This window comes from Camellia sinensis, chromosome 13 (assembly GCF_055761805.1).
Source record: "Camellia sinensis isolate YWXY chromosome 13, ASM5576180v1, whole genome shotgun sequence".
In the NCBI taxonomy this organism is placed as follows: domain Eukaryota; kingdom Viridiplantae; phylum Streptophyta; class Magnoliopsida; order Ericales; family Theaceae; genus Camellia; species Camellia sinensis.
In genome coordinates this window covers 4,636,148-4,708,236 of record NC_138973.1, presented here as the reverse complement: position 1 = coordinate 4,708,236, position 72,089 = coordinate 4,636,148, and the positions used below count along the sequence as shown (strand labels likewise).

Below are 72,089 nucleotides of genomic sequence, written 5' to 3'. Positions count from 1 at the left end.
GAAATAGATGGAGCATCTTCAGCAGTCTCTATGATCCTAGCCACCAGTAGGTCAAGAGAAGAAGGGCTGGAAGTAGGTAAAGGTAATAAACCATGGGTTGGAGAGCTACCAGCACCTTCTGTAGGGGAATCTGTTACCATCAGGGATGGAGCAGCAGGGGGAATTTTTTTAAGAGGAGGGGGAAGAGTAAGGCTCGAAAGAGAAATGAATTGAGGTAGATCCAAAGACAAGTAAGGAAGATATGGATTTAATCCAAAAAAAAGAGATGCAAGAATGCTTGGCCTCAAGGAGGATACATTGAATGTAGGCCTAGAAAGTGGGAGCATCATCTGAAGATTCCTTACATTTTGTATCTGTTCAACTTCAACTGGAACTGAGGGAGTCCTCATTGGAAGAATAGGTTCAGTAGTTGTTGCTGCAAAAGAAGAGAAGCACCAAGAATAGGCTCAGTAATGTCAAGTCCAACACTAAAATTTGATAAGGGGGAAATAGTAGAGGCTTAGAAGAAGTTACTTGTTTCAAAAGTGATAGTAGTAATGGGAGAGCTTCGAAGAGAGTAGTGTTCAGCAATGTGTTGCCATCTTATAGCCTCCCTCTGGATTGCATCAGCAGCTTTATCTCTTAAGAATTGCTGCTGCCGTCTCTTCTCAGCTCTCTCAAAGACAATTATGGCCTTGGAATGTTCTTGTTCCATTGCCTTAGCAGCTGCCTCATGAATAGAGTCTTCGACGAAGTCAGAAGGAGAGACAGTCGTTTTCCTTCTTTTCCTTATTGGTGCTGGCATTTCCTGTTCTTTCTCAACCTCTCTCTCTTCAAGATGAGATTCAGACTCTTCAGGGGCAAGTTCTTTTCCTGCTGCTTTGGTAACTGTCCCAGGAATAGGGTTTTCGACTGAATCAGCAGAAGAGATAGTCATTTGCTTTCTTTTTTTCCTCTACAATGGTACCTCCTGTTCTTTTTTAATCTCCCTCTCTTCGGTGTGGGATTCAGATTCTTCAGGAGTAAGTACCAGCTTTCTTTTCTTTTTTTGTTGTTGTTTGTCCTTGAGAGCGACTAGAATTTTAGTCCTCTTAGGAGATTCTTCTTGTGGAGATCCTGCACCAAAATGTATGAGTGTAAAGGAAACAAACAAAAGAGTCGAAAAGAAAAGTGACCTGAAATTACTTACCTCTTTTTGAAGTAGCTCTAGTGACTCTAGCTAGAGGGGGTGAGGCTACAGGAACAGTTTGGGCAACTGTGGAAAAAGAAGGCATGTTCTCAGCTGTTGTTGATTTAGCCCTAGAAGGCACTCCTAACCCTATCAGTAAATCGTGAGGATGCGCTGATAGGCGCACTTCCATGTTGACTGACCACCAGTTTTGGAATCTTTTCAAAACCAAGCCATAGGGAAGAAAAGGGACAAATGTGAACTCATATAATTCTTTCAGCAGTTTGAATGTAGCTGCCTCTAGCTTTGATCTGGGTATTCTCAGGTCTCTGGCTGTAAGATGGACGTTCGAGAGACTGCAAAGTGGAACAGGAATCCCCTGAGTAAACCCAAACTGCCTGGCAAACTGAGAAGGGCAATACACCTCAGCTATACATTTATAAGCTCGAGGGCTTAAAAAGCCAATAAACAGCTCCATTGGTAGCAAAATAGAAGCCCACATATCTTTGTGAGGTGAGGTGGAACATTCTTTATTAGCCAAAAAGATTTGCAGCCAAGCAGGTCCTTTGCTGGCATCAAAGGGACAAAAGAAGATGGGAGATGGAGAAATAGGGAGTTGGTGAAAAAAAGTAAGGTAATAAGCAAAGGAAGCAGGATAAAGGACAATCCTAGCATACTTCTCCCCATAAGTGCTAGGGTCCTGAACAAGGAATCTTAAGCATTTGGGATGCAAATCAGTGAAATAGGCGAAGAGCCAAAGTTGGAGCACGGGGACCCCCTTGGTTCACATCGAGAGGTTCCTCACAAAATTGGGAACAAGCTCTATAAACATGGCCTAAGAGGTAAGGAGCTAGGGTTATACTTTTTTTCAAAACAAGTGCCTTCACAAGTGGAGCAAACTCAGGCATAATCCTCTGAGATGATGTACAAAAAAGAAATTTACACAACCAGTACATAATGAAGGAAAAAAGTTCTCTATCCCTCACGGGACCTACCCTTTTATTTTCGGCCTTTACAAAATCACTGTAGGAGGAGTTTAAGGGTGGAATGAAGAACTTAACAGAGAGGTCTGGATAACTGGGAGTGAAAGGAGAGCCAAGGGGTGAAAGCCTTAAAAGATGGCAAATATCCGGAACAGTGGGAGCCATCATGCCACACCAAAATTGGAAAAAATTGAAGGCCATGATCCAAAAACAAAAAGCAGCAGGAATCAAGAAAGGGTCTTCAGGAATGATAAACCTGGAAAGACGGAGGGCATCAAGAATACAGAGCTCTTGCAGGTCGTCTTCTCGAGCAGGTACAACTCTGTCATACCAGTTGTTAACTGGTATGACAGCCGTCTATGGCGCTTGACTCACCAGTTGTTAACTTGGCGATCTCTTCATCAATGCATTTTTTCAAAGCCATGGTTGGGCTTATATGATCACCAACAAGTATTTTAAGAGAAGAAGAAGCCATTGGTGACAAGTAGCAAGGAAGAGGCAAGAAAGAGGGGATTAACAGAGGAGAAGAGTTTGTGTGTTGAACGAGCGATTGATTTCAGAGCACGAAATAAAAGGGTTTTAAAAGCCTTTGTGTCTGGAAAATCTATCGCGTAAATTGTTAAGTGTTAAAAGTACGAATACGAAGAGTTTCCTTCAATATTGATACTTTTGGAGGGAAAAACATAGCCCAGATGATAATACCAGCTTCGAAATAAAATATTTGGCTTTGAAGCTAGATTTTGGCGCCAAGAGTCAAATAACAACGGCTTCGAAACTACGAAGCCGGCTTCGAAACACATTCCGTACTTAATGGATGCAAGAATGCTCAAGTATTCATTTACTTCAAAGGGATTAAAGACCTGTTTTAGGTTTCTTAATAAAAGTAACGTTCTTCGAAGCAAGACTTGTGATCCCTTAAGGGTGGGAATTGCTGTTCGAAACATCAAAACCAATAATTGGTTTGTAATTAAGATAGATGCTTTTTCTAGACAAAACAGTGCAGCCCTAAAAAAGAGCTTTCATATTTTTTGAAAGTATGGACTGCTATTCTAAGGAAAAAATGGTCAATTTAAAACTGATTGATCATACTGACCATGACCATATGTTGGTTATGATCGAAACAAGCTTTAAGAGGTAAGATTGTTAAATTCGAAACACCAATTTTTAATAAAAAAATCAACAAAAATTGTTAACTATGTTCCATAAATTGGATGGGTTCATTGTTGGTTCTTTTAGTGTTTCATTTAAAACAATCGAGTCCAAGTTCAAAGGATAAGCTTATTCAGTTCGAAGTTCTGAATTTGCTTTTAAAAGACAAATAGAGATAAGATCAAACCATACCAAACAAAGAAAAAGTCTTAGTGGTATTAAAAACCATAGCAATTACATCGAATGGCCCTATTTGGGTACAAACTCAAGTTCATAAAAATAGGGAATGGAATAAATAACAAGATCATGAAATTTAGTCCAACAATGATCAATGAATTTCTATATTTTCTTTATTCTATCCTCTATTTCTTCTAATATTGGCTGCATGAGTCCATGTGCTCTCATTTCGTAAAAGAGCTCTTCAGCCTTTATTTCAAATGCTGTTTCTCTCAATCCTTATTCAAATTCGTTTATCTCTAAGTCATCCCAGTACGCAGAATCTTTATTCTTGAAATCATCGAATTCTTCAATGAAGTTCTTTGCTTCGTACTGGGCATGAATTCGAAGAGACGAAAGTTGGTCTAAAGATTGTGTAGTGGCCATAGAGGTCCGATGCTAGTAGAGAAGCAATGAAAGTTAGTCCAAAAACATGTGAAGCTCTGCTTGGGCGAGGGGATTGAGGACATGACCCCGAGTCAGAATATCACAAGCCCATCGAAGGTTCTTGAAAGGAACTTCGTCCTCAAGAACATTGAATAGCAAGTGAGAAAAAACCGCAAGTAGAAGTTGAGCTTGCTTCCGCTCAGCTGGAGTAGGGGAAGGTAGAGGCTTGTAGGGTGGAAAGATCTTATCTGCGGAAAGGGCAAGCCTCAATCTCTCTGTCCAGCAAGGATTTAGCGGAGGGGAAGGTGTGGATGCTTCTATTTCAGAAGATGGAACAAGGGTAGAAGGACACAAGGGCATTAATATAATCGAGCCAGTCAAAAGAACAAATCTTTGCCTTCTGGGCTAAGAATGATGGATTGTACCCTTGTGCCTCTTTTAAGCGTCGGGCAGCGTGCACTATCTTTGTAGGTATAGAGGATGTATACCATGCCACAAGCAGATTCTCCTCTAAACTGCGTCGATGGTCAATGGACACGTAGGGATTGACCACCGAGCTTCGCGCATAAGAAGGGAACTCTAAAGGGTCAGTAAATTCGACAAAGTGATGATTGATTCGTTCCCTCAAATCACAGGCCACAGGTTCTGACCAGCTTGTCCAGTCGGAAGCCCCAGAAGAGGAATAAGTCGCAGCCTTGTCCCATGCAGAGGGTTGTGAAGAAGAACTTCCCATGTCGATATTTGCAACTTTCTAAATCAAAGGATTGAGAGCAGTTTGTTCGTAGTCCAAGTGTGAGGAAGAACTTCCCATGTCTATATTTGTGAGTTTCTGAATTGAAGGATTAAGGGCAATATGTTCGAAGTCCAAGGGCTGATAATTTGCAAAGGCATCCATGACCTGAATATAGAAAGGTGGGTAAAGATGGCTAATTAATGCATGGAGGTCCTTTTTAGGAGGAACAACATCGTCATATGACTCTTCGTGTGTTCGATCATTGAAGGAGAAAATTGATTCGGTCATAAAATGTATCAGTCTGTTCGAATGCTAAGGTGGTGGGGTGTTCAAAAGATTGAAGGAGAGTTAATGCAGATAGTAAATGACAGTTACATTTCTGGAAAAATGCGAAACCCATGCACGTTCTAAGACGTGGGAAAAAGACCTGGATCCACTAATATCACCAAGTATTGGGTATATTAGTGCGGGGGGTAATGTTGGCTACATATTCTGTACAAGCCAATTACAATTCGACGCGTGACAAAATAAGGGTAGTATGGGAAGATGATTCAAATCTTCGATCCTGATCGTACACGTGGCAGTTGGTATTGGTTGTTACAAGATCTGAGTAGTAGTGGGTCAGCAGAGAGATACAAAGTGATGTGGCATCATCGGTTACTCACATTTGAATTCAAATTTAAGAGGAAAGTCTAACTGGAAGTGATGGCGTAATGGAGCTAATCTTGAGGCAACATGATCAGCGATTATGGAGGAGCAGTTCGACGGTTGGAAATACAGTTCGATAGTTATCCTTAAGTAGTATAAATAGCAGAGAAGGTTCCAGAAAAGAGGCCCCCCAGACTCAGATCAAAAAACCAGTCTTATTCTACTTTACTTAGGTTTATATTTCCTGTTCTTTACATTCCAGTACTTTAAATTCTGCAGTGCACTTCATTCATAGGAGTAGTTTCAAGTAGATTGTTGCTGTAAACCTCTACGAGGCTGAATTTGAATCATTGTAAGTTTTTCATTCTAATGAAATACTTCAGTTGTTTTTTATTTGATCGATATTTTGCTTAATTCTCCTAAATCAAGTCACCAGTAAAAGTCTTCTTCATTAAGGCTGAGAGAACTAAAACACAATCGTCTGATAATTGGTTGGCAATTAAATTTCTGTAAGGACTGATTGATCCTTGCTGGTACGCTCGCAATTACAATAATAACCTTCGAAAGCCAAAAAGCCAACAATAAGTAAGAAAGTTTAACATAATTTTAAAAATAAAATCATTAAATTTTTTTAAAAAGATGATATCTTTTTTAATTACAAAAAATATCACATCAATGGGGTGTGAAAAAAATAATTACAAATTAAGGAGAAATTTCATATATATTAATTATTAAATTTATAAACTTTTTCTCAAATTTATATATTTTTTCTCTTAATACCACTGTCAAGTAATAACCCCTTTTAACTAACTAACAAAGTTTACAAACACCCAAATATTAGGAGAGTATCTAATAATTTCTCTCTCATTCTATGGCTTCTATGGCTTCTTTTGGCAAGAGGTAAACTTTTTTGGCTTTTTATCCCCCTTATTTTTTGTTTTGAATCATATAATTTTTTTTATTCTTTTACATATTTTTTTTAAAAAAAAAAACTTAAAAAATTAATTTTTAACCTATTTTTTAAAACAACTCTATTATGGACAAAACCACCACTATCTAAATATAAATTATTAAATAATTAATGGAGAATTATATCACAGCCGTATAGAAAATTGGTTTTTATACAAACTAGGGGTGGGCGCGGGTCGATTGCGGCCACGAAACCTCCAATCTGCCATCCGTCCGCCAGATTGGCGGCCTCGTTTGGGAACAGGCTAATTTAGTAACTTTTTGGCTATTTGACTAAAAAGGTAGGTAAAAAAAACTTGTATGTTTGGGATGACTTTTTGGCTAATTACGAAAAGATGTACAAAAAGTAGAGAGAAAAGAGAATCTTTGACTTTTTTGTATGAGTTGTTGGATTTTTGGCTAATTTAGTAACTTTTTGGCTAATTGGCTAAAAAAGTCAGTCCCCAAACGGGGCCTGAAGAAAATCAATCCGCATCCGTCCGCCAATCTGGTGGATGCGGATTGAGCGGATTGGCGGATGGATGCGAATCGGTTTGGCGGTTTAAAATTTTATAAATTTTCAACATAATTCAACTTGTGCACTTCCTCAAACAAAAAAAAGAAAAAAAAAAAAGAAAATATTACAGTCAATGACTTAAAAAAGTATTACAATCACTGTATGCCTTACCCAAAGAAAAAAAGTTTGAAACTTTAGAATATCACGATCACTGCCTGGCTCATCCACATATTACAATCACAGTATGATTCATCCCCATAAAGTATTATAATCTGTGATTCTTAAAATATAATAACAATTCAAACCACCAAAACCATGAACAGAGCAGTAGTAAAGATTGAATGTCTCTGTATTGTTACATCTACATATGTTTTTGAAAACAAAAACCAACCAGCATATATCATATTTTCTATTTATTATTTTTAGAGTTACATTTAAAAACTAAAAAATATATATGAATAATACGTTTATTTTTTTCAATTCAAAAAATATGTTCAAGTTGAAAACTTTTTTTCAACAGAATATCTAAACTCTTTTTCAATTGAAAACACAAACATAATATTTAAACAAATTAAAAATGCAAAGTCTTATAAATTACTAGGGGTGCTCGCGATTTGGCGGTTTGGTGGTTCGGTTGCGGCAAAAAAAACTCAAATCCGCCATCCGTCCGCCAAATTGGCGGATTTGAGAAAATCAATCCGCAACCGTCCGCTCGTTATCACGCATCCGTCCAAAATACGGCGGATCGGTTCGGTTCGGTCGATTTTGGCGGATCGGTATATCCGCTGCTCACCCCTAATACAAACATAGCCCATAACTTTTTATCTACCCGTCATCACGTAATCATTTATACCCCCCACATGTTTTCATAACAATAATGTTACACATACTTAAAAAAAACACAATCTCTATCACCTTTAGTCACTTGTTATTAGCTCAAGAAAGAAAAAAAAAAATTAAAAAAAACAAAAATACATAATTAATTTACATCATTTTAAACGTTATGGGTTCTCAACTTTGGGCTCCCAAGTACTTCTGTTTTTATAATTTTTTTTGTCCCACTCTCCTGCAATTCCCATAATTAATTACTCATAATCACTAATAATGATCATAATCATCAAATAATTCAGTAATGTTACGGGCCTCAAAGGATAATCAAATAAGGCTCTGTTTTGGTAGGACTTATTTTTAGCTTATTTCAGTTTTTAGCTTAATTTAAATTATTTTGATGTGTTAGGTTTAGTTTAACAATACAGCTTATAACTTTTTATAAGTCAAAAATCAACTTATTCTTTGAGTGGAGGAGGAGAAGCTTAATTTATAAGTCAAAAATCAACTTATGTTCACGGCTATAAGGTATAAACTGTTAGGTTATAAGTTATAATCACTTTCTCACCGCTCTACCAAACGGGTCTATGTCCAAAAGCCACCTAAGATTAGTGGGTCCCACCACTAGACAACTGTCATCTGCCTCTCGCGTGGTAGAAAGATATTTTTGGAAAAAGTGAAAAAAAAATTTTAAATTTTTGAAAAGCTTTGTTTGTTTTTTTTTTTTTTTCCTTCTAATTTTTGCAAGGAATTATATATTTCTTGGTTTATTATTTTTTGATTGAACAATGAAATTTTTATGTTATTATTGTGAAATTCATACTCTAACATTGTGTTTGGTTCATAGATTTGAATCAGATTTGAAAAAAAAAAGAGATGTATCCCACCTTTTTTTTCCCTAATTTTGGATGGAATTATATATTTTTAGGTTTATTATTTTTTGATTGAACAATTATTTTTTTTATTTATATTTATTGAGAAATTCGTACTCTTTGTGTTTAATTTATGGATTTGAGTCAGATTTGAAAAGATAAATGTGTCTCAACTTTTTATTTTTCATTTTCAAATCCCTAATGTGGTTAGTTCATAAATTTGGATAAAAATTTAGAAAAGAAAATGAAAAAGTGAATAAAACATAAATGAGATGTATTTATATTGGAATTTTTATTGATAAGTCCAATTTAGAAGTGTTTTAATCCAAGAAGTCCATGAAGAATTTTTTTAACCCATTTAGTCCCATGTATGTATAGTTTTACTCCATAAAGTCCATTTTCTTGATTTACACTATTTTCTTAGACACTTATGCCCTTATATTTAATTTTGATACTCTTATAAATATTTTTTGAACGATTAGCAATTTAATGATGTGAACATTCATATTTTAAAATTCACATTGGTAGGAATGTAAAATTGGCCCGTAGGCGGCCCGAAACCCGGCCGCGAGCCGGGGCGGGCCCGGCCCGTTGACAATGTGAATATTCACATTGACATATTAACATTCACATTAATAGAAGTGTAAAATTGACCCCCGTCCCGTGGCGGCGCGAAACCCGCCCGCGACCCATGGCCGGCCTGGGGCGGTCCCGGTCCAGCCCGTCGACAATGTGAATATTCACATTGACATGTTAACATTCACATTGATAAGAGCATAAAATTGGGCCGCGGCCCATGGGTGGCCAAAAGCCCGCCCGCGGCCCGGGGCGGGCCCGACCCGGCCCGTTGACAATGTGAATATTCACATTGACATGTTAACATTCACATTGATAGGAGTATAAAATTAGCCCGCGCCTCGTGGCTGCCCAAAACCCGCCCACGGCTCGTGGGCGGGCCCGGCCTGGCCTGTTGACAATGTGAATGTTCACATTGACATGTTAACATTCACATTGATAAGAGTATAAAACTGGACAGCAGCCCAGGGCGGGCCCGACCCGGCCCGTCCCGTTGACAATGTAAATATTCACATTGACATGTTAACATTCACATTAATAGGAGTGTAAAATTGGCCCCCATCCCGTGACGGCGCGAAACTCGCCCGCGGCCCATGGGCGGCCCGGGGCAGGCCCGATCCGGCCCATTGACAATGTGAATATTCACATTGACATGTTAACATTCACATTGATAAGAGTATAAAATTGGGTCGCAGCCCATGGGCGGCTAAAAGCCCGCCCGCGGCCCGGGGCGGGCCCGGCCCGGCCCGTTGACAATGTGAATATTCACATTGATATGTTAACATTCACATTGATAGGAGTGTAAAATTAGCCCGCACCTCATGGCTGCCCGAAACCCGCCCACGGGCCGTGGGCGGGCCCGGCCCTGCCTGTTGACAATGTGAATGTTCACATTGACATGTTAACATTCACATTGATAAAAGCATAAAACTGGACAGCAGTCCAGGGCGAGCCGACCCAGCCCCGCCCGTTGACAATGTGAATATTCACATTGACATGTTAGCATTCACATTAATAGGAGTGTAAAATTGGCCCCCGTCCCGTGGTGGCGCGAAACCCGCCCGCGGCTCATGGGCGGCCCGGGGCGGGCCCGGTCCGGCCCGTTGACAATGTGAATATTCACATTGACATGTTAACATTCACATTGATAAGAGTATAAAATTGGCCCGCGGCCCATAGACGGCCAAAAGCCCGCCCGCTGCCCGGAGCGGGCCTGGCCCGGCCCGGCCTATTGACAATGTGAATATTCACATTGACATGTTAACATTCATATTGATAAGAGTGTAAAATTGGCCCGTAGCCCGTGGGCGGCCCGAAGCCCGACCGCAGCCCGAGGCGGGCTTGACCCGACTCGTGACAATGTGAATATTCATATTGACATGTTAACATGCACATTGATAGGAGTGTAAAATTAGCCCGCGCCCCGTGGCTGTCCGAAACCCGCCCACGGCCCGTGGGTGGCCTGGGGCGGGCCCGGCCCGGCCTGTTGACAATGTGAATATTCACATTGACATGTTAACATTCACATTGATAAGTGTGTACAATTGGCCCGTGACCCGTGTGCTGCCCGAAGCCTGACCTCCGGTCGGGGCGGGCCCGGCTCGTTGGCAATGTGAATATTCACATTGACATGTTAACATTCACATTGACAGGAGTGTAAAATTGGCCCGCAGCCCGTGGGCGGCTCGAAGCCTGATCGCAGCCCGATGCGGGCTTGGCCCGACCCGTGACAATGTGAATATTCACATTGACATGTAACATTAACATTGATTGGAGTGTAAAATTTGTCCGCTGCCCGAAGCTCGCCCGCGGCCCGGAGTAGGCCTGGATCCAAACCCGGGCCGCCCGTAGGACGCGAGTCAATTTTACACTCTTATCAATGTGAATGTTAACATGTCAATGTAAATATTCACATTGTCAACAGGCCGGGCCGGGCCCGCCTCGGGCCGCCCACGGGCCGTGGACGTATTTCGGGCAGCCACGGGGCACGGGCTAATGTTACATTCTTATCAATGTGAATGTTAATATGTCAATGTGAATATTCACATTGTCAACGGGTCGGGCCCGCCTCGGCCCGGGGCCGTGCTTCGGGCTGCTCACGGGTCACGGGCCAATTTTACACTCTTATCAATGTTAATGTTTATATGTCAATGTGAACATTCACATTGTCAACGAGCCGGGCCGGGCCCGCCCTAGGCAGCGGGCGGGTTTCGGGCCGCCTACGGGCCACGGGCCAATTTTACACTCCTATCAATGTGAATGTTAATATGTCAATGTGAATATTCACATTGTCAACGGGCCGGACCGGGCTCGCCCCGCGCCGCCCACGGGTTTCGTGCCGCCCATGGGACGCGAGTCAATTTTACACTCTTATCAATGTGAATGTTAACATGTCAATGTGAATATTCACATTGTCAATAGGCCGGGCCGGGCCCACCCCGGGCCGCCCACGGGCCATGGGCTAGTTTCGAGCAGCCACGGGGCGCGGGCTAATTTTATACTCTTATCAATGTGAATGTTAACATGTCAATGTGAATATTCACATTATCAACGGGTCGGGTCGGGCCCGCCCAGGGCAGCCCACGAGTCGCGGGCGGGTTTCGGGCCGGCCACAGGCTAATTTTACGCTCCTATCAATGTGAATGTTAACATATCAATGTGAATATTCACATTGTCAACGGGCCGGGCCCGCCCCGACCCGGCCCCGGGCTTCGGGCTGCCCACGGGTCATGGGCCAATTTTACACTCTTGTCAATGTTATTGTTAATGTTAAAATGTCAATGTGAATATTCACATTGTGAACGGGCCGGTCCGGGCCCGCCCCAGGCGACGGGCTGGTTTCGGGTCGCCCACGGGCCGCAGACCAATTTTACACTCCTATCAATGTGAATGTTAACTTGTCAATGTGAATATTCATATTATCAACAGGCTGAACCGGACCTATTTTTTTGGCCTGTGGACCGGCCCGGCCCGACTCGAATTTTTCCGGGCACCCACGAGGATCGACATGGGCCGGGCCCCTACACATTGACGATATGAACATTTATGTTGACGGTGTGAACATTCACATTAAGAGTATTTTGGTAATTATGTCACCTGTAGGACTTATTGAAATATAAGAAAATAATGTGAATTAAATGGAACATAAGTAGATGAAAAGGGTATTTTGGTATTCTTATCTCAAATTGGACCTAATGGAATAGTCAAAAAGAATATGGGTTGAATGGAATAAAACTCTTAGAAAATGAATTTATCAAAAAAGCATCTATTTTTTTATTTTATTTTTTAAAACATAAATGAGATGTATCCCAACAATGAACTTTTCCGATATGGGATTCTCTCTGAAGGTTCGAAGTAGTTCTGCTGATCACCTCTGAATTTGTAAAGTTTTCTCTCTTCTTGTTTTTCCTTGATCTCTGGACCTGTTTGATCTCTATATTATTGTTGTTTTCTTTTGATTTATTTAATTTTATTTTTGGCCTGATCATATTTATAGTGGTAATCAGTGATTGGTATTAAAAATTGTTTTTTATACTAAAAGTTCGATTAGTTCTTGAAACTTAGGGTATTTATGTTCTGATTTTGGGTTCATTTTATTCTGTGATAGGTTCAAAATCTTTTTATTGGGTTCTATTTCTAATGTATATATTTATGCCCCTTTGCCCAAAAAAAAAAAAAAGAATTTTTAAGTACAAAAATAATTTGAAATTTTGTTTAGGGTTTTTTTTCACATACTTTTTGAACTTTTTTTTATGATTTTTTTTTTTTAAATTTAAAATATTTGTTTTCTAGTTTTGAGATATTTATAGTCAAGAAGTATCTAAAAAATCAAAATAATTGAAAACTGAATATGATGTTGTATTGTTGTTGTTCATGTCTATGATCTTTAGTTTTTTGTTTGTGGTCAGACAATGGACTGGATATGATGTTTGGTTTAGACTTGGTTTGGTAGAATATTCTGTTAGATTTATGCATGAAAAAGTGCAGCAAATGTAATGCTTTACTTCCTGCTGGTTGCTTAATGGTATTTTTTTACCCTATTTATTTATTTATTTATTAAAATGAGCACATAAACATCAATTTGCATTCACAACCTCAAAAGTGTTGTTGGGGTTGCTCATGCTAATGCTTCCGATTTTCAATCTACAATTGTTATGCAATCCCTATTCTCTTGTTGGTAAATTGACAATTCCCTCAGTTCAGATAACTTTTAAACCTATACATTTTCAAATTGAAATTGCAATGAATTTTTCTGGTTGAGTTCACGTTGCAGAAAGTCGTTGGGTCAGTACAATAAGATGGTGGCCAAATTGAATTCCTTTGATGATCGTTGTGTTTGTGTTTTGGGTCTTTCCTAATCTCCCATTGGGGTTACTAAAGTATAGATTTGGAAAAAATTTCTTGGCGCATATTCATCTAATATAACAATAGAAAAACTGTCGATTGAAGTATGGAAGTAGAGCTGCCCAAAGCCTAAATCATATGTTTATAAATCTAGCATTTTTGTTGCCTACCTTGTTTCCCTAATCTTCTCCTAGGAACCTGTACCTTATTAGATCGAGGTTTGCTTTGAATTCAAATTTTTATTTTTTTTTGAATAAAGAAAAATTAAGATAAGTGGGAAGAAGTTATAGGAATTGCTCATTTTAGTATACTGGAAGTTGCAACGGAGTTGTAACCCATTAGTAAAGAAGAATTCTAAAATGTAAATCGCAAATTTTGGCAACTCTTACTGATGTCCCATATCATACTTTTTCGTGCGTATACAAAGTCAAAGTTGCAATGAAATCATACCCTACTTATAAACAAGATTTCCCAAATGTAAACCACTACAGTGTAGGCATTTTTTGGTAACTCCTACTGAAATTTCAATCTCAATCTCTCTCTCTCTCTCTCTCTCACACCCAGTCATACACATCATATTCTTTCATTTCTTTGTTTCGTGTCTTGAAAGTTCTTGTATGCATGAATAGCTTGTCTGTGATGTCAAAGCTCTCGGAGATGACAAAAACCCCAATTTCCAATGAGTTTTCATGTAGTAGTATTCTCTATCACGTTTGTTCTATGTATATGAGTTAACACTCTGGTGCATATCCTTAATATCCAATTCACTCTGGTGAAATTGTTTTCTTGAATCGTAGTTAGCCTTTTAAGTTAACATGGTGACACTTCTACAGTTACTCGCAGTTCTATGTAAATGTGAAAGCAATTCACTTGTTGTGCTGTGGGCCAGTGTAGTTTTTCTAATGGCACCTTTCAGCATAAATTTCCAATTCATTGTAGTAGCTAGATTTCTGTCCACTGCAATCCTCAATTCATTGGATACACAGATTTGTATTCCATTCCATCGGATTAAACAGAGATTCACCTCTGTATAGTAATCAACCTAGTTTTGTACTGTTTTCATTAACTTAAAAATGGAAGCTTGGGTGAAGAGCCATGAATCACCACTACAACAAAACTGGGTTTTTACGGCTTCATATCAACGACATACAGTAAATGCAAACTGTGGTTTTTCACTTTTACGGCTTTCTTTTTTTGCATGTCGTAAATAATTTCCCAACCACGGCCTGTCTATTGCGTACGCCGTAAATGTTAATAACGATGATTTTTTTACGACTTACAATGTTAGCTGTAAATAATAAAACTTTCTATGACATGCATATGGCATGCTGTTAATACATTAACTATACACGACATGCATTCGCGAGCCGTTAAAAATATTACACTTTTAACGGCGCACAAAAAATCAGCTGTTAAAAATATTGCACTTTACACGACATACAATGACCGTCGTGAATGTTAAGACTGAAAAAAAGTAGGAGCCAAAATGAAAAACTCTAGCGCCAAACACCAAAAATATATATGTATATATATTTCAAAAAAAAAAAAAATCAAAATGCACCATTCCAACCTTTTGATTGTCAAAAGGAATATAGAAAGGGTTAGGCGTAGAGAAGAGAAGGGTTCGAAGGAGCAAAATCGCAGGAGAAGGGAAGGGTCTGAATCGTCTCATCGCAGAGAGATGGAGAGTTGAAGGAAGGAGCAAAGCGAAGAAGGCACTACTTTCTCTCTCTATCTCAACCCTTTCTCTCTCTCTCTCTCTCTCTCTCTCTCTCTCACACACACACACACACACACACACATACATACATACATATATATGTATGTATATCTACCTTCTTGCAATCGTAATTAGTTTATGATTTTGAACTTTGTTTTTGTTGTACATTACGATTAGATTTGGAATTGTGTAGGTTTCATAGAAATTTTCCTACCTTTGAGCAGATTCTCTCTCTCTCACTCTCTCTCTTCTTCTTCTTCTTCAGCTTCTTCTTATTTTTTCTGTTGACAAATTCGCAGGCATGGGTGCTTCTCTCTCTTTGCCCTATAAATTGCAATTTCTGTGCCCTAATTGATTTTTTTCTTGCCAAATGCCTTATTTTTTTTTCTTGTTAGAAGAAGATTCCCAATTTTGTGCTCTATTTTGTGAAATGCATGTCTATTTCTTGAGAGACATATATAAAAATTGGAATGAGAGACTAATTAGTTGCATGTCTTAATTTCATTGATTTGGGTTTTGGATTTTTTGCACTGGTAGCTGTGTTTTTGGCGTTGTTTGGGAAGTTGGGTTTTGAGTTTTTTTTTTTTGTTTTTTTTTCACTAAAAGACAAATTGGTTACAAAACCAAAAAAAAAAAAAAAAAAAATCCAAACAAAATATCACATCAAACCCCATAACCATTTTATTTTTTCTCTTACAAACATCACATCCAACCACAAAAAAACTCAACTATCTTCCCAAACACAAAAAAAATTTCTCCAATAATATCCTACAACTAACAAAACCTACAAAAAAACTCACTTCCCAAACTCCCACTTTATAGTGTGAATTTTTATGTTTGATGGTTTGCATGTTTGAGAATATTTGTTAGGGGAACTTACGTGTAAGTCCTAATAAGTGGACTTATTGTCTAATAGGTCCTATGGAAAAAATTTGTCATAAAAAAGTCACTAATTGTAAGTTTTAGCGACAACTTATAAAAATCATGACAAAAAAACGGTCACTAATTGTCAATTTTTAGCGATGTATGTAAAAAATTGTCACAAAAACATTATTTTTAGCGGCAATTTTACCAAGATTTATTTTCAATAGGACTTGATGGGAATTAAGTCTAACTATTAGGACCTATTGGTAGTTTACCCTATTTGTTAATGAAATTTATCTTGATATGTACTTGGGTTTTTTAATTAGTGTTTTGAATATGGATCAACCTTGTAAATCTTGATTTGGGCATAATTCTAATTTAATTTGGAGTTTGTAATCAAATTTTGTTTTGGCATGCAATTGCCCCCGTATATTTTTTTGGATTTTTGTTTATAGATTAGCAACCTTGATCATGAAATTTATGTTCATGTGGATCAGAGTTGTGGTTATGATTTTAATTATAGTTCAATCTACAATTATATATCTCCTGATGTGGCTACGTTTCAGATTCAGAAGCCCCTTTTTTTCTTTTCTTTCTTTTTCCCTTTTTTCTCTAGATTTTTTTTTATAATGATTCCCAAACACAAATTAATTTTTGTAATCGTGATAATCCCTTGTTTATTCCAAATCAATGTTGTCAATATTCCTAAATTGTTTGTCAAACACATAGGTTTAATGACAGATCTAGTAATTTTATGAGCACACTTTTTTTTTTTATACTATTTTGCAAATAAGGGATGAAGCCAGGACTTGAACAGTTTCTAAATCTTGCACTAATTTAGTGGGAGCTAAATTTATGTCAAATTTTACTAATTCATAGTGTGATTATGTTTGTTAACCGACCACATGAGTATCAACTGTAAATAACTGACAATGAGAGACTAATTAGGAAAAGAAAGTATGAAAATTGAAATCTCCAAAGCAGGAACAAATAAAGCAGCATCTTGAACATATGAGGGGGTATCTGGTCTGAAATTGTAAATTGGTGGGGTGTGAAGTGGGTTATTCCAGGTTCTTTCATTGGTTTAATGAATCGGTGGTGTGGCTCAAAATTGAGATTGTTACATATTTTTTTCCCATGGAAATTGTCAAACTCTTGCTTGACAGGAAAATGTGATGCTGTGTTTATGACTTCTGATTGAAAATTATGTAGATTTAATATTTCTCTTTTTGAGACAAGTATCTCTTGAATTATATTGGGCAAATTACATATATCCCCCTCGAGGTTTGGCTAAATTACAGATACCCCCTGAGGTTTGAGAAATTACGAATTCCCCCCTGAATGCTATATTTGCATAAGAAATTAGGGGATAATTTGTTATGAAATATAAACCTCAGAGGGCAAATTGTTATGAAAATACAAACCTCAGGGGGCGGGATGTAATTTCCGAAACCTCAGGGGGTATCTGTAATTTAGTCAAACCTCGAGGGGGTATATGTAATTTGCCCAATTATATTTTAGCGCACAATAGTACAATGAACGCCATCTAAGCATTAAGAGGGAAAGATAGAACTGTAGCTTTTAGAGGAAAAGAGAGAGAAAGGTTTTAGGGAGAATAATAAATGGGCTGCCCTGGAGCAAGGCAGAGTAGAGGATCTGAAATATGGCAAATATGTTGTGTACATGGATTTGATCTAATTTTTTGTTTTGAACTTTTTGTTTTTTAAGGTCATTGGAAACAATGGGATACATATCTATCTTGATCTTCTCTAGTCGGATTACATTGAGGGGTGAGTATAATTTTTTAGTATCTTTATCTTTTTCCGTGTTCTGAATGTAAAATATATTTTTTTTCTTGATGTGCTGTAAGAGAGCCTCTAGTTGCGGGAGCTTTACTATTCTTTTAATTCTTTGTTCTCAATGAATTGAATGTAAAGTATGTTATTCTACCTAGCTTTGCTAATCTTGAAGTGCACCCTCATTGTGATTTCTTGTGTTAAATATCTAAATGTCTCATGGGTGAAAACCAGGTGAAGAGCATTGTTCAGAGATAAAACAGATAATCACTACAGCTTGCTCTGTAAGTATATTTTTCATAATTTAATTTTCAAATCACTAAAATCACTTAATATATTTGTTGAAACAAACTGCTGCTGCTGCTGTGTTGCTCCTGAGTTGGCTGTTGCTTGTGTTGAGTCTTCTCCTTGGGTTTGACCTTGCAGTTTGCTGCCTTGCTTCACCTTGATTGTTGAAAGTTGAACTGGTTTGGTCCCAATCACCTGTGGGACCCTTCTATACCAGCACACACCTGCTGGGCTTATAATGTAATCCAATGAGCCTAAGAGACTGCTTTAACCTTGTTTTTTTCGTGGCTGTCCTAGCCTGATTTGCACACAATGTTCAGTCTAGGTTCTAAGCCCTGTAAAGTGTAGATTTATTCCTGTGGTTTAGCTGCTTGTAGGAATTACTAAACTTCTTCTTTGTTGAGAAGAAACAGTTTTTTCATTTCAATTCTATGATAGTGTCTTTACATGGAGAAGCTTTGCGTTCCTATTGCAGGCCATGTGGGAGGATAACAAAACTAGATCAAAGTGGGTTATCGTCAATTGATTGGCCGACCGTGTTCTCCTGAAAGCAATGAGGTAATTGTTATGTCCATTATTTAATTTAATTTAATTTTGTTGTCTGCGTGCATGTCAACAAGCTTAAATTTAGAAAGTATTAGCTCCCGTCCTGATTGGTGCTGTGAATGTCAATGAGTTAGGGTGATAATGTAAAAAAGTGACAGCAGGTTTTTTGTAAGGTTGTCATTCCAATTACTGGTTTCTAGACCCAGGTCTTGGCCGAATTGGTTACACATTTAGGTTTTGTTGAAACAATAACTTTACTCAAAATGTTATCCTACAATTTACTGCTCACTGATGATGCCATGAACAAGTATTTTCAATCCTTTCTGATTTGGGGTTTAAGCCAAAAATCCATGTTTAACAACAGTGTAGGGCTTGTATGAACTCCTTGTTGGTCCATTATAGGTTTATGAGTCTAATCATGGTAGCACCATAATAGCTGGCTTGATTCGAGGTCCATGTGAAGTTCTTCCTCCAGGGAAGCTAATTGAAGAAAATGAGAGGAGATCGCGTTTGGGGACTGGCGCAAATGATCAACCACTTTTCCTGTGCAAGTGTGTTTCCTTGTTTCTCAAATCTGTTCCTTGTATTTCTGTTGCTGCCTACAAATTCCTTTTCTATGAAATTTGCATGGTTTAGAGAAGCCTACTGTGCATGTTATGGTTGTGTTTTAGCATTGCACTTGTGTTTGGTCTTCTTATGGTTCAAGAGTGTGTTTATCATTTATTTTTTCTTATCTTCACTCAGGTGGAGATGAATTGTCTTATTGTGGACTTTATTTATTGGGGAACGAAATTGTGTTGCAGATGATTTTATGATGAATCAAAAGGTGTATTAAGAGATGTTTTGAGTTAGTTGCAGTCAGAAATATATTTTTTGGTGTCATTGTCATATCTGTGCTCTCATTGCTGAAAGACGATGATTCCCTTTTGATCAGGTAGAATTTATATGCCACGTTACTCTTTATATTAAGGCTCTGTTTCTCGTAGCAAGAATATCGAGTCAATTATGTCTCTCTAATTACACTTATATTTTGGGTTGTATGGCTAAAATAATGGTTGATGATATTTGTTTTAGGCTTTTTAATTTACATATATTCCTTTAGCAACACTATTTTAGCAACACTATAGTCGTCCTTGGTTCGCAGAGTTTTACTAATCGCCTTAAGCTCAATCATCCTATATTTTGCATAGTGCACAATGAAAGGGGCCGTTTGTTCCTTATTTGTTGCGAGGTTGACATCGTAAAAATTATTTTTAAAGAATAGCTATATTCAGATGCATGTTTTATAATATTTGCAATTAGTCTTTGTAAGAAATATTGATAGAGAGAGAAAGAGAATAAATTGTATTATTGATTGATTTGTGTTATATTTATTACAATGATTCATGATTCCTATATATAGAAGAGGGTGAGTGTGTAGTAGGTAAGGAGTAGGTGAAGTGGAGGTGGTAGTGGTGTAGTGGGTTAGGTTTAGTGGAGTAGGTGAGGTGGTAGTGGTGTAGTGGGTTAGGTTTAGTGGAGTAGGTTTAAGTGGGTGAAGTAGGTGGAGAGTAGGTGGATTTTAACAGCCCCCCGCAAACTCAAGGGGGATAGGAACTAACCAACTTGAGTTTGGAGAGAGTAACAAAACAAGAAAATACATAAAAATAAAAGAGGATAAGAGACACTGTATGGTCGTGTCAGACCATTGGTGAAGACACTGGATGGTGGTGTCATAACGTTGTGGAGGACACTGTATGGTGGTGTCATAACGTTGTAGAGGACACTGTATGGGGGTGTCATAACGTTGTAGAGGACACTGTCTGGTGATGTCATAACGGTGTAGAGGACACTGGATGGCGGTGTCAGACCGATGTAGAAGACAGTTTATGGGGTCATGTCGGACCGTTGTAGCAGACAATGTTGTGACAGTTGTTGTGACAGTTTACGGAGTCTTGCTGGACCCTTGTAGAAACTAACCGGAATCAATGTCGGGACAGTTTACAAAGTCTTGTCGGACCCATGAAGGAGCTAACCGGAATCAATGTCGGGACAGTTTACAGAGTCTTGTCGGACCCATGAAGGAGCTAACCGGAATCAATGTCGGGACAGTTTACAGAGTCTTGTCGGACCCTTAAAAAATACACTGTATGATGGTGTATATAGGTTGCCCAAATATATATATATATATATATATATGGATATATATAGTGAGCCCTCAAAAGTCGCGCCCTCAAAAGGCGCGCCCACTTCATCAAAAGGCGTGCCCGACAGAAAGCGTCGAGCCATCAAAAGGTGAGCCGGAGACGCGGCGAGGCACGTGAGCGACAGAGTGGCGTGTCGGCCGCGTCGTCAGTGTCGATATAAACCAATGAGGAGGCTGTGCTTGAGGCAGAAGCGAAGACAAAAAAAAACCTGGGAAAAAACTTCTGAAAAACTCTTCATTTTCTGAGAGATTGCCTCTAAGAGCTGCAAATCTTGAAACACTCCCCTTCCGAACATTATCAGTCTGAAATTGCTATTTCGCTGAAACACTCAGCAACCCAAAAAACATGGCCTCTTCTTCCCGTTCAGCTACCCAGAATATGGCATCCTCTTCCCGTGGTCTGCTCACGCTCTTTCCAGACCTGAACGAGTCCACAAGAGAAATAACTGGTGCGGTGGCACTGGAAACTCAACCAAGCGCCCCGGAGTTTGCTCCGTTGAACTTTCCTATGCGGTCTGTGGAGCAAAGAATGGCAGTGCAGTCGGATGTGGAGGCCAATCAGTATACATTGAAGTCATGTGTGGAAACCATGACTGCGGTTACAAATTTGTCGAACCGGCTGCAGAGTAGGACAAATGAGGTGCAGCAGTTAAACGCCCAACTGGCTCTGCTCCAACGCATGTATAAGGATGCGCGAGCAGAGATAAGTGTGCTAAAGGCGGAAAACAAGGAGCTGAAGCGGAAGGCCACCGTTATGTTCCGATTTGGAGGGCCGCCATATGCTGCAGTGGAGGAGCAGGGAGTAGTGATCATGCCCAGTGGAGTGGGAAACATGGTGGCAACACCTGCAAGGGCCGCCCAGGATGGAGGCAAGAAGAAAAGACCGGCGGCAGAGTAGAGAAGAAAAAAAGCCCACCTGTGAATGTGGTTGTTTGTTTGTATTTTTTTTTTTTTTTTTTTTTTTGGTGTAAAATTGTGATCGGGGTTGATCCCTGAGATGAATAAAATATGGTTTGGTGTGCAAAGCTAGATGGTATGAATGGAATTGGAAAAAGATTAAAAATAATGTGAAAGAAAAATAAAGAAAGAAATAATAAAAATATATTTGAAATGGAGAAAATAAATAAAAATAATGGAGTTTGAAATCAAAGGGAGGAGAGAGGATGATGTTTGTTTTTTTTTTTTTTAATATATAATAAAAAGAGATATATAGATATATATATATAAAATAAAGAAAGTGGGGAACAAAGAGTGCACCAATTAAGCTTTAGAATAAAAAAAAAAAAGTTTGGACGGTGGATGCAAAGTGAGGAGAGAGAGTGGGTGTAAAGTGTTTGGTGGTAAAGTAAAGGGAATCATGGAAATGATGAAAGTGGGTTTAGTGGATAGAAAAACTCCCAGTGGAGATGGGTTTTCAGTCCAAGCCTCCTTATGATGTGATCAAGGAATGAGAGTGGTGTCACTGGGTTCATCCTCCATTGTAGTGTTGACAACACCAATAGCTCCATTCTCTGTATAGTTTTGGCCTCAAACACGTACTTTGTGTCCTCCACTTGGAGGTCCAAGAGGAGAGGGACTTGGGTTTCTTCAACATTTGCAGCCAAAGAGAGACAGGTGGCAGCTGCAAGTTGGATCATCCATGGCTTATCTCTCTGAAAATGGAGGCTAGAAAGAAACCTATCTAGATAATTAATGGCAAGAATTGCAGTGAGAGCTGTGAACCCATAATGAGCATTGACTTTCAACATCCATTCCACAGCCTCCATGCGAGCCACAGAGATTGCAGAGTCTGCGGTGCCATTGTTGTCATCAAGGTTGAGTGCAAATCCATTATTCTTCAGAATTTCAGCCACAGTGACCACTGTTGCAATTGCCATTCCAAGAGCAGACAGCTCAACCTCATTATATTGCTGCATATACCTCTTAGCGAGGTTGACATAGAAGAAGAGGGGTTTCTTGGTGTTGGAGACCTGGATGCGGTTCCTCTTGTGAGATTCAGAGATCCGGACATTGACTGTTGATATGAGGGATGAACCTGAAGCACGACCTGTTCCAAAAGCAAAGATTGAAATAATGCTGGGAAAGAGAGAGAGAAGCTCTTCATCTTCCCAAAACAGGTCATGTTCCAATACCAGCAGATGGAAAAGAGAGAGATTATTATCACTTTCTCTCTCCTCTCCTAAGCTCTCTATTCCTACAACAACTTCCTCACAGTACAGAGAATCTTCTAATAGAAAAGAATGGTTTTGCTGGTGTTGAAAAACTCCAGCGGGCAGCGAAGGCATGGTTGCCGGCCGGCTGCCCGCCGGAAAGAAAGGAATATAGGCCTAAATCTTATAGCTCTGATACCATGTAAGAAATATTGATAGAGAGAGAAAGAGAATAAATTGTATTATTGATTGATTTGTGTTATATTTATTACAATGATTCATGATTCCTATATATAGAAGAGGGTGAGTGTGTAGTAGGTAAGGAGTAGGTGAAGTGGAGGTGGTAGTGGTGTAGTGGGTTAGGTTTAGTGGAGTAGGTGAGGTGGTAGTGGTGTAGTGGGTTAGGTTTAGTGGAGTAGGTTTAAGTGGGTGAAGTAGGTGGAGAGTAGGTGGATTTTAACAGTCTTTGTTTTGAAAAATTTCCAATTAATTTTTTTAGCATGAGAACATGAGTTCAAGTTTCGGGCAACCATGTGGATGTGGTATACAGATAATGCTGAAGGAATAGTGGCTTTTTAGTGGGTTTGTTGACTGGTCATTGGAATCTGATCAACATTGGATAGTACCTTTTTCTTTTGCTTTCCTTATTTGGATTCAAACAACAATTATATTTTATTTATTTGTTTTTACCTATAAAATATAAAAAGAATAATTGAATAGGGATGCTTAGAGGCACATGCTTTGTTGGTGTTTCATTCATGAATAATTGTATTGTGGGTTAAAAAATTAGCCTAGATTTTCATTTGTCATTAAAAATAATTAAAATGCAGCCTGTTCTTAATACAGATTGCATCCAGGTTGTATGGCTCAAGTCCAGGATAAGGAATTGGTTGTTGCTTTTGTGGTAAATGGAATGCCATTTGAACTTTAAGTCAATTTAGACGCTTACTTGGGTATTATGAGTTGTGTATAGATCTTCAATCTCATCTTCATTCTATGGTGCACATTTTATTTGTAACAAGTTTTGCTCTATTCTTTAAGATATCAGTGCACTTTTTCAAATTGGTTTATTGAAGTTTTAGGCTTAAAGTTCAATAAAACTGGTTTGACTGGGTTTGTTTTTGAATTTGAGTAGTAAGAATGGCGTCGGGTGGTGTTGCAATTAGTCCAATCTGGAACACGAATGCACTTCCTCCTGGTTACTATGAAAAGGTCATTGATACTCTTCACTTGTGTTGTGTGTGGTGGGGATAGGGATAGGGGTAGAGAGAGAGAGAGAGAGAGAGAGAGAGAGAGAGAGAGGAGTCCATGCTGCTCCAAGGAAGGACTGAACAGAAGAGCATGGACTGCTCTAGAAGCTAGAATACTTGCAGCCAAGGTTGTTAAAATCGGGATCCTATGTTGGATCGTTGGAAGTGTTTATAGGATCGGATCGTAGAATCGGATCGAGGATCGTAAGATCCTACCGAAAAAGACAAATTACATAATAATTTAATTTAAATAAATATTTCTTATAAAGTATACACAAAATGAACTTATATTCTATTAAAAAGAAGCGAAGATATTGTGAAAAATATAATACTTCATGTAAAATGTACATATAATATTATGCAATAGAAAACCCGACGGTAAAAGTTCTGTATTTTATCAAAAAAGAAGGTGAAGAAGAAGAAGAAGAAGAATTCTATAACAAAATACTTTACAATGTACAATAATGCATAAAAAGTGAAGAAAAAATATTTAACAATATTGGAAATGAAAATAGATTAAGAACTCAAAAGAGTAACTTAGTTGAATGATAAGGTTTGTCGTTAGTATCCCTAGTGGAGCGGATTCGAGTCACAAAAATAATTTCTCCATAAATTGGGATAAAGTTGCAATCATCTTACCCTTCTTAGACTCCGTTTAAGCTAAGTTTGTTTTTCCGACTATTTAATTTTCTTAAATTACCGCAATATTTAAATGTTTGTTTCCTAATTTGTTTTTCTTAGTCTATTTGATTCAATACTACTTAATTTTTAATATTTATTTTGACGACATAAATTGGTATTTAGACAACAAACATAAAATTTATAACAAAATATGTCATACAATACAAAACAAGGCTTATAAATTGGATCGGATAGGATCGGATTCGGATCGGGATTCCACGATCCTATAAGATCCCACTACTAGGATCGAAAGATCCTACCTACAAAGAGTTTTTTACATGATCCGGATCGATTGTATTCAAATGGATCGTAAGATCGTAGGATCGTAAGATCCGGATCGGGATTCTGATAACCATGCTTGCAGCTTATAAAGCTCATGGAGAAGGCAAATGGAGAAACCTCCCAAAGAGAGCTGGTACCTTCTTTTTTTTCCCTTTTTTTCTTCTTCTCCTCTTTATGTTTTCTTCTACTCATTCTTCAATTATTGTCTCTTGATAGTTTACACTTGAAAATTATCTTAGTTTAATACTCTTGTGTTAAGGTAAATCAAATTAAAGCTATTGGCTTGGAAATTGAATTATTTATTTATTCTTAAATGATGTCAACATGTTTAATTTTTAATGAATTTCCTTCTTGATATTATTTGTGATAGTAGTTTAGGATAGTTGGAACAAATATTTCAAACTGTTAACGGACAAATAGATCTGAAACAGAGTGTTTGGAAACACTAATATGTATTATGTTTGTGATTTATATAAACTAACATATTACATTATCATAATGTGGACAGGTACAAGGAAATGATAGGGTTGTTACAAATGGTAAGGTTCAAATGGATTGGGTTAGAGCTATATTGGAATATGCTTAAATTTTATCTCAAGTTGCTAGGTTTTCCAAAGTGGGCGCTAAGCTAAGCATTTTATTGTTTCTGCTGTCATCTATGAAAATTCAAGCAATACGCTATCGGTTTCCACTCATCCTTGTTGGAAGCTTGATATACAATCTTGGGTTCATTTCCTAACGACATAAACTATTGTGATGGTATCATAGCTCTTAAATCCAAGGTGGTCTGATTTAGTTTGTGTGTTTCTTTGGTTACCTCTTCACATGTGAGATGGCATCACATGTGAGGGTTGTGTAGGAAGCTTGCTATATATTGTTGGGTTCATTTCCTAACATATTAATCTTTTGGGACAATGATGACTCTACAATTCTGGAAGAGGAGAGTGAGTGGTCCCCTAAAGAGAGAATTTATGTCTGCAGGAAGCCATGGAGATTATGGTTGCTTGCTCTGCAATGGCTTTAGCAAAAAGGAAACAATCAAAAGGAGGAGATAACCAATCACTAGACAGCTCTTGAGACAAGTGGAATTGTGGAGGTATAATAGGAGCAGCTGCATTAACCGGAGGAACCTTAATGGCAATTATTGGTGGTATCACATCTTTAGCTTAGTCTTTTGAATATTTTAAATGCCATTGGCCAACAAGCTTCTAATGACGTGAGTTTTTTTTCCTGATGAATTTATATTTTATTGGCAAGAGGGTTAGTTGCTCCAGTTATTGCCACGGGTTTAGGTGCCTTAGCACATACATTGGGCACCCTTGTCCTTGTGATAGTAGCAAGCGGGTTTGCTGTCGGAACTGTTGCCGGTAGTTTTGGATCTCTAAATAGTTTTGGATTAACCTAGATATGCATAGCTTTTGGATGGTTTGAACTTTTAGAACTTGAGGATATAGTTTTTGAATTTTGGAATGTATAAACAATTGTTAAATGTTCATAATTTATGGATATAGTTTATTTTTTATGCTTGAAACAATGTTTTGGTGGTTGATTAATGTTTTGTGAAGCTTGTTTGTAATGTTTGTTAGATTGTTCAAAAAATGAGTTTTTACGGCACCAAATGAACGCCGCGGAAACGATTCTACGACGTGCAAGGTAAAGCCGTATTATGACCAGTCATAGAAAGCCATTCACTTCAACGGCATGTCGTAGTATGCCGTTAAGAATCCTTTAACAGCGGATGGCCTCGGTCCTTGTTTGCAGTGTAACAATTAATAATTGTTTATATGTTCTGATATTTTGACTAATATTTCTGCAAATTTAGGTCTAAACATGTCGACTATGACAATTTCTTCTCCTTGCATGTTCAAAAGTGCACCCACAACAAAATCTTGTGCATTGATTAAGAATCCCCACTCTTTGTGTTCCTTTAAGAGTGTTTCTAAAGCGTTTGGCTTGAAATCTTTATCCTTCTTCAGAGTATCGGCCATGGCAGTGTTCAAAGTGAAGCTAATTGGACTGGATGGCCAAGAGAGTGAGTTTGAGGCTCTTGACGATGCATACATCCTTGACTCAGCTGAAAATGAAGGACTTGAGTTGCCATACTTGTGCAAGGCAGGGGTGTGCTCTACGTGTGCCGGGCTGATGGTTTTTGGATCGGTTGTGCTGGGCTGATGGTTTCTGGACCGGTTGACCAAGCGGATGGATCGTTCCTCAATGATAAACAGATGAAGAAGGGGTATGTGTTGACTTGTATCTCATACCCAACTTCTGATTGTGTGATTCACACCCATAAGGAAACTGAGCTATATTGAGTAATGTTTTATGGGGAAATTTGTAGCTACATGGTTATATGTTGTTGGTTATTTAGGCACGGGACAATGTCTTTTATCAGTGTTTCTTTGTTTAGCATTAAACCCAATATTTGTCCAAATTTAAACGCTTTTGAGTATGAAGTGGTGGTTATAGTGGTGATTCCTCTCATGCACTGCCTCTCTGGCAGAAACAATAAATTTAAAAAGGAAAAAATAAATAAATAGAGTGCTTGATGCATTTGGGTTTTTTTGTTTGCTTAAAATTCTATTTAACGAGGAACCTCTCTAAGAAAGGACTTTTGGACAGGCTCTTGTAGGATGAATTTTAGTCAGGGAATTCGAACAATGGTTGGTTGTGGTGTGGAGAGAAGTGAAACATGTAGTAGTTGGATGAATTTGAGTCACGGAATTCGAACCAGTCGGTTGTGGGGGAAGTGAAACAGTAGTAGGTGTGATGTATGGTGTCAACTTAGGTTTAAATAACGGGTATCTGAATATGTATTGGTATTGATGATTTGGTTATAAAAGTATGTCTTTTAATTTAAACTGTTAACAGACTTGATGGTGCATTTTAGCTCATAAATTACAAAAAATTATGTATTTATTTCTATTGACAAGGAATTATTTACGTATGAGCTAAACCATTACCACAACCAACACCCTTTACCCATTCTCCAACCACTCAATGCCATCACCAACACCCTCCTCCCCATCTGCGACACTTCCGACTGTCACCCCTACTCTATCACCACCATCACCCTCTCCCCTAACCCCTCAACTGCCACCACCAACACCCTTCTCTCCCTCCCCCATCCCCTCTCCAACCCCCACCCCTCCGCTACCACCACCAACACCCTCTTCCCTCTTTGCCAACCCTGCCATTCCCACTCCTCTATTGCATCCACTAGTACCCTCTTCCCATGATGTATACAGCGCAAAATGTGGATTTGGAAGAAACAAATAAACGTCGTTTTGCAATATCTATTTGTGACAACTACATTTCCTATTGATTTGTTGTCGCTACAAATTTATTAAAAAATGTGTTAATAAGAAATTTGAAATGAAATTTGGTGGGATTTTCATTAATTGGTAATATTGTCATCTAATATTATCGTTATATGTGTGCATCTTATTCCTCAAGTTTGAAAATTTGTTTGTATTATGGCCCATTTTGGCAACGAAAAAAAACGTCACCTCTTTTTTCAATTTTTTGTGTTTAGCGATTTTTTTTTTTAATATTTAAATTATGTCTAAATTTTTTACTTTCCCGTCAGTCTTGTCGAGACGAATTTAAAAACTATATTTTTTTTTGAAAAATTTTAGAAAAAAATCACTAAAGACAAATAAGACAAAAAAGATTTTCCGATTTGTCTTGTCGAGCTGAATTTAGAAACTTAAAATTTTTAAAAAAAATTCACTAAAGACAAAAATAAGTTAAAAGAAAAAAAGGCAAAAAATGCACATCCCAAAACACCCCTAGTTGTGTTGCATTTGATTTTCATAACGATTATAATGAATTGGGTTGATTTTAATATCATTAATTAATTAATAACAAATAAAAAAACAGTTACTCAGTTGGATCACTAACAGTAGACGTAAGTGATTTACTACTAGTAGTGAAATACAACAATTGAATGACAATGATTCTGAAGAGAGACTAAAATAGGAAACAAAGTGTATCCAATTCACTATAGTGATGGCAAAGTGGAATTCCAGTCAAACTGGTCCAAATCAAACAGATCATCATCGGCAACATCTAGCTGTTGTATTACTGGAGTAGCTGCCAAAGTGGAATCCCAAACAAACTGGTCCCAATCAAAGTGGCCACCATCATCAGCTTGAGCTTGCTCTTGTTGTATAACTGCTGCAGTAGGTTGCTCTTCTTGTTGTATAACTGGAGTAGCTGCCAAAGTGGAATCCCAAACAAACTGGTCCCAATCAAAGTGGCCATTATCATCAGCTTGAGCTTGCTCTTGTTGCATAAATGCTACGGTGGGTTGCTCTTCTTGTTGTATAACTGTAGTAGCTGCCAAAGTGGAATCCCAAACAAACTGGTCCCAATCAAAGTGGTCATCATCAACAGGTGGAGCTAGCTCTTGTTGTATAACTGCTGCAGTAGGTTGCTCTTCTTGTTGTATAACTGTTGCAGTAGGTTGCTCTTCTTGTTGTATAATTGGAGTAGGTTGGTCGTCTTCGACGGAGTAATGATCAATGTCGAAATCATCAACTGGTTGCTCTTGTTGTTCGATTTCTGCCCTGCGACGCTTCATTTTGATCGCACATAGGACATAGTTTTTGTCCTGCAACCATAAATATAAGTGTTATAGTAATTATTTGTAATATGCAAAAAAAATATGTAAATGACTTTTGAAAAAAAACTTTGAAATTTAACATGAAAGGTTAAACTAGCAAAGACAAATGTCATCACAAATGTAAATTACCCCAATTTTAGGCATGAAATAAACATAAGTACAAGAAAGATAACCAAATACTTGATTAAGAAGTTTAGATAGTATTTCATAGTAACTCTGAGTACAGATAAAATCTTGCCCAAAACTGTTTTTTTTTTTTTTTTTTTTTTAAATTTTAAACTAGAAAAATGGGAAGGATATGAGTTTTGCAAATGAGGGACAAAAAAGCAGAGGAGGTGAAAAAAAATAAAAGGGTTCAGGAGCTGTAGAGTTGGGCTGTAAATTGCTGCCAACAAACGGAAACCATATCTTGTCTATTCCTCAAATTTTCAAGATTTATGCTATTCGGAAAGATTACTAAATTTAAAAGTTGCTAAAGTTGTCTTTTAAGTTTTTCATAGTAAAAGTTACAAAGTTTTGAAACCATGCAAGTGTTGTATTCGTATATTATTGTGTTTCGATTATAAATTTGAGTAAATTAAAAAAAAGAAAAGAAAAAGATTAGTGAAACCCCTTTTTGATTGAGTTTAATAATTTAAATAAACTTTTTCTGACAATTTTACTTATTGAAAATAAACAAATAATTTAAATTAAAAATAAATCAAAAGATTATGATTTAAATTTTAAAAATAAAAAATAAAAAAATTGAGGGTTCATTTTGTTACAAAACTCAAATTCTAATTTTTTTATTTTAAACATTTATGTGTGTGTGACATGCACCCATAACCCCTAAAAAATTTCATTAGAAAACAACAATAAAAACATAAATCATCTAAACATGTGTGAATGATCTGTCTCTATGATCTGCACTATATCTTTGTTCTGTTATGTGATAAGACCTATATATCATGATCTGCACTATATCTTTATTTTATCATGTTATAAAACCTATGTATCATGATCTGCACTCTATCTTTGTTCTGTCATGTGATAAGTTGTGTGTGTGAGTTTGATCTTGAAACTACCACATATCATATGGATGATGATCAAACCTCTTTCATTGAACAAAACAACAACATATGACAAATAAAATCAAAAAACAATAATTAATCAGAAACATAGAGCTAGAGAGAAAGAACTCACTTTGATCAGTTGATCATCTTCCAGAGAAACACCTTCAAGACTGTACTCCTTCATGTCCCACACACTGTGTTCACTCGATTCTCTGTTGATATAATCGAAACTTCGCTTGCGTCCAGTAAGCCTTCCTTCATTGTCATGAATAGGCTTGCCTCTGTCGAGTCCCTTCCATGTACCCTTCCCCACCATGCGATCAATCCTTTTTCCTTTCCCATTCTTCTTCTTCAACTCCGTAAAATAATAATACAACTTCGATCTGGTTCTCATTTTGCTGAATATCTTCGACAGTTCTTGATCGTCGTAGAGATTGCATTCATTCACTAAACCCTCTACCGGTAATGGCTGTCCTTTGGCCTTTGCTCTCAGATAATGAAGAACAAGTTCTTTGTCCGTTGGTATAAATTTGTATCCTATTGCAATCTTGGCTGCCATTGCTGATTTTTTTTGAGAAACAAAGTAGTCGAAAAAAGTAACAGAGAGACTACAGATTTCTTTTTTTTTTTTTTCTTTTCTTGGGAAATACTAAGAATTTGAGGGAGATTAGATTATGGAAACAATATGAGAAAGTAAAGTGAGAAGAGAGTAATATATAGGCTTTGAGACTCAGCCGACTATGTTTTTGAAGTGAGGTAGTCTTTGGTTTTAGATGAATTTCTTTCTTCAGTAATAAGTTTGCTTGCATTACAAATGCTATCTTCCATGGACTTTGTTTCCTATTTTAGTTTCTCTAAAAATTATTGCCATCCAATCATTGTAGTAAATCATGTAACTGTCGAATCTTAGCTATCCAACCTTTTTTTATTTTTTTATTAATTAATGATATTACAATAAAGAGAGATTTGGTCAAAACTCTCTCATAATAAAATTCTAATGCATTAAGAATAACCATAAAATGTTTTCCTTAAAAAATCTAACACATGCCACTATCAACAAAATATAATTAGTGAGTAATTTAATATTTTAAATTTTAAAATAATATAACTTTTGATTTAAATGTCAATTTTTTAAAATATTAGTATTTTTAAAATTCTCTCATCGTGATCTATCAAATAAAATCTGTGTTGACTATGAAATTCTTCAAAAACAATAATAAAAAAATATCATCGAAATTGATGTAAATAATAACATGTTACTCTGTCTTACTCTAATTCACAGTAACATTTTGCTGTTACAAAAAACAGAGTACATATTAGATGAACCAACCAAAAATACACATACACAATATTTTTAAACTTGTATAAAATAAAATAAAAATGGTCCTCATCAAAAGAGTTCTGTGATATATATATATATATATATATATATATATGCCTGGGCAATATTATTTAAGAAAAAAAAATTTACTATGTTCGTATTCAATTATGCGCCTCCTCCTTAGGGAGTTTATGAAGCAAAATAAATTGTATTATCATTTTCACCAAATAAGGATCCAATTGCGGGGTTTTGACAAAAATTAATAATAAGGGGACTTATGTATAGGTCCTAATGGTAGATTTATTGTTCAATAGGTCCTATGATAATTAATAGTATTTTTCATCAAACATTATTAAAAAAATCACTAATTGTTAATTTTTCATGACAGTTTGAAAATTTTATCATAAAAAATGTTACTAATTATAAGTTTTAGCGACAGTTTTAAAAAATTATCATAAAAAAGTTACTAATTTTCTACTTTTAGGGACAGGTTGAAAAATTCATCACAAAAACGTCATTAATTGTAAGTTTTAGCAATAATTTATAAAAATCGTGATAAAAAAAAGTTACTTATTGTCAATTTTTAACCACATATGCTAAAAAATTGTCACAAAAAATTATTTTTAGTAACGATTTTATTATGACTTATTTTTAATAGGACATGATATGAATTAAATCTAACTATTAAAACCTATTAATAATTTACCCTTAATAATAATCATTATGCCTATCTAAGAAAAAAAATCACTATGAAAATCAAACACAACACAATTAATACAAATAAATTTCCAAACTTGAGGAATAAGACACATGTACACTAAACAAAAAAAAACATTGCTCGTCAAAAGTCAATATTTAGTCATCAAAAGCTTTAGTAACATGAAACCTAAACTAACACTGCCCAATATTTCTTTGTCTACTATTGTAGCATATTTGGTGATTAAATATTTTTTTAGTCGTTAATAATTAATATACCTTGATTAAAAAAAATTAGTAGTAAAATCCTGAACAACGCCGACCAATTTAATTTTTTGTCGTCAACTATATAACTTTTAGCTAAATTTCTTTTAATCGCCAAAAGTATAAATTGTTGTAGTGTGAGAAGATTCGAATCATGAACCTCCTAATGAGGTGTAAGAGCATCTCCACCCGATATGTCAATTTCAACATGGCAGTCCAACAGTTCTATTTTGGTTGCAAGAATGAACTCAACCCGATATGTCAAAAGCTGACATGACTTTGGCATCATCCCTTCATGTCAATTTTGATATGTTCCCTACTTCAGGCCTTTTCTTTTTTCTTTTCTTTTTTTTTTCAAATAAAAGAAGACCAACAATACACAATTTGTGGTTATCAGTTTCCACATCATGCAGGATTTTTTTTACCAACGGTTAATATTGTTTGAAAACCAACCTGTCTTGTCATGTACGGTAATTACTGTAGTAAATAAAATATTTTTAAAATATTTTTTATTTTATTTTATCATCTATAAATTTGGAGCCCAGCAAAATATTTTTTGAATCATTCAGGGGCAATGCATGTGATTTATAAAGATATTTATGTATTGTCAATTTTTTTTTTAAATATGTATTGTAATTTTTCTTTTTTCATCAAATTAAAAAAAAAATGTTTAAGTAGCAATGAATAGAAATTTTGAATTTTTTTAAAAAATAATTTTATAAATATAGAATTTATAAAAAAAAAATACTATTTAAATGCCATCAAACCTCTTTTAAAAATAAATTTATCTTAATTAGTAAAATAAAAGAATTCAAATTTTAAAAATAATAGAATAATAAATTTAACATATTAGGTAGAGAGCTTCCATGTCAAATTGCCACCTAAGTCTTTAAAAAAAATTGACATCTCTAAGATTGAAGGTTTGAGTAGAAATGCTCTAAGCATTTTAGCCAACAAATTAACCTCGATTGGTTAATACAAGTAAATGTTGAATGTAAGATAATATTAGGCAATAATATTATCAATTAGTGAAAATCTCATATTATATTATTGTAGCAATATATCTAACTAATTAAAAAAATATTCCCATATCGCAATAGTGAGACTACATAGTTGAGTTTGTACAATTACTTACTAAATTCATTTACAATTATTTACTAACCGATGAAATCTTAAAGGTTGTTTGGAAAATACTAAATAAATATATTTTTTAAAAAATAGAGATATGATGTGATTTAAATAAGTTAAAAAAATAATATATATACTTTTTTAGTATATGTCACCATCAAATAGTTAAAGGCTTTTTTTTTTTTTTTTTGGCAAAAAAATCACTGACATAATCGTGGAATATGGGAAAGTTTGTTGTCACAAATAGATCTTGACGTCATTTTGTTTTTTCCAGTCTACATTTTATCCCTTTCTTTATTTTCAACAACTCTCCTAGTTAGACATGTCCCATATCAAAAGTTTGTAGAGCTGAAGTTGGGTATATAAAGCACCATTAGTGAATTTTCCGAGTTTGTTTCTTTCAACCAAACTTCTCAATCAAGTAAGATATGGGCCTATTTATATGATCCAAAAGTTTAAATTTATGTTGTTAAAATTACCGATACAAACTTTTGATGTGAGACGAGTTTATAGTGACCCATATGATTAGGTGCATAAGTAAGCTCTCATATCATTTTGTAATACCCCACCATTTACTTGTCCAAATAATTTGTGAATCTACCAATATGATCCAAAAATTTAAATCTAAATTTACTAATTAACAAGTTAATAACTTGTTAATAAATAACTTGAATTTAATAGAACCTTATATATCCAGAATAATTTTATGTACCCACACTTATCTATTCTGAATTTATCTCAAATGAAATTGTGTAATTGTAATTGAATTAGTGTAGTGTGATGTCTATGTAAACTACAAAATAATAATTCTGAATAAATTCATAAAATAAGAATGAATTTATAATAGAGTCATGATAAAAACCCCCTCTAATCACCACCCCCACAACCCCCCCCCCCACATACACGTGGCGGGTGGTGATTGGAGGAGCAGGGAAAAAAGAAAAAAGAAAAAGAAAATGTAACCAATGAGAGAGAGAGGGGGTCAAAGGGGTTAGGGGGAAAAGGGGGCATGAAACATTTTTGATTCATATATATACATAGGCTCATTTCTGATGTACCAAAAATAAATATATATATATATATACACACTAGTATATGTCCGCGTCTGAAGGCATGGTGAAAATATTGTTAGGATTAAAATGTAATTGACTATAAAATTATTGGGTTAAAATGTAATTCAGGTCTATTTGGTTTTGGACTTTCAAATGAATTTTAGATTTTGAAAACAGTTTGTCAAACTTGAAATTTTGTTTGGTTGTATATTTTAAAAATAATTTTTACAAATTTAAAATTCAAAATTTATTTAGTTTTGGAGTTTTCAAAAACAGTTTTTAAATTTTATTGTCCGATTGAATTTAACAATAAATTTTGCTAGAAAAATTTATTTTTAACAATAAGCAAGTTTCAATAATATCATTGTGATTGATGTAGTATTTGAACTCAAATTCTCAATGCAAAAATAGTTGCATTTTTGTTTGTCAAACAGAAATTTAAGATTGAAAAAATGGTGGTGTCCATGATTAGTAATGGCAAAGGTAATGTGATGAAAATTGTTAGAATTTATCAAGAAAACATAAAAATAGTGATGATACAATTACTTTTTTATACTCGTACAAATGCAAACAGAAACCATATCATCAAATATTTATTATTGTACATTCTTTTCTTTTTTTTAATCCACCTGCAATTTGCAACAGAAAATAAGCATTTTAGTACCCTGACCAACAACAGTACCCAATTAAATTTCTATATTTTACTTTGATGTTTGAGGGAGGGGGTTTTAGATCAAAGCCGGTGGGGTGGGGATTATTTTTTGGCTAAATGTCCTAAAAGACTCTGTACTACCTCTTCATTTTGGTTTTCCCTTTTTGCTAGACACACTTTCAACGTGGACCACAAAACTTATCACTTTTGCAATATGTATTCATCAGAGTGGACGAAACAGTTGCATATAGTTCTCTAATTATGTGTAAACTTGGTGCTTTACCCATTTCTTGAAAAATCATATTTTTTTTAGAGAGTGAGGCTAAGTTTGGGAAGATAAGAAAAAGCCAAAAAGTCAAAAAGTTACTCAAAGAGTTAAAAAGTTAACACTATTCACCAAAAGTTAACGATTACGGCTGCACCACTCCCAATCCTAGTTTTTCCCTACAAACCAATTTTTACAATTTTTTAATACACATTTTTTCATAAAAAGTCAAAAAGTTAACCCAAACATCCATATTTTTTTTCTCAATTTTTTAGTCCAAAAAGACAAAAAGTGCACTTATTTAGGACACCTCAACCAACCCTGAGTTTTGGTTGAAATAAAGAAGAGAGATCTCATGGCTATAATTTTGCATTAATTTTAATCTAATGGATGAAATCTACCAATTTCTATGGTTTGGTGTTCATTTTACCGTGTAGAAAATTAAATAAATGAAAAATAAATAAATTGTATACTACTGTAGTCTTAAACATAGATTTTCAAAATTAAACATAGATTTTCAAGCACATCAAAAGTATAAGATTTTAAACAAACCCCAAAGTGTAAGTCCCACAACACAAAAACATTGAAAAAAATCAGATGAAATACACTAGCCAGTGCTTTGCAATAGAAAAAAATAAACACCACCAGCCAGTACTCTGCAATACAAAGAAAATGCCCAATAACAAATTAAGCACATCAGTCAATGCTCTACAATACAAAGAAAATGATAAATAAATAAAGCACATCAACCAATGTTGTACAATAAAACAAATAACAAATTAAGCACATCAATTAGTGTCCACAATAGAAAAAAAAATGACAAATAAATAAAGCACACCAGTCGTGCTTTGCAATACAAAAAAATTACAAAAATTATGTAATGAACAATTATTTAAATATAGATTAATATATGGAAGCAACACCCTTCTTGAAAAAAATATATGGAAGCAAAAATTGAAATTCAACCAAATAAAGATATGATTAGTTTTCTTTAACCTAATTGAAGAACATAGAAAGAGAAACAACAAAACATATAAAGAAAATTGAAATAAGTAATAAATTTCAAAATTGTAATTTCCTAATGAATTTATCATGAATATAGGCTTCCCATCTCATTTTGACATAATTGGGGTGATGCCTTCAAAAGTTCTCACCTCATTCTCTAATATATTTTCAAAATCAACTCTGTTTAAGGAATAGTTGAAATTAGTTTAATAAAAAATCAATTTAATAAAACATCAAATATCAATAGGAAATAAAATAAAACTAACCCAAGCCACTTTGAAGACTAACCTTATTGTTGATAGCAGAATATCATGGATGACACAACAAACCCAACCACTTTCACAACCAACTGTGTTGGAATGCCAGAAGTCTTGAAAAGATAAACGAATTCAAAAAGAAACCATGAAAATAGTGCATCAAAATACACTGGTTTTTCTTAATAAAGAAACATAAAATTCATAATCATGATCAAATAGAAAGGGGGGAGGGGGGAACTAAAGTCAAGTATATAAGAATTAAGAGGCAACAATACCACAACCTCCTCTTCTAGGGATGGTAATTTAAACCCAGCCCGATGGGGACCCGATCCCCCGACCCCAATTAGAATGGTTTTTTTTCCGAAAAATACCCTCGTGGGGACGGGAATGGTATTCGAAATTAAATCCCCGATCAATTTCGGGCCGGGACGGGGATCAGTGTTCAAGCCCCAGTCCGTCTCTGTCCCCGAATTTTCCCGAAGTAAAATTGCCATTTTACTCCTCTCTCTCTCTCTCTCTCTATATATATATATATATATAAACCAACCCTTTTCACTTACACAACACAGCAGCACCTCACTCACTTATCACCGCCTCTCGTCTCTCGTCTCTCTCTCTCTCTCTCTAAAACCCTCCGTTGATCTCCATCCTCCCATCACCGCGATCTCCCTCTCCCATCACCGCCGAGATCTGAGTTAACTTTTCCCGACCTCCGTCACTATCTTCGACCGCCGCTCCACTGCCTCTTTTTCTTCTTCAACGGCAGTGAGGCCAAGCTTGCTGAATCACCGCCACCATTACCACTGTTTGCGGCAGTTGCAGTGACACCATCCGATCCGGCAGTGACCCTAGATCTGGAATTTTTCTTCTCTCTCTCGATTTGTTATGTATATATATATATATTAGATTTGAGTATCAGATCTCTCTCTCTCTCTCTCTCTCTCTCTCTCTCTCTATGTTGTTGTTAATGATGATGATGAACAGATCTGTTAGATCTTTCTTTCTTTTTTTTTTTCTTTTTTTTTTTTAAACATTTGAGCTCTTTAGATCTGTTAATGGTGATGATAATGATGAACAGATTTGTAAGATAATGATGAACATATCTCTCTTTCTACTATGTTGTTGTTGTTGTTGATGATAAACAGATCTGTTGGATCTTTTTCTTTTTTTTTTGTCGAGGGAATTTTTGGGGTCGAGGAAGTTCAATCCCCGTTAGGGGGCGGGAGCGGAGGCGGGGGTGGATATAGGTTCCCCGTCGGGGATCGGGGCCGAGGACGAGGGAATTTCCACCGTCGAGGATCGGGGACGGAGGGTGTGATCCCCAGCCCCGTCCCGCCCTGTTGCCATTCCTATCCTCCTCCTTCAACCCACTAATAAACTATTCATTTTCAATGAAATTCTAACATCTTGCACAATAGACACTAAATTTACACAAAAATTCATATCAAGCATATATGACTTCTCCCAAAATATGCAAAGATACTAAATTAAATCTTTACACTTAAATTTAGTGAATTTGCAAAAGCACTTTACAGTCCACACTGAATAACCACCTATAAGGTCCAACATTTTACGTTGATAGAGACTTTACAAAAATATTAGAAATCCACTGAACTACATATTAGTAGGAAGTTTTACAAAAGTGGTTAACATCAAGGATATACTTTACAAAATAGTCATATAATGTCTTCAAACTTATTCTTTTACAAAAAGTACTAAGGCCGCCTCTCTGATTGGTGAGTCCAATTGCCTTGAGTCCACCGTCAACATTGTACCCATCTACAATGGCTTTGCCAATTGCCTTGCTCATACAAATCCTTACACTCTCCCAAATCTCCATCGGATCGTGCTCTACCTATCTGCAGATTCACAAACAAAACAACAATAAAAATACAGAGCAATCACAGAGAGAGAGAGAGAGAGAGAGTTCATACCCTGCTTGTGGGTAGAACTAAGTGAACTCGACCTAGTGAGATCTAATTGGGTGGGCATTTTTGTTGTATAGAATGAATCTGGTGCTGGTGGTTCCTTGATTGATTGACCCAATAAACACATTCTCTTTCGACAATTCTATTATTCTCTTCCTCCTTCAAAGAGTGTTATGTTACATCTCAAATTGACCAAAAAATTAGAGCAAAACAGAGTTATGAAGATGAGGACACACAGAGCGAGAGAGAGAGGATGTGTTCAAAATTTGAAATCAGAAAGAAAGAGATGAGAGGAGCAAGTGTGTAAGAGAGACAGAGTGAGACATTTTCAACCGTTAGATTGATATCAATCTAATGGTCACTATTTTGACAAAGGGACAAAAGTCCCATCAGGATAAAAAAGTAGAGCTGTTTTGTTATACGAAAAATAGATATTGAAACAATATAGATTAAGGATATCTTATTACAATTCCATCGGAGCAATATAGATGAAGGATACCTTATTACAATTCCATCAGAGCAATGTAGTCATCTTTACCCTCTTGAGCTCCGTAGCTTTTAACTAAAAGTTCAATTTGATCATAATTAAAACGCGATTTTAATTAAAATACACTTTCAATTTATTTCCTTCTTTCATCATTTGTGTTTTTTTTTAAACTTTAGTTACTTCCCTCTTCTATTTGGAAAATTTTATATCTTTATAAAAGATACTTTATAATGATGTAAGGATGCATAATTTATTGTTTCAAGTTTATTGTTTTGTAAGGATGCATAATTTATTGAAAATTAGTAATATTAAGGATTAAAAGCACAGTGCTCATCTTCACAAACTATACAGTAAAAAAAAATTACACATAGATTATGCTTGCTTCAAAATATCACATTCCTCCATGCTCCAAAACAAACTTAAAAAGAACCATACCACTTGTGTATTTTTTATTCCCTTTCCTGAGTAGTTTTCCTTCCCTTTTCCTATAAGCTTCTTATTTGCCTTCGCCTTTTAAAAAATAAGCAAAAATTATTAACAAAAAACATGAGAAGCAAATAAATTTGATTAGTGGGCTTACCCCACGAACACAGAGGACGTTGAAGTCCCATTCATTATGGATAACAATACTGACATTTCTGTTTTGAAAAAACTGAACCTGTGTATATATAAAAAAATTATATTAAGAAATGTAGATTAAATAAAAAATTAGTATAGAGATCTAATATTACTGTTTTCTCCAACATATCATCCACCTGTAAAAAATAATACAAAAGCATTTGCTTATGAGAAAAATTATAAATAATAAGTAAGAAATTAAGCCTCGATTCATAAAATATAAACTAAACATACATAACCAAAAATATGAATGTTGTCCATGATTTGAATTAAAATGAACACCAAGGTTGTTGAAGAGGTTGAAACACCACAGACTTGTAGTGAAGAAATAACTCATTTAATAGTGCTATAAATAGATTGGGTTTAAATACTAATGGGTCGTACAATGATTGTTTGATTACTTAATTGTGCCATAATTTAAGTACAACAGGCTATTTCTTTCTCACTATAATTCTAATTTTCAGCAATCAAATAAAAACAAATGATCACAGAACACTACTTTGCATGTTAAAAAAGGAAATCCAATTCACACATTTATCAAAATGACCCAAATCATTTATCAGAACACTAATCATATTTGAAACACTTCAATCTCATTTATATTTTTATTTGGTACACTGAAATGAGATGACATTAAATGAAATGGTAATTCCTTACACTTCCCTATGGAATGATCATTTCCTTATAATAGTTAATGATGACTCCCATTGCAATGAATTTTTCATTATTCTTTTAGTCAACCAAACATGAGAACTGAAAGGAATCTTTGCACTTTATTACAGTGAACCAAACACTACCTTAGAGTTTCATGTGACATTTTATTGCAAAAGATTAAAACATAGGGAAAAGGAAAACAGGGAAAGAAACTCAATCAAATTGCCAAGTAAATAGTATGGAAGTAAACAACATTTTTCCTTTCTCTAATCAATCATTAATTTGAAGACACTGCAAGTTGAAATTCCAAGCTAATCTAAATATGCAAAATTCCTTTCAATACAGTACACCACCTCTATGGTAGTGATGTCGTAGATACAATTGGTTGTTGGATGAGTTTTGGTCAAAAGTCTACCCTTTTTGGCACTAATTTTTTCAGCCAAGCACATCTTGTAAGAAAGAAGTTACATTGCAAGGAAAAAATATAAGAGAAGTAGAAAGAAGCAAATCTATGTAGAACTAAGTTAGAAGTTAAAGACCCAAAATACAGGAGAAGCAAATCAATTTCCAGCAACACATAAAACATATTTTCAGAAACTTCAATCCCATCCCATTTAGACTATTAACTCAATAATTTCTGAAAATCTATATAAATATAAAAAAATGGCTGGTGTAGATTACAAATATAAGTAGAACATTTCCCAAAGAACTTGAAACACTTTAAGCAGGACATCCCTAATTATTCCGACAAAAAAAAAAAAAGGCCATTATTGACAAAAAAAGGCCCATTATAACAAAAGTTAAAAAGCTAATTCATATACCATGAATAAAATATATCATTGAAGGAATTAATAAAAAAATCACATAGATATGCAAATGCCAAACTAATAACCTACAAATCATTTTCCGCCATCAAATTTTACGAAAATTAAATAATTTATCAAAATGAGTTGTGTTTTCAACTGAAACTATCAATAAAACACATCAATCACTTACTACTTTGATTCGTAGAATCTATTTATTAAATGAACAAATAACAAAAGATTTGCACATATACACAGTTTGAAAATAATAATTGGACTCCAAACATTAAATAAAAATAATGAATCAGCCTAAAATTTTCAAGTATTTGTAACACAATCTGACTATAACATTAGAAGAAAATATTAATGAATCTTACCATTTTTCTTACAAATTAATAAATCCTAAAATTTTTAGATATGCCACATTATCCTAACTTGCCAAAGTGCAAATGAGTAGAAACACATGCAGTAGTAAAGTCAACAAATATATACTTTTGCACCTGAAGTGGACAAATAGATAAAAAAACAAATGAAAAATATATATTTCATAAAGTCAAGCTCCATACAACCAACAAATAATTTCATCAAAAATAATTCTTCCCCTGGGTGGTCGACCGCTAAAACATCTCCAATATATAACTAAGCTAACCTTTTTTTGACAAAAGACAGATATGAAAAAGAAATATTTCAATGTACATAAGAAAATATTATGAGCATTGAATTATTAACCTTAAAAAGATCTAAGAATTGACTTTCCAAAAAATTTTCATTTTTGGGAAAAAAAAAAAATAAAAGAAAAAAGGAAAAGATAAAAGAAATGTCATTGAAGAGTAAATACTTGTTTTAGGTATATCATGTACATACACTAAAAATTTTTGATTCAAAAGATTGGTATTACTTAATTTATTTTTTTTCTTCTATAAATTGGTTTTGCTTCCTCTTTTATCCCTAGTATTCAAATTATCTGCCATTCAATTTAAGAAAAGCAAAAACTACTAAAATGTAATTGAAAAATTGCAAATAAACACCAACAATGTCTTACTCGTTATGATCTTGTGCGGGAAACTAAACACCAACAATTTAATTCTTTTAAACTCTGTTTGGATCATGAACTTGAATATGGATTTGAAAAAGAAAATAAAAATGAAAAAGAAGTATTGTACTGAATTTTATAGCTAACCCACATAGATTACATTTTCTTAAACAAAACCAAGAAAATCTAGAGTAGGGATGAGGTTACCAATTAAAATTTTATTCAAGTCTAAGCATATGAAAGAAAAGAAAAAAAGAAGCTCATCATACTGCAAGGTTTTTTCATGAGTTGAACTATTTTATTTAGAAGTTGATCAATCATGCACTCAAATACTTTGAATAACACAAGAAAGTGATGTCCTCAATTTTGATTATGTTCGCAAATCCATATTCAAACTCGCAACTCAGTTATTATTCAATCACTCTTCTTGGACAATGATGGCTAAACAAAAATCAAAATTAAGTGTAACAACAAACCTTATTTACATAGCAAAGAAAAACGCAAGAATGATGATTCTTAAATTTGTTAAATTCATTCAGCTTGGTTTGTAATGGGCAATAAATTATAAATACCACCTCATCACATAGGTTATCTACTCAATGCTCTATCTAATCATCTCTTCAAGAAGATGACAAACAGCCATATTATGATTGTCTATTTGTTACTGTTTCCATTGGCCTTCTGACCAAAGCAGAGGAAAGAATGGTGTTATCTATCCGCCAAACCTACAATTTTATATAATGCTCCAGCTAATAGAATGTAGTTTAAATTCGTAAAGTTTTATTTACTTCTTTTCACTACTCTATAAGTTCACCAACTAAGCAAACTCATGCGTAATTTACACTAAGGGACATGATTTTTAGGGGAGGAGGAAAAAACAAAAAAAATAGAAAAATAGAAAAATCTAAGATATATATAAATGAAGCTAGAGGAAGACAAAGATGAGGAAGAACAAAGATATCATATATTTACCATAGGTCTCAATGGCACTTCAAAATTGAATGAAGAACTATAATAAAGCTAATTAATGGCACATTTGAATGAAGCATCTTTTGAAAGCTAATTAATGACACCTAGAACACTATTTTTTGTAATTATTCATGAAACAAACAATAGAAACCAATATGGTGGATACAAACCAAACTGTATAAAAAAATGTAGTGAATCAAACCATCAATTCACATTAAAATATACAAAAAAAAATTGTCCACGCCTACAACATATTTCTAGCGAATTGTAGGCAAAATTAATTATCTCATGGTAGACAAAAACACAAATAACTTGCGACAAATCCAAATCCTCCAAACAACACATTTCACCAAATCAAGCTCACTACCAACAACTAAATAACAAATCCAGTTAACAACAATACATAATAACACCTAAAAAAAAAAAAAAACTCTAGATATATTTTATTAACAAATAGCCATGTATGCTCACACCTAACTCAAGATATATTTTATTAAAGGCCAATCCCTTAGTTTAGATTCCAAGTATCATGGGAATTTTGTGGATACATCTTTCTTGATGGATGTGATTTATCTGTTTAGATTCATCAGTTTGTTGATGAATCCCCCACTTTCCCAGCAACCAAACAGGACAAAAAATATTTCCTGGGTTCTTACCAAATAGGATGGAAATTTTTTCAAACACTTATTGGCCAAAAATAGCCCTTTATTACTGTTCGATTTCTTGATTAATACCCCAAAAATGTTTGATTTATTGATTAAATCAATCAATAAATGACTAAACAACAAAGAAAATTTCCAAGTGGGGTTGGGAAGAGGGGGGGACTGAGACCTTGAGGGGAAGAGAGAGGTGTTACCTGAAGGCAAACAATCTTGATGCTACCGATGACAACCACCGAAGCAACGAAGAGCCGGTGAAGCAACAAAGAATCATCGAAGCAGTGATGAGGAATGGGTTTGAATACAACCATTGTAGCAATGAAAGAGAGGGTAAAGATTATTGAAACATGCTGGAAATTAAAGATTATTGAAACAGTATAATACCACAAATTAAAACCAAAGTATGAATTTAAAAAATGAACTCATGAATTTAAAAAATCAAACAGTATGATACCACAATATAAATTTAAAAATCAATTAATTTAAAAAATTAACTCATGAATTCTATAGAAAAATGAAATGTGGTTTAGATTTAACTGAGACAAAATGTAAGAAAAATAAAATAAAATAATGATCAGACTTATAAATTTCCTACACAACCAACCAAATAAATAATCACATAAACTGTAAACATCAGACACAATGTTTCAATCACAAATTGTAAACATCAATAAAGCAATTAAATTGGACAAACATATTGATTATTGAAATTAAAGACTATTGAAACAAAAGATATCCAAAGATAGAAATATAAATACTCAAGAAAAATCAAAGCCCAGGTTTCCATTTTCCCCATTGTTTGCTCAAATATAAAGTGTATTAACTGATGTTTACATTCCCAAAATATAATGGGGAAAATTTTCATTCCCAAAACTACTGATGTTTAATAAACCAACTAAAAAGCATCATATGAACACAATGTGAAGTGAAGCAAAATAAAGCATCATAGACATTATCCCCAAATAAGCACTCCATTTGTAAACATTAAGGAAATTAATACAACCAAATAAGCAAAAGAGAAGTTAGCAGCCTAAGAGAACTGATAAACCAAAACAAAACAGGTTTTAAAAAAAATTAAATATTAAAAAAGCTTTATCATTATTCGAAACAGGCAATTGTGAAGTCTTTTGGACATTTACCTTCATGAAACCCATACACGGGCACAGGATTCCAATACAGCAGTATATGCTTTCAACCCAATTTTGGTTCCCAAATACACGGGCACAGGTTTTAATTTTGGTTGTCAAATAAGATGGGTTTGCTCACCTGAACAGTATTTCTACCAGATTCTTTCTTTGTTGAACACCCTTGTATTCGGTCTTCGTCTTTGGGGCTGCCACTGTTGATGACGATTGGGATGGCAGAGAGAGGAGGAAGAGAGAAGATGAGAGTAATAGGGGGTTTGGGGTTCGGTCGCCAGCAATGGTTGGGTTCTAACATGGAAGCACGGGAATGGGCTCCAATGGAGGTAGAGAGAGAGAGAGAGAGAGAGAGAGAGAGAGGGTGTGTGTTCAAAATTTGAAATCAGGGGGTTTGGGGCTGCCACTGTTGATGATGATTGGGATGGCAGACAGAGGGAAGGAGGAGAAGAGAAGAAGAAGAGAGCAATAGGGGGTTTGGGGTTCAGTCGCTGACAGGGAAGCACGTGAATGGGCTCCGAGAGAGAGAGAGGGTGTGTGTTTAAAATTTGAAAGAGGAGTGTGTTCAAAATTTGAGAGGAGTGTGTGTGTGTGTGACAGAGAGAGAGAGAGAGAGAGGGTGTGTTGAAAATGTAAGGTGATTGCATTTTGGACCAAATAGAGAGTGAGACATTGTGAACCCTTAGATTGAATTCAATCTAATGGTCCTGGTTTTTACAAAGGGACAAAAGTCCCATCAGGAGTAAAAAACAGAGTTTTTTTGTTATATAAATTTTAACTAATTGATCACTCATCAAGAGTAAAGTCCCATCAATCAATTGTTGAAACTAATTGATTAAGTATAAAAAATAAAAAAAATTATAATTTTGTTTTCTAAATTATTATGTAAATGAATTATTATATATTTACTCATATATTTCCCACTTTCAACCCAATATATATAAAAAAAATTAACTGGAATATTAATTATGAAAAATGTGTATATTTTAAGTGATTCCAAATAGATGGTAGTTATTGTGTTATTGTGTTTGCATCTATAGATGCGAAAATAACTAAAACTTATTTAATAGAGCATGCTTACCATCTTGCACATGATCGGCACCACTATATAAGCAAATATAACTAAAATCAAAGGCTTATGTTTCAAATTCTAGGAAAAGTTAGTGCAATTTACATGCAACAGTTTTTGATAAAATCAGACAATATAAAATCACATCCAAAGAACAAAATATCCTCACAATCCCCGGGGGGGTGGGGGAAACCAATATAAAATCAGACAATTCAAGAAATGGGTATTAATAAGAATCGATAAACACAGTTCCAGATCTTCAATTTGCAAAACCAAAACGATAAAATAATAATAATAATAATAATTAAAAAGAAACAGGATGAATCAATGAATGAATAGAGAAATGGACCTGCAAATAGAACTGGTACGAACATCCATCCAAACAATGGCGTTATAGAGATGGAAAGCAGTAGATTTGCTCCAAACGACCATTGTTTCTCTCTGATTGGTGAGTTCAATTGCCTTGAGTCCACCGTCAACATTGTACCCATCTACAGTGGCTTTGTCAATTGCCTTGCTCATACAAATCCTCACACTCTCCCGAATCTCCATTGGATCGTGCTCTACCCATCTGCAAATTCACAAACAAAACAACAATAAAAAAACAGAGCAATCACAGGGAGGGAGGGAGGGAGAGAGAGAGAGAGAGAATTCTTCATACCCTGCTTGTGGGTAGAACTGAGTGAACTCGACCTAGTGAGATCCAATTGGGTGGGCATTTTTGTCGTAGAGAATGAATTTGGAGCCAGTGGTTCCTTGATCGATTAACCCAATAAACACATTCTCTTTCGACAATTCTATTCTTCTCTTCCTCCTTTGAAGAGTGTTATGTTGCGTCTCAAATTGACCAAAAAACTGAGCAAAACTGAGTTATGAAGACGGGGACACAGAGAGAGAAAGAGAGAGAGGGTGTGTTTAAAATTTGAAATCAGAAAGAAAGAGATGAGAGGAGCAACTGTGTGAGAGAGACAAAGTGAGACATTTTCAGCCGTTAGATTGATATCAATCTAATGGTCACTATTTTGACAAAGGGACAAAAGTCCCATCAGGATAAAAAAAACGAAGCTGTTTTGTTATATAGATAGGCATTGTTTTTAAATTGTCTTTGTTTTCTCAACCTAAAATTTATGTCCAAATCCTGCTATTGACTTTCTACCTTGAATTTTATATTTGAATTTTTTTTAATTGAAGTGGTTGATTATTTGTTAATTGACGTGGCAGAGGCGTTGGGGGAGAGGGATGAGGGATGATGGTTGCAATAGAGGAGTGGGAATGGCGGGGTTGGGGAAGAGGGCGTTGGTGGGTGGTGGCAGCAGAGGGGTGGAGTTGAGGGGTTGGGAGAGGAAGAGAAGTGTATTGGTCGTGGCAGTTGAGGGGTTTGGGGAGAGGATGCTGGTGGACACAACAATTCATCTAGTTGTCAAGCCATTCTCAACTTCTACATTTGTTTCAAATTGATGACACATTGGCGGTAAAATAGATCCATCCAAACACACAACCAAAGAAAATACAAAAAAATAGCCACACGTTGAAATCAGCAAACCAGATAAAGCAAATACTTATAGATTCATAAACGAAGCATAGCATTTCAGTTGATGAAGTCAAAAATGTAGAAATCCAACAAGGTTTAACTGCCAAACAAAAATTAAGAAAAAATGATCATAGGTTTCCTTTGATACTATGGAAAGTGAGAAAATACTGTCTACTGAGTATTAGTGGCCCTAGTGTAGATCTGCTGGCTCGCATGAGCAGACACCATCCTAATGGAACCTCTTGCCATCAAATCCTTAATTGCCTTGCGTGCTAGGGATCCATTAATCTGATAGTGGGGCGAAGAAAAATTATCAATAAAAACTCACTATTGACTCAGACATAAATCCAGTGTGCAAACAATCTTTGCATCTAATGGTGCACGCCAATTATAATGGTCTAGAAACACTAGAATTTACAACTACAGATAAAGAAGGAAGAATTCAAGCATACCCTCAATCTGTCAGACAGGATCGATGGAGTGACAAGCTTGTACTTTGAAGCTTCTGAAAGAAGCTTATCATATGTTGCCTTGTCGAAAAGGACCATGTTGTTTACCTTCTCCTTTTGCTTGCCTTTACTCCATTTCTGTACAAAAATCAGTCAAATTAGAATTAGAATACTAAGAGATTGCTAAGCTATTGACCTCGGTAAACCCATAAAGACAACCAGCATTTAAATGATTCGTGAAGCGCATAATAATTGTTATATAAAAGGCATAGTATCATAGTAATTCTAGGAATTTCACTACTTGGTGCAGAGTAAATGTAAAATGCAAATAAAGCCATATAGCTCTTGAGCAAAAACAATAATCACAACCAACAACCATATGTAAAAGATAATTGATTATGAATATTAGATAATTGATCACAAATTCACAGTATATAGCATACATAAACTAATTCAGACAACTAATTTCTCATAAAAAGATAATTGATTATGAATATTAAAAAATACGTAAACAAACCCTAATCAATATGTAAACTGAACAAAGCCATCACAAAGAGGGTCTGAATCAACGAGTTTGACAACCATAAACACCCAATTCAATGTCATTAAGCCCTAAATAATACAAAAAGTGTACTTCAATTAGTAGTCATTTCATACTCCCAATAGGTACATCAAGCAAACCCTCACCATTGATTCATCACATCACATCACAAACTAGGTTCCAAGTTTCTCGGATTTGCTAAGAATAATACCCAGAAAACCCAAAAGAAAAAACCTTAAATAAATCAGAAATCAATCAAATGATTCCAAAGAAGCAAATTTCTTACAACAATTGATTCTATTCAGCAATGTATTATTAAACGCAATCTGACACACAATGAAAAACCCAACAACATTCACAAGTGAAACCTCAACAATCAGCAATGAATTAACATATCAAGCTCTAAAATTTAACACAAATGGAACTTCATAAACCCTAACCCTAACAAACCCATGATTCTTACCTTCTTTTTCTGCTTTCCTCCGCCAGATTTCGCGGGCTTCGACGACGGCGGAGCCTTTTCCTTCTTCGGGGCCTAATAACAACAAATAAACAAAGTGCTTTGCTTCCTCAAATTAAAAACAAAAAAACAGAGAACACAAGACTAACATTAAAGAGTTATGATTTGTTTGTTATACCATGACGATTTTTCTAGGGTTTTGGCGGAGATTTTTTTGGAGTAGCTGCTGCTGCTGGGATTTAGAGCGCCGCGAAGAAATAATTCATCGCTGGGTAAATTAGATTGACACTTTTCAGATTTAAAAAATTACAATTATTTCCCTAAGATTGAAAGTAACATTATCAATTGTCCATCGGTTATTATTAATTGAAAAAAAATTATTTAAAAAAAATTAATTATTAAAATTTTTAAATTTCTGTTTAAAAACCAACGTAAGATAAAAATTATACTGACACTTCTTAAGATTTATGTTTATTACACTCGAAAGATAAAAATTATATAAATATGATAATTATTTTTCATTTTTTATTTCTTAACTAAATTAATTCTTAATTTTTAAAAAAAAAATTCTAAAAATCAAACCACATATATAACCTAAGAATCTTTTGATAAATTATTTCTTACTTTGGTAACTTATTTAATTATTTGTTAATTTTACGACATTTATACCATTCAATGCCTGTTTAATAACCATTTCGTTTTCAGTTTTCAATTTATATTTACAAAATTTTAAAAATTATCATAAAAATTTGTTTGATAATTTTTGTAGTTTATAAATGGTTGTCTCAACTTATAAATTTGAAGAAAAAACGTAAATTCAAAAAATGAGTTTATGTTGGTTTTTTTAAACAGAAATTTAAAATTTTGACTAGCAAAATTTTTTTTCAATTAATTTTTTTTTTCCAATTAAATTTTTTTTCATGAATTTTTTTTTTCAATTAATACTAATCGAGAGGACAATTGGTAATGTTACTTTAAACCTTGGGGAGGGATTGTAATTTCTAAAATGTGAGAGGTGTCAACGTAATATATCCAGTGAGGGCAAAATTGGTATTTAAAAAAAATTAAATTGTTGGAGGGAGCAATCTGTAATGAAACTTTAAACCTCAGGGAGGGGGATGTAATTTCCAAAAGGTGAGGCGGAAATTGTAATAAATATAAATCTCAGGAAGTGTCAATGTAATTTACCCAAAAAAAAAAAGGTTTTGTGAAATATGATTATTTACACAAAAACTCTTAAACTAAAATATCATTTTGATATTTTAAATTATACTTTTAAACTATTAAAATGTATCATTTTATCTCCGAAATTATAAAAGTATATAAATAGATCTTCTAAATTATTGAAAAGTATCACATTGTCCTCTAACGGAAGAGAATAAAGTGAAACACGTCAATAATTTAAGAGGTTTGTTTATATGTTTTTACAGCTTAAGAAACAAAGTAATACTTCTCAATAGGTTATGAATTTTATTTGCACGGATTTAGGTCATGTTTGTTTGGCTCCATAGGTAAGGGGATTGGACTATCAATCCTGTAAGTCTTACATAGCCCATGTTTGGTGGACAAAAATAGAAAGGGATTAGTAGTCCCATGGGACTATGAATAGCCTCACATAGGGGGATTAGCTTGGTTGGATTTTGGGTGGGAATAGGAAAATAGTGAAGGGATTGAGTCTATTTTATATAAAAATTTTATTTTATTTTTACCAAGTGCACCTGTTTGTTTTAATATTTGTTCTAATTTTTTTAATATAGAAATAATTTATTTATTTATTTTATATAAAATAATTTAACAATCCATCACTAATTATCTCTCACACTATCATCAAAACAAACACATTTTTACTTAATTCACTCGCTAACAATCTTCATATTAACAATCTCTTCACAAACAACCATTTTCCTAACAATCCCATCAAACCTAATATGCCAAACAAACGTAGTTCAGGAGTCAAAGTGATACTTTTCAATAGTTTAAAAAAAATTCGTGTAAATAATCCTATGAAATATGGTACAAATTTATTTTGGAAAAATTATTTGTAAGTCCTATTATAAAAACTTATTTAGTGTGAAATCTTGTGAAACTTTTTATAGAGTTTAAAGTCCTATTTAGATAGAAATGTATTCCATGAGATCCTATATTGTGTAAATCAATTGTAGTAGTGGATTATTATATCCCTACTTTGTTACATTATTGTACGTTTTATTCTCTCTCATATATGACGTTTGGTTTGGGATGTTACATAAGAATGGTCATTTTCCCCCGCCCCGCACCCGCACCCACACCCACATCCCCCGCCGTGCTCCGTACGGATTTTCTCCACCCCGATTAAGAAATGGAGGTGGGGATGAATTTTGCTTCCTCCACTCCGTTCCACCTGAACCCCGTCCCAATTATATTTACTATTAAATATATTTATATGTATATAATATATAATTTATTTATTTTTCATTATAATAAAGTTAAAACAGTAAAATATTATACTTAATATTAATTTTTATTCATTTATTTTCTATCTTGTATAATATAATTTTCATTAAGTATAAATTATTATTCATAATATACTATATTATCAATCATTTTTATTAATATTTTTATTTTTTAACTTAAAAAATTAACCCGCCTCTTGCCTCGCACCCACCCCGCTTCTATCACCCTCCTGATTTACCCCACCCCCGATATGATGCGGGGCAGGAGCGGATTTCTATTTACCCACCTCAAACCTAACTTGTGAGTATCCCTATATGTTACATTTAAAATGTTACAGTTGTTAATTGAAACTTTAAAATGCAAACAACATTGGAGTATGAGAATGTCACATTGGATTTGAGATGTTACATGTTACATGTTACATTTAAGAGATTACATTATTCATAATTCAACTGTGAAGTATTGAAATTTCATGTTGGGTTTGGGATGAGAAGCATATAGGAATGTTACGGTGGGTTTAGGATGTTACATGTTACATTTACGTTGGATTTGGGATAAGAAGCACATGAGAATGTTACGTTGAGTTTGGGAATGTTACATTGGATTTGGGATGTTACATGTTATATTTATGTTTTGAATTTCAAATTTCCAAACATATAGATATGACCACAATGTATGATAACATTAGATTTCTCATATATGGTATTACCATTAATCAGGTTATTTTGAATTTCAGAAACAAATGAGAATGTCACGTTGGGTTTAGAATCTTACATATTACATTTTCGTTTTAAATTTCAAAATTTCAACCATATGGATATGATTACAATTTATGGTAACATTGGATTGTCTATATATGGTATTGTCATTAATTAAGTTTTTTTGAATTTTAAATTTCTAACCATATACATATGATCACAATCTATGGTAATATTAGATTTTTCATATATAGTATTATCATTAATAAGGTTATTAATTAATTAAGATTAGAGGTAGATGTGTCTATAAGAAAACCACAGGACCTATTGGGTTATAAGTTTTTTCATAGGATCATATCCTGTATAAGTCTTCTAAATAAGACTTATAAATAATTTACCCTATAATTTAATGGTGACCATTCACTTTAAAATAAAACACTTATAAACATGATTTATATTTACAACAATATTACTATCACAACATTTTTATATTTTTTTGTATAATCTTTTATTTCCTGCATTATATCTAGATTAGATTAATTTAATTTAGATATATTTAAAAAGTATAAAATTTGTGGAAAAAAAAACTAAAAAAATCTATTGAATATAACAAAATAAGATAATGTATTAAATTTTAATTTTTTTATTTTTTTTGTATTTTAAAAAAATCACAAAATATTAAACTTCTTAAGTATATCTAGATTAGGTGTATCTAAAAAAATTTTAAAAAATTGTTTAAAATATTAAAACAATTCAATAAAAATAAAAAAATATGAAAAATGGAGAAACTCAATTTTTTGTGTGAGTTAAACTAAAGAATATGATTGTTATTTCCTTTGAAATAACATGAACAAAATATCTATATTATTTTATTATTTTACATGTATAAAGGTTAAAAGACAAATATGTCATTTTAATCTGACAGAGGGGTAAGGGTAATTTCTCAAATGTAAGGGGATCTGTATTAAATAAAAACATCAGGCGGTGTCAATGCAATTTATTCAAAAAATAATATTTATCAAAGTTTACAGAAAATACAATAAATATTACGTGTTTAGTATAATTATATTGAACTCCCTAAAATTTAAGGAAAGTACTATAGGTCCCAAATTTTCTACCGAACAAATGACCAAATGTTTCACATGGGTGTGGGGTCCACAAAATTGCGGACCCCACACCCATGTGAGACATTTGGTCATTTGTTTGGTAGAAAATTTGGTATCCTTAACATTACCCAAAATTTAATTCATATAATACTTAATTCTCTTTTATTAAAAATTCACTAGTTATATGAATAAAAAAAACTATGTTCTCATCTTTTTTTATATTTAAATATATATATTATTTTATTTTATTTTGTATTTTCATAACATTTTTTTTAAATTTTATTTTAATCTTAGTAAAATAAGATTGATATAAGAGGGATTTGTTGATAGACCTCTCACTGTCTAATTTGTCTTTCAAAAGGACAAGAATTATACATGTACTTTCAAAATCCCCTAATATTTTAAAATTTATTTATTTTACTATATTACCCTCATATCTATCATCTTTCCTATTAAGCTATCTTCACAATGCATTTCATAGTAAAATTTTACTCTAAATCAGAGTAAAATTTTATATTGTTAAGCAAATCAACATGTTTTTAATTAGAGTAAAATTTTATTTTAAATCGTAGTAAATTTTATCCTGATTCAGAGACTTAGAGTAAAATTTTACTCTGAAAGTACAATTTTACTCTGAATCAGAGTAAAGTTTACTATAATTCAAAGTAAAATTTTATATTGCTAAGCAAATCAACATGTTTTTTATCAGAGTAAAAAGTCAAATTGTACTTTCAGAGTAAAATTTTACTTTGGATCATAGTAAATTGTACTTTCAGAGTAAAATTTTACTTTGAATTATAGTAAATTTTACTCTGATTAGAGTAAAATTTTACTCTGAAGTACAATTTGACTATGATCTAAGGAGAGTATTCAAATTTTATCTATGTATATTTTCTATCTATCCAAATTTTTTGTGTGAATTTTCTATCTGTCTAATTTTCTACCTGTTTAAAATTTATATGTTCAATAACATCAATTTGTTCTTATGTAGTGAAAGATTTACAATCTGTACAAATCCTATATGGTCATCATCTCGAGAAGTTGTTCACCAAATCCTATTTGTTCATCATCATCATCAACAATATCAAAAAATTTAAAATAAATAAACAGATTTGTTGAACTCATCACCAAATCCTATATGTTCATGATCATCAACAACAACATATTCAAATTTGAGATAGATATTCAGATCTAAAGATGAAATTCAACAACAATAACAAGAAGAGAGTATGTGTGTGTGTGAGAGAGATCACCGTTACACTATATCACTCACTTCCAAATTTGATGAGTGAATGAAAATATATATATATATATATAGAGAGAGAGAGAGAACAACAAGGAGAGATGATGACGATGGGGCTAATCGACAGGAAGTTCTGGAGACGATGATGCGAAATCGTTGCGGTAGAGGTGCGCCTGCGTCGTAGCATCACCATTCAATCGAGTTTAGATGATAGCTTCGATGATGGTTCAACCAACTTCGACGGCTCTCGAGCAATCTAAGATTTGTAGAACTACTGAAAACAAGACAAAAAAGTAGAGGATAAAGATGAAGACGCCTGCGCTGCCGAATCTGCAGATTTGAACTTATCCACATCAGATGCTGTAGATCTGAGAAGTGTAACCACTGCCTTTGACGTCGACGATCCTCTTTCTCAGCTGTGTTTAGAGAGGGAGGAGAGAGATAGAGAAGGTGGGGAGAGGGTTGGTGGAGAAGGTGGGAAGATTTAGGTAAGGGCAGAATAGTCTGATAAAATATTTAAATAATAAATTTTGTCCTTTATGTAAGATTTTATAATTATGAGGGGGTTTAGAAAGTATAATTTTTTTCTTAATCCTTTTAATAATGAAAGGAAGGTAAATGGGGTTTATAACTAAATTTCCCTTGATATAATTATATCAAAATTATTATAATGTCATGAAACTACTACTCAATATTGTTTGATTATTTGTTACATGGACTTTGTTAACGTGTATGTGAGAAAAAATAATGAGTTCCAGTTATATTTATTGATATGAACTGTATTGTTTTGTATTTAACAATAAAAAAAATAAATAAAAGATTCATTTATATAATTTTACTCTAAAACTTTTAGGCTCAGCTTGGTTTAATTTTTAAATCATGTTTTGAGTTTTTGATAAAAGAAAACTTATTTGATTATGGGTTTTGAAAATAGTTTTGAGTTGTATTTTCAAATTTTTTTATTTTTTCTAAATATTTAAAAAAATTCTTAATTTTTCTTATTTAGGATAAATATTTTTTATTGTAAATATTTTTTTTAATGTGCACTGTATTTACTACATTTGTGCATTGTATTTTTTAAAAATATTTAAAAATTAAAATTATTTATTTTGTAATATTTAAATTTTATTTTTATTTTAAATATTTTTTTTATTTTTTATTTTAAATATAAATATTTTATTTATTTATTTTAAATATTTTAATTTTTTGAATACTTTTTAGGAAAATTTACCTATAAATCCTACTTTGTGGAAAGTTGAACCATTTAGTCTTAAGAGTTTTTTTCTGCACCATTTAGTCCCTTTTGTTTAGTAATGTTTGTTGAGTTGATTTTGAGTCTTTTGGAGTTTACATTAATACCCTTTGTGTGATTCGTTATTCCTAAATGAGGGATTCGGTGTGTTGGATGGGGATTTGGTAGGTGAGTCGTGGTGTTGGGGAATTTATATGTTTCCTGAAAATGTTTTCGACTCATTCACCGTTACAACACCCAAACAACTATTTTCCCATCCCAACCCATATAATTCCATACACACGCCTTAAAACATCAACGATTAAATCCCACGCACGCTGATCGGTACGTTCCACAACACTCATTTTGAACATATTAATTGACTTACCGTATACATTATTGTCTGCAAATACAAATACACATGAAAATTTTCAATGTTATTTAGTTAAAATTTCACAACACAACCTGCAACACATTTCAAAACACCACTTTACATACGTTAATCATTCCCAATATCGTACCAATAATGTTTGCTCAAAACTCTTAACAGTTTACACATACAAACACATCAATAATTTTCAACACAACATCAAACTTCCACATGTATCCCTTTCCTAAGCATGCACAGTAACATCATACTCATTACCGTAAACCCTGCCTCCGTTTCGACATACAGTTCAAAACAACAACACATCACCCCCAACCATTTTTGTTACTATCAATCAAACAAGTTTGCAAATCAAAACATGAATATAACACAGCACATACCTCCATTTCGCATTGTCATGCTTAGACGTCTATAGAATTAACACCTTTAACTATCGGCTTCTAATAACGACGTTTAATCCACAATACATCTTCACGCATACAATTACAATGTCAATGTCAACGATCCCTCTGCGCTTTCACCAAATGTGTTTACAATGTTCGAACCCACGGCAACAATTGTGAACATTCACATTAGGGTTCCCACAAATTACAGTTACCTTGCCCCAATTATTTCTGCCCTCTTCGTTTTGGAATGTAGGTTTCCTTTCCCAAATACCTCGATGTTCGTCGTTTTCACATCGACACCTCAAATGTTTCCATCTCTGCAACTTCACCACTTCCCAAGAAAGAAATAATAATGCAACACTATTAGGAAATGATGTCCCAGTTTTGTAATTTCACACAATGTGAATTTGTCACGACCCAAACCTGCCCCTATAGGTTTAGCATCGTAACTGGCCAGTAATCCTTGGATTACCGAAGGCCTCTGAATAGATTAACAAGATTAAGGGGCTAACGGAAGTAATTATATATATTTAGTTGTCCAATGAGCTGTGCTGACTTATAGGAAAAAAAATATAAAAAACTTTATATACAATAACCAAAAGTCAACTATGCATTATACCCACACACATTACAGTATTTTAAGTACAACCAGCAGAATTAAATCAAGTCATGCATATACATAAAACCAACAGAACTTGAACACAGGACACTTCGAGAACCTCCACGTGAGGCACAACGGTTGGCTGACAACGGATCACAGATCCAGACAAAAGCCTTCGGGCTTGAACTCCAGAATGCTCACCTATACATATATATATACAAACAGTGAGTTAAAACTCAGTGAATAACATTAAGGTAAAGAGGTTAGTGAACGAAATCAGAACATATCATAAGCGGAAAATAGATCATAGCATAATCATCCTCATATCAGAACATAATAATAGTATATCCCATAGAACACATCATAGAATGTCTTCCGACTAGAGTAATCGGTCCCGGATACCGATTAAACACATATCATCACAATGAAGTGGCTAACGAGATCTCGTAATTACTTGTATGTCATGGACCTGCATTTTCATGCCGTTCCCCATGACTTGGGACTATCTATGGATGCCATAATAGATTTCAAACTTGGAATGTTCGTTCACGTAAACAGATAACATTTCAGAAATCATAGCGTATCATATTTCATTTGGAACATAATTCATATAAACGTATCTTTACGATAACGTTACTCACAGTGGTTATCGCAAATGGTTAATCAATCTTCAGACATTGACCTACAATCACAAAAGTACATAGCACAACATATCTCATCATTACACGTTCACAGGGTCAACACAGCTTAACTTTCATTACGTTAGTTCTTGTTCAAACTTAGCACATTAATTAAAACACACACACACACTTGCAATCTCGGAACCTGGCACATTCTTTTCTTAGTGTGTTTCTAATTCATAACCTCATTATCAAAGCTCAATTAAGGCTTAGGAATGCCTAAGATGCAATGAGGATGCCAAAATATGAGTTGGAACACTTAGGTAAAATTTCTGAAAATAAGGTCCCCGCTCGAGCGTAGATTTCCTTGCTCGAGCGGAACTGCAAAATGAGAGGGGTCGCTCGAGCGTGACTTCCTTCGCTCGAGCGACTTGCAAATTTGGAAAAAGTACTGGTTGGTCATAATCCACGCTCGAGCTACAAATCCTACGCTCGAGCGAATTGTCAACATGCAAAGGGTTCGCTCGAGCGTCCAAGTGGTCGCTCGAGCGGAGAGCTCATGTTTGAAAAAAAATACTGAAAGCTCGCATTCTCTACTCGAGCACAGGTTTCCTCGCTCGAGCGGACTGTAAAAATCTGGGTTTTCAAAAATAGAGTTTGAGCTTCAAATGCTATTTTAATGGCTATGTTCATGCAAAGCTTGATCAAAATACTTGGAAAACTTTACTAAAACACAGATACATAGCCCTTTTCAAACCTTTAGCTCAAAACTCATGGATTTAGCAAATTTGAACTTGTCAGCTCATGCATGAAAGATTTTCAAATCATTTTCTTGCTTTCTTCCAAACATGCAAATGGTGATCTACACACTCATGAGTTCTGAAGCTATAAACATGATTAAAACTTACATGCATGCAAGGACTCTAAGAGCAAATCCCAAGACACGAATGAACAAGGTATAATCCTCCATACACATGCACACAAGCCATTTTCTTGCTCAAAGACCCAACTTCATTTCAATTTCATGAGAATGGTTCAAAGATGAGTTGAAATCATGATGTATGGAAGCTAGCTGCAGAAGATATGCTAAGGATTCTTACCTAGAGCTTGATTTCAGAAGTGTGGGAGTGAATCCTCTCAGTTTCCTTCCTCTTCTCCAACCTCTTGAGCTTACTCTCTCACTCTTTTAGCTAAACTCTCTCTCTCTCTCTAAGGTTAACTCTCTCAACCCAGAGAACTAGAGGAGCAAGAGAATGACACAAAGGCTCTCTCACTCGGCTAAAGTACACAACACCCACCTCACTTCTTGAGCACACTACATATGCGCACACACACATGCAAGCTTCCAACCCACACACAAGAATTTATCCCCTATACCCAACACTACAAAAATGCCTCAACACATTACACACTAAATCACATCTTGGATCATTAATAGGATTAGGTTAGGCATCATTTGTGCATTATTTAAATCAGATATAAGTAATCTTAATTTATTCAGGTTGGCACGAAATTCAATTAATCCAAAATAGTTCCCATCAAGGTTCCATTTACTCACATGCGATTTTTATCAAACCGAATCCATTTTTAATAAAATTTGCCATGGTGTTCTAAAAATTCCAAATAACACATTAATGTAACTAATTCCAATTTCAGATGCCGATAAGGCTTTCAATCTTTATATTAAAGTAGATTTCTAGACAGATATTTCCACTAGTAATAGATAGAAAGCCAAAAGGTCATGCAAATTACATAACAAACCCATAATTTATTTAATCCGCTTAATTAACATTCTTAATTACTAATTAGTAGCTAACTACGAGTCAGGGTTACTACAGAATTGACCAAATTTGCCCAATAATGTTCCAACTCACCCCCGCAATATATATGCCCTCAACGGTCAATTTACATATAATGGGACCTTTTAGTCTATAAGAAAACTTTCAGGACCAAACAGTTTATAATTTTTCAATTTGGGATTTATTAGTGCATCACCCATTACTTTTTATTTATTTTTAAAAAAATTTAAAAAATTTTGAATCAACCATATACATCTAAATCATAACAATTATTTGGTCAATACTTAAAAAAATAACAAAATATTTTTTTTGACAAAAATAAAAAGTATTTTTTCCAAAAATAAAAATAAAAATAAATTGGTTTTTTTTAAATAAATAATTAATTAAAGAGCAATATAAAAAAATTTTGATTTTTTTTTTTAAAAAACAAATAGAGTTTTGAAAATAGTTTAGTTATAAGTTTTGAAAAAAGTTTTTGAACTGAATTTTGAAAATTTTGTTTAGTTATAAATTTTGAAAAGAATTTTAATTTTTTTTGATATAAATCATGATTCTAATATATAAACCTTGTATGTATATATATTTTTCATTTCTATAACACGAATTGTCTTAGAGTATCTCTAATAAATTCTCCAAAAACCTATTGAAGTAAAATATATCGCAGTTAACGATATTTTATATTTTATTTTTTGTTTCCAACGCACGTTCCTTCTTGTTAATTACTTTTGTTGTTAAAATAGTTGCTAACTATGACTTCGAAAAGAGGAAAAGTTGTGATTTCTATAGTTTTTTTTTTTTTTGTAAATTGTCAATTTTTTTTTTCTCTTTAATTAAATCACACTCATACATAACTACTTTAGGCTCCGTTTGGAAAGAGCTATTTGGAGTTTTTTTATTATTTTAGTCACAAAAGACAAAATAGACTATTTTAGCCACAAAAAAAAAAACATCACATCCAATCTATAATCGTTACACTATTCTCTCACAAAAAAAAGTCAAAAAAACAAAAAAATCAAAGAGTTCTTCCCAAATCAAACTTTTTAGCCTAGGCTAAAATAGCAAAAAAAAACCAAAAAACCAACCCACTTTCCAAACAACACCTAAATACATTACACCGTTGGAACACCTATTTACTTCTTAAATTAACAAATATTTTTATTTATTTTTAGATAGGGGAACAGAGGATCTATTAGGCAAAACATCTGAATAAAAGTTAAAACAGCTAACACAAAATTATTATATTATTTTTTATCACTTTTTATTATTTAATATGTATTTTAAAGCACAAATTTAACTCATTACAAATGCCCTTATAAATCTATGAAGTATTTAGTTGTTGTTGTCCCTATGACTATGATGTAGAGTAGAAATAAAAATCAAATCAAATCTTAAGTCCCATCAAATGATGTAGTGTGGAGATAATTTTTTTAATTTTATTTTATTTGCAATTTTTTCTTTGGGTGCAATAGTCCAATAACAACTACTAGTAATGACATTGAGGGAAGAATTACAGCATTAACTAAAAAGGTGGCAAGCAAATTTTGTTGGAGCATTAATTATTAACCCACAGTAGTGTCAACCTTCAACCCAATGTAGCCCAAATCTTGAAGTAATAATAAACTCAAATGTAAAATATACATATATATATATATATATATATATAATAAATTGAGAGTTTTAATTCGATCATATGTTAAATAAAAAATATCATGCTATAATTTTATTTGTATTTAAAAAAATATCAAATTTATCTCTATTATTAAATTGATACATAACGACATGTTATGTGATGGTTCTCATCTCAACTTGTCTTGTCTATTCATTATCAATCCATTTCTAACATTATTGTACACTAGGGCCATGTTTGTTTAGGTGGACATGAGCTTGGGATTGGATTAATAGTCCAATAAAATTATTAATCCGATGTTTGGTTAAACAAGTGAAGTACGGACTAATTATTTTAAACTTGACTTTTAGTTAATCTAACGAATTCGTTGGATATACAATCCAACGAATTTGTAATCCCAGGATTATTAGTCATGGGAATACTAATCCAGTCCGCCCAAACAAACATGGCCCTAGGAGATGTAATAATAATAACAACTTGTTAAGCTCAGCCTTCTCTGTAGGATGACCATATATCGTTATCTACATCTAAAAACAGTTATAAAAATAAAAAGTAAAAAATTTCTAGCAAAATATTAGTTTAGTTATTGAAATTTTTTTTCAAATAATGACATAATTGATTGATATTATGAATGTTGAATAACAATGAAAATAATTGAGAGTATTATATCCATACTAAACAATTATACAATTAAATTAGTGAAAATTTATAACACTTTTTTTATTTATAAAAAAAACCCACACGAGAGCAACTACGTCATATAAAATTGTTTATTTATTTTTGTGTCTAACAAATCTCTAAACTGTTAAGGTTAATACACGTGTAAGAAAACTAAAAATTTTAAAATTTATTAATTAAGGATTGTTTTAAGAAATGTTAAAAAAATTGACTTTTTTTTTAATATTTATTATGAAATGACCTATAAAAAATAAAAAAAAATAATATAAAGCTTGGATTATATTATGAAAAGACATAAAGCTTTGGATTATATTATTTTAAAAAAATAAAACTTTTAATCCAAAGTTTTAAAAAATGTTGGTGATAATTACAAATAAACACTAGAAATTACAAAAAATAAAAGTTACAATGACTAATATAAGGGCTGAGGTGCGGAAAAATCGCTCTCTTTAAGGAGATTTAAGCCCTCTGCGGTTAGGCAAAGTCTCACACCGGTGCAGCAGAAAAACCTTGACTTGTCCTCCCCAAGATACAATAGCCCGACTAAGTCGTATGGTTCACCAATACTGCACAATTGGTTGAACCCAAAGCTTTATCACACACACCCTTTTTATTTGCCTGATAATCTCACTCAAGACATAACAATAAAACCAAAACTTCTTCACCCTTGCACCAAGATAGAACATTAGATCAAATATATAGGAGATAAGGCTTGGAGGTGCCTTGGTGGAACAGATGAGGACTTGGATGGATAAGCATGGTGGACCAAGACCAAGACTTTGGAAAATTACCTTGGAAGTCTTGGAGAGGATAAGAATTGGTGGACTTGATGAAGACTCGAAGAGACTTGGAGAGAAAGAAAAGAAAAACCAACCTATAATACATTATAATATTAAAATACCTGCTAACATTCCCCCACCTATTTTAATATTATAGGTAACAAGAAACTGAGATTATTAGGCAAATAAGGATATTATGCATCATGGTAGGTGTGCTCTACATTGAACATCCATTAGTGAAACAATAATATTTACTCTAGAGCCAATAGTATGCTCAGCATTGAACTATGACCACTTAAGGGAAATAAATAATTATTGCACACACATAATATTCCAAGTGTTCACAAAAGCTTTAAAAGTTAGCACATTACGGCCTTGTGCGATCATAGGATTCATGAGTGTATTCGAGAATTAGCCTAAATCTCATAGGTAGCGGTCCCACTACCACACTCATATAGGTGAATTCTGTCAAGGGTGTTCCTGTAACTATGACACCCCACTCAATAAGAGCTACAGAAATTCATTAAGAGTTTTTTTAATAACTTAGCCTCTACAATGTTACAGGTTAAATGCACTTACATCATAGGGATGGAAAAAAAGTAATTTAGTGCATTTCTCACGGCCATCATATGATCGTTTTTCTCATTGAACCCAGTTACAGGATCTCTGGTCGATGGGTTGAGTATCCTCATACATGGCTCCTACTATATTCAATGGGCTTCAACCCCATCCCCCTCGATGTATTCCAGACTCTATCTCTTGCTAAGGCCTTAGTTAATGGATCTGTAAGATTATCACCAGATTTAATATAATCCACATTTATAATGCCATTATTCATATAAGATCTCACAGTACTGTGTTTTCTTCTAATAGGTCTGGATTTACCGTTATAATAACAGCTATTAACTCGACCAATTGCTGCGGTGCTATCACAATGAATCAATATAGGTGGAATCGGTTTTTCCTAATAAGAGATTTCATTTAACAAATCTCTTAACCAATTTACTTCTTCACTGGCTGTAGCTAAAGCAATAAGCTCAGCCTCCATTGTTGAATTAGCAATAATGGTTTGTTTTTTCGATTTCTAACTTATAGCACCACCTCCCAATGTAAATAAGTAACCAGTGGTTGATAATGAATCACCTGACAAGGTATTCCAATCACCATCACTGTAACCTTCAAGTACTGCAGGATACTTATTATAAAATAAGCCATATTTTGTGGTACCAGATAAATATTTCATAATCCGCTCAATGGCTAGCCAGTGATCACTACCAGGCTTGCTAGTAAACCTGCTAAGTACTCCAACTGCATAGGCAATGTCAGGTCTAGTACAGTCAGTCGCATAACGTAAGCTACCAATCATACTAGCATATTCATTTTGATTAATTACATCCTCATCATTTTCAACAGGAAATAAACGCACATGAGGATCAAAAGGAGTAAGAACATACTTGCAGTTATAAAAATTATATTTTCTCAAAATTTTCTCGACATAATGCGACTGATCAAGAAATATACCATTATAGGTTTTGGTAATTTTTATTCCCAAAATATAATTAGCCTCACCAAGATCTTTCATATCAAAATGGCTACTAAGCATATTTTTAGTTTCCACGATGATATGCAAATTAGAGCCAAATATAAGTAGATCATCCACATAGAGGCTAATAATGACATGTGAATTCTCTTCAGATTTATAGTAAATGCATTTATCACATTCATTTGTTTTATAGCCATTTTCAATCATGCAGGAATCAAATTTCTCATGCCACTGTTTAGGGGCCTGTTTTAAGCCATATAGGGATTTAACTAGCTTGCACACTTTGCTTTCTTGACCGGGTTCCACAAAACCCTCAGGTTGATCCATACAGATTTATTCACCCAGGTCTCCATTTAAAAAAGCTATTTCAACATCCATTTGATGAATTTTTAGATCATGAATTGCAGCCACTGTAATTAATAATCTAATGGATATAACTCTAGTAACTGGAGAAAATGTATCAAAAAAATCAAGATCTGCTTGTTGTTTAAAACCTTTTGCAACAAGCCTTGCTTTATATTTATCAATAGTTCCATCCAGTTTAAGTTTTTTTCTCAAAACCCATTTACAGCCAATAGTTTTACAACCTGGTGGTAAATCTACTAATACCCAAGTTTTATTGGATAATAATGATTTCATCTCATCATTTACAGCCTTGTTCCAAAAAACAGAGTCAGGAGATGCCAAAGCTTCTTGTAAAGTTAATGGAGTTTCCTCCACATTAAAAACATGATAATCAGGGCCAAAATCTTTTTCTAATATGGCTCTTTTACTCCTTTTAGGTTCAAAAACTACAGTGTCTTGGTTTTGTAAAAGAGGAGTAGAGCAACCAGTTTCAGATAAAATATTTTCTTGATAATTTTGACCCCCACCATTTTTAGATTTAAAAGGAAATTTTTCTTCATGAAAAATTGTATCACCTGATTCAAAAATTATTTTGTTTTCCATATCAAAAAATCTATAGGCTGTACTATTTATTGCATATCCAAGAAAAGCACAAGTGGCAGTTTTCACACCTAATTTAGGTCTTTTAGGGTCCACAAGTCTAATAAAAGCTAGACAACTCCAAACCCTCAAATATCTCAAATTTGGCTTATGCCCTTTCCACAACTCAAAAGGTGTAACTTTTGTTTTTTTTATGTGGCACTCTATTCATAACATAACATGCAGTTAAGATTGCTTTTCCCCACAAATTTGAAGGAGCACCTGCTTCAATTAGCATAGCATTTGCTAAATCAGTTAAAGTTTTATTTTTCCTTTCTGCTACACCATTAGATGCAGGTGAATATGGTGGAGTAGTTTCATGGATTATTCCCAAAGACTGAGCAAACGAGTTGAATCCAAAAGATTCATACTCCCGGCCTCTATCACTTCTATATCTTTTAATCTTTTTACCGAATTGATTTTCAACTTCAAGAAGGAATTCTTTAAATTTTTCAAAAGCATCACTTTTATTTTTCAAGAAGTATACATAAGTGTATTTTGAAAAATCATCAATAAAAGTGATAAAATATCTATTTCCACCACGTGTTAAAATTCCTTCAAATTCACATAAATCAGTGTGAATTAATTCTAACAATTCAGTATTTCTCACCACACTTTTATGAGGTCTTTTAGTTATTTTTGCTTGACTGCAAATTTCACATTTCTCAAACTTATTTGTTAGTCTGGGAATTAATCTTAAACTACTCATGACTTTCACATATCGGCTATTAATATGACACAGACGAGCATGCCAAAAATTCATAGAAGACAGTATGTAAATAGAAACATGTACTTTCTTATTCTCAACATTTAATTTAAACATTCCATCACAAGCATACCCTTTCCCCACAAATATGCCTTTTTTAGTGATTACACATTGGTCAGATTCGATAGTCTGCTTGAAACCAGCTTTGTTGAGCAAACAACTTGACATCAAATTTTTCCTCATGGACGGTGTGTACAACTCATCTTTTAAGACAAGCACACGTCCAAAGGTAAAATTCAGCTCAACATCCCCATACTCGAGCACCTTGGTTAAACTGGAGTCACCAAGCATAACAGTCATCTTCTCATTAAAAGGAGTGAAATCTTTGAACCAATCTTTATCATAGCAGACATGCCTATTGGCACCAGAGTCTGCCCACCACTTTTTCAAAGATTGAACCATAAAAATATCTGTAATCATAGCCACAAATGGTTCCTCGATAACATTAGCCTGTGGTCGAGACTGTTGTTTCCGAAATTTGCAAGTTCGAGCAATATGCTCACTTTTGCCACACACAAAACATGTCACGTTTGTCAAATCTTGTGAAGGGGGTTCTTGGTTCCATTTCTTTTGCCTCAGGTAATTTTTATTTTGTGGCCTTCTAGTATTTTTTCAAATTTTCTTAACTGGCTTCAAGTGACTATTTTTATGAAATCGACCTTTAGGTAAAGTATTTCTAGAAGTTAAATTTACCTTTGCAGTGGAATGCTCATGTGTCATAAGTGCATCTTGTCCTCGTGCTTCCTCTTCCACCCGAATCCGTGTGATTAGAGTCTCCAAGGACGTCTCTTTTTGCTTGTGACGCATTGACTTCTGGAACTCCCTCCAAGATGATGGAAGTTTGTCAACAATACCTGCTACAACAAGATTGTCTCCAATTTTGATGCCTTCAGATTTAACTTTAGCTATTAACATCTGAAAATCTTGAACTTGCTCCACCACTGATTTTTCATCTATCATCTGATAGCGGAAAAAACGACTTGCAGCATATTTTTTTAGCGCCTGCCTCTTCAGTGTCATATTTTTTCTGCAAGGCTTTCCAAATTTTCTTAACAGTAGTGTAAGTAGTATCATAATAATCATAAAATTGATCTGAAAGACAGTTCAAAAGATAGTATCGATATTTATACTCATCTGTGTTGTATTTCTCGATTTTTTCAAGATGAGCAGCATACTCCTCGTCGGCCATCTGTTCAATGGGGACTTTGTCCGAATTTTTCTCGGTCAGGATATAGGCCACCTTGAGGAGACTGAGGTAGAAAAACACCTTGCCTTTCTATCTCTTGAAATGAGCTTCCTTGAACCGAAAGGGCTTGTTGAGATCGCCGGTATTCTCGTTGGGCTTCTACAGTACTGGCTCCATGGATTTTTGCTATTTGAATCTCCTTAAACTTGTTGGTGATAATTACAAATAAACACCAGAAATTACAAAACATAAAAGTTACAATGACTAATATAAGGGCTGAGGCGCGGGAAAATCGCTCTCTTTAAGGAGATTCAAGCCCTCTGCGGTTAGGCAAAGCCTCACATCGATGTAGCAGAAAAACCTTGACTTATCCCCCCAGGATACAACAGCCCGACTAAGTCGTATGGTTCACCAATACTGCACAATTGGTTGAACCCAAAGCTTTATCGCACACACCTTTTTTATTTGCCTGATAATCTTACTCATGACATAACAATACAACCAAAACTTCTTCACCCTTGCACTAAGATAAGACATTAGCTCAAATATATAAGAGATAAGGCTTGGAGGTGCCTTGGTGTATATGAAACGGATGAGGACTTGGATAGATAAGGATGGTGGACCAAGACCAAGACTTTGGAAACTTACCTTGGAAGTCTTGGAGAGGATAAGAATTGGTGGACTTGATGAAGACTCGAAGAGACTTGGAGAGAAAGAAAAGAAAAAATCAACCTATAATACATTATAATATTAAAATACCTACTAACAAAAAATAAATAACATTTCTTGCATATAAAGCTTTATAATCCAAAGCTTTATAAATTTTTTAAAAAATAAAAAATAATGTAATCCAAATAATATAACACTTCTTACAAGAGGCCTAATTTTCCCTTTTGTTGCAAGGCAAAGCTTACCATGGAGAGAGAGAGATTAGTTAGAGGTTGACATAAATGATTTTCTTTTCCACATGAATAATGGGAGATGACAGTCAATCCCACTACGCTGGAATTCTTGACTACTTTGCAATGAAATTGATTCCCGAGTTCTCAAAATATACTTAAAAAAATAAATAAATAAATAAATTATAAATATATTTTTTTTAATTTGTTTAAAGTATGGATTGTCTTTTATAATTTAAAAAATTATAAATATCTCTTTATTAGTATTTTTTATTTAACAAAATTAATTAAAAAAATTAAATTCATAATTTCTCTCCTATATAATAATAAAATTCCTAAATTATTAATTGAAATATATTTCTAATATCATTAAAAACTGTTAATTGACTTGATAATTTATTAATAAAAGAGACGATTTGTTATAAAATTAGAAACCTCAGGGGTGAAATGTAATTTTCAAAATTACATGGGGTGATTTATATTTTAATCAAATCTCAGGAGGTGTATTTGTAATTTATCTAAAAAAAATATAAATTAAGTGGATAAAAAAATAGTAAGTAATTTTTTTCATATAATTTTCACTTTTATTAGAGAATAAAATTTGAAAATTAAAAAATATAATTTATGGTAATTATTTTTGTTAAACTTCTTTATAATTTTTCTAAAAAAAAAAGCCGGAAAATTCTTTTAACTCATAGTGAGACATCGGATCAAATTGTACAAATAGCCAAGTAGTTTCAGTAAAATTTTTAGTTAGATACTTAGGCCTCATTTGACAACCTTTGTTTTAGTGTAAAAGTTACTATAAATTTTTACATCACTTTCTCTATTTTTTTGTATATCTTTTCGTAAAAATTTAAAAAATTACTAAAATAGCATATTCCCAAACAAGGTCTTACAATTCAATTTAAACATATATACAGTTTTCCACTGTTGCAATATGATCCCTCTATCCAACTCTTTCAATAAAACTATAATCATAAACTTATTTGTGTTGTTTGGTTTGTTTTTCAGAAAAATTTTTGGGAAAAATTCTCTACAAACAAATTTTCAAGAGTAATCAAGCCAAACAAATTTTTCTAAAAAAAATCTCAAAATTTTGTTTAGTTACTTACTTTTCAAAATCACTCTCTCTCATACACATCAAATCAATCACTTTTTTTAAAATTCTCTTCCCAAAACAATTTTCTAAAACCATTTCTAAAAAAAGACAAACTAAACAAGTTTTCATTCTTTTTATCTCAAAAACTACTTTACAAACACAAACCAAACACACCTATTATCTTCTTCCCACTGTTCTTGTTCACCTACTTTCCATATTATTTTTGTGGTTTTATTTCATGTTTATACTTTAATAGTAGCTATTTTACATATTAGTTAACTGAATTATGAATCAATGGATTTTTAGTATTTGTAATACTTTTTTGAAATTATTGAGTTGATTGAATTTTTTAAAAGTTATTCTTGACTTTTGCCTTGCTTCAATGAATCCATTATCTTTTCTCGTCGCCTCACGTTTAGGCTTGCATATTATGTTAACTAAAATGGTGGCAATAAATCTCAAATAAATTATCAAATATTCTACACAATAGTCAAACTAATTCATTTGGGGACTTTAACATTGATAAGGTTCTGCCTCCCAGGTGGATGGGTCGGACTGGTCCAGGCTCTTCAGACTCTGACTCAGGGTGATGACTCCGTCAAATGACCTTATTCTTGTCCTTCTATCCTTGCTTATATTCTTTGGTTATCATTTTTCCTGTCTCTTGTGACGTGCTTCCTTTCGCCGAAAGCCTATGCCGTAGCTTACCTTGTTCAGGGTGATGGGGGCTCTGTTCCGGCGGGGGGGTGCTGTCGTAATAAATGCTGTGATGGGATGCATTAATGGTGATGTGCTGTGATAATAACTCTGCAGATCTTTGTCTGCTGATGTGGCCCGTGTCCCACCTGCCATGTGCCCAAATGCCATTGGCCCTCCATGTCTAGATGGCCTCCAGCTGTCCTGGGCTTTGCCAACCGGGTTATATCATTGGTCCCAAGCGATGGGTTTGGGGTGGTTTACTGTGGGCCGTATGCCTTGTGGGCCTATCTATGTCAGTAGTTCCCCATTTCCGAGTGCAGCTTTAGACCAACGAAGGGAATAGTAATAAGGAAGAGAAGTGTGAACCGAGTGGAGAGGCCGACTGGAAGGCGTGCCGACCACAAGGGTGACTGGGCGGGAGAAACTGACCGCGAGGGTGGCCGGGGAGGAGGGGTCGACCGTGAGGCTTGCCGATCGCGAGGGTGGCCGAGCGGGAGGGGTCGACCGTGAGGCGTGCCGACCGCGAGGGTGACCGAGCGGGAGGGGTCGACCGTGAGGTGTGCCGACCGTGAGGCGTGCCGACCAGGACGGTGCGGGGCTCAAAAATGTGTTGATGTGAAATGGAAATGACAGGGTAAGGGGAGGGGACAGTGCATCGTGGCCACACACGTGGCAGTATCGTGGGGGGAAATGAAGCGTTGGAGCAGAAAATGAAACGATAGGTCACGGGGGGTTTTGAAAAGGCGGTTTTGGCGGTTGATTTGAAAGGTTTTGAAACGGGCGAAAATTAATGTGGATCCATGGATTACGGGTAAAACCGTAGGTTTTTGGTATAATGCGTTTCACCTACCTTTGTACAAAAACTCAAAATATCCAAGTGTTAACTCCTTCACGGCGTGCGACATATCTGTGTAGCATTCTTTCAACTTCCTTGCGTCTGCGTCAGAAGTGTTTTGTGAGCAAGCCCTAGAAATGGCACAAGAAGAAGTAGTTAATGTGAGGGTGGACCCGTTGGGGGATGATGATGGGGAGGAGTTAGCAGCGCAGTACAGGACGGAGGCGTCGGCCCTGATATTGGCCCCAAAGCCACTAAACCAAGTGGAGTCTGAGCAGTGGCACACTAAGGCAAACAAATCCACACTCACGGTGGCAGATTTGGAGGCGATTAGGGAGCGGTACCAGATTCCGGTGGAGGTAGATTTACGGCTGCCAACACCAGAGGAAAGGCCGTCTATGGTGAAGCCAGGGGAGTTTTCCCTGTACGAGGAGGCGCTAAAAGGGGGGATGAGGCTGCCATTGCCTCAAGTGGTGGTTGACGTGCTAAATCGCCTGGAGGTAGCGCCGGGGCAGTTGATTCCCAATGCGTGGAAGATCTTGCTGTCTTGTGCGAGTGCGTGGCCGAAGGCGAATGGGGGGGAGGCCATGACGATAGACGAGTTCTTCTCATGTTACAAGGCGTCGGGGCAGCAAGAGACTTAGGTCACCCTACAGGCGGTGATGGGGAGGGGATTGGTGGCGGGGCTGCCTACGTCGATCAAGGGGTGGCGGCCAAGGT

At 34.5% G+C, this 72,089-nt stretch overlaps 5 protein-coding genes, 1 long non-coding RNA gene and 1 pseudogene across 14 annotated transcripts; 1 reads left to right on the top strand and 6 right to left on the bottom strand.

The window, feature by feature from the left end:
* Positions 1 to 21,433: 21,433 nt before the first annotated feature.
* LOC145805897 (uncharacterized) lies at positions 21,434 to 24,138 on the bottom strand. Its single transcript, XM_082901288.1, has one exon. It carries the CDS (start codon positions 23,030 to 23,032, stop codon positions 22,103 to 22,105), a length of 930 nt encoding a protein of 309 aa, XP_082757414.1. The 5' UTR covers positions 23,033 to 24,138; the 3' UTR covers positions 21,434 to 22,102.
* An 808-nt stretch (positions 24,139 to 24,946) lies between these two features.
* On the bottom strand, positions 24,947 to 26,181 carry LOC114304889 (uncharacterized). The gene is made up of 2 exons (XR_003644190.2): positions 25,623 to 26,181; positions 24,947 to 25,247 (listed from the first exon to the last, which is right to left on the bottom strand). It is a non-coding gene; the product is annotated as an uncharacterized LOC114304889 (long non-coding RNA).
* Positions 26,182 to 26,634: 453 nt separating this feature from the next.
* LOC114304888 (ferredoxin, root R-B2 pseudogene) lies at positions 26,635 to 27,563 on the top strand (annotated as a pseudogene). Its single transcript, XR_014348144.1, has one exon. The product of XR_014348144.1 is annotated as a ferredoxin, root R-B2 pseudogene (transcript).
* Positions 27,564 to 29,110: 1,547 nt separating this feature from the next.
* On the bottom strand, positions 29,111 to 31,345 carry LOC114285442 (uncharacterized). Its single transcript, XM_028228492.2, has 2 exons — positions 30,917 to 31,345; positions 29,111 to 29,722 (listed from the first exon to the last, which is right to left on the bottom strand). Exons 1-2 carry the CDS (start codon positions 31,343 to 31,345, stop codon positions 29,111 to 29,113), a joined length of 1,041 nt encoding a protein of 346 aa, XP_028084293.2.
* A 7,561-nt stretch (positions 31,346 to 38,906) lies between these two features.
* On the bottom strand, positions 38,907 to 47,844 carry LOC114277423 (glycerol kinase). Of its 8 annotated transcripts, none has more exons than XM_082901281.1 (7): positions 47,447 to 47,658; positions 47,135 to 47,356; positions 44,775 to 44,796; positions 40,422 to 40,499; positions 40,277 to 40,351; positions 39,854 to 39,916; positions 38,907 to 39,285 (listed from the first exon to the last, which is right to left on the bottom strand). In XM_082901281.1, the coding sequence occupies exons 2-6, from the start codon at positions 47,335 to 47,337 to the stop codon at positions 39,869 to 39,871; spliced, it is 426 nt and encodes a 141-aa protein (XP_082757407.1). In that variant the 5' UTR covers positions 47,338 to 47,356; positions 47,447 to 47,658; the 3' UTR covers positions 38,907 to 39,285; positions 39,854 to 39,868. The 8 variants fall into 8 exon arrangements, 7 of the variants coding, with proteins under 7 accessions (XP_082757407.1, XP_082757412.1, XP_082757406.1 ...); XM_082901283.1 differs by lacking the exon at positions 38,907 to 39,285 and adding an exon at positions 39,379 to 39,513 and having other exon boundaries at positions 47,447 to 47,585; XM_082901286.1 differs by lacking the exon at positions 39,854 to 39,916 and having other exon boundaries at positions 44,775 to 44,927; positions 47,447 to 47,844.
* Positions 47,845 to 48,332: 488 nt separating this feature from the next.
* On the bottom strand, positions 48,333 to 50,117 carry LOC114311206 (small ribosomal subunit protein eS25x-like). Its single transcript, XM_082901287.1, has 4 exons — positions 49,945 to 50,117; positions 49,770 to 49,841; positions 48,769 to 48,903; positions 48,333 to 48,604 (listed from the first exon to the last, which is right to left on the bottom strand). The coding sequence occupies exons 1-4, from the start codon at positions 49,945 to 49,947 to the stop codon at positions 48,488 to 48,490; spliced, it is 327 nt and encodes a 108-aa protein (XP_082757413.1). The 5' UTR covers positions 49,948 to 50,117; the 3' UTR covers positions 48,333 to 48,487.
* Positions 50,118 to 51,619: 1,502 nt separating this feature from the next.
* On the bottom strand, positions 51,620 to 67,668 carry LOC145805182 (uncharacterized). Its single transcript, XM_082900239.1, has 3 exons — positions 67,342 to 67,668; positions 66,722 to 67,110; positions 51,620 to 51,689 (listed from the first exon to the last, which is right to left on the bottom strand). Exons 1-3 carry the CDS (start codon positions 67,666 to 67,668, stop codon positions 51,620 to 51,622), a joined length of 786 nt encoding a protein of 261 aa, XP_082756365.1.
* Between the last annotated feature and the right edge of the window lie 4,421 nt (positions 67,669 to 72,089).

Coding starts and splice junctions, on each gene's coding strand:
- LOC145805897 (XM_082901288.1), bottom strand. CDS start 23,032: ATGCCTTCGCTGCCCGCTGGAGTTTTTCAACACCAGCAAAACCATTCT.
- LOC114285442 (XM_028228492.2), bottom strand. CDS start 31,345: ATGGCAGCCAAGATTGCAATAGGATACAAATTTATACCAACGGACAAA. Junction 29,723..30,916: donor AAGATGATCAACTGATCAAA/GTGAGTTCTTTC, acceptor TTATGGTTGCAG/GACAAAAACTATGTCCTATG.
- LOC114277423 (XM_082901280.1), bottom strand. CDS start 47,337: ATGGAGATTCGGGAGAGTGTGAGGATTTGTATGAGCAAGGCAATTGAC. Junction 44,797..47,134: donor CGTACCAGTTCTATTTGCAG/GTCCATTTCTCT, acceptor TGTCATCGGTAG/CATCAAGATTGTTTGCCTTC. Junction 39,286..40,276: donor GAATAAAAAATACACAAGTG/GTATGGTTCTTT, acceptor GTGAATCTGCAG/ATAGGTAGAGCACGATCCGA.
- LOC114311206 (XM_082901287.1), bottom strand. Junction 48,904..49,769: donor GAGGAAAGCAGAAAAAGAAG/GTAAGAATCATG, acceptor ATTTTTGTACAG/AAATGGAGTAAAGGCAAGCA. Junction 48,605..48,768: donor TCCTGTCTGACAGATTGAGG/GTATGCTTGAAT, acceptor CCCCACTATCAG/ATTAATGGATCCCTAGCACG.
- LOC145805182 (XM_082900239.1), bottom strand. CDS start 67,668: ATGACACTGAAGAGGCAGGCGCTAAAAAAATATGCTGCAAGTCGTTTT. Junction 67,111..67,341: donor ATGAGCATTCCACTGCAAAG/GTAAATTTAACT, acceptor CGGAAACAACAG/TCTCGACCACAGGCTAATGT. Junction 51,690..66,721: donor GGCATATTTGTGGGGAAAGG/GTATGCTTGTGA, acceptor TTGGCATATTAG/GTTTGATGGGATTGTTAGGA.